The 71128-nt window shown below is 46.7% G+C and overlaps 4 protein-coding genes, 1 long non-coding RNA gene and 1 pseudogene across 8 annotated transcripts; 4 read left to right on the plus strand and 2 right to left on the minus strand.

Annotated features, from left to right (window-relative positions):
• Positions 1 to 13998: 13998 nt before the first annotated feature.
• LOC120692418 lies at positions 13999 to 16359 on the plus strand. 4 transcript variants are annotated; one of them, XR_005682618.1, is made up of 3 exons: positions 13999 to 14747; positions 14846 to 14993; positions 16043 to 16359. It is a non-coding gene; the product is annotated as an uncharacterized LOC120692418 (long non-coding RNA). The 4 variants fall into 4 exon arrangements; XR_005682616.1 differs by having other exon boundaries at positions 13999 to 14667; XR_005682617.1 differs by having other exon boundaries at positions 13999 to 14373; positions 14462 to 14993.
• Positions 16360 to 18721: 2362 nt separating this feature from the next.
• Positions 18722 to 23829, plus strand: LOC120689073 (annotated as a pseudogene).
• A 3458-nt stretch (positions 23830 to 27287) lies between these two features.
• LOC120689074 lies at positions 27288 to 29598 on the minus strand. The gene is made up of 4 exons (XM_039971415.1): positions 29274 to 29598; positions 28838 to 28899; positions 28096 to 28596; positions 27288 to 27996 (listed from the first exon to the last, which is right to left on the minus strand). Exons 1-4 carry the CDS (start codon positions 29596 to 29598, stop codon positions 27445 to 27447), a joined length of 1440 nt encoding a protein of 479 aa, XP_039827349.1. The 3' UTR covers positions 27288 to 27444.
• A 4833-nt stretch (positions 29599 to 34431) lies between these two features.
• On the minus strand, positions 34432 to 37448 carry LOC120691607 (G-type lectin S-receptor-like serine/threonine-protein kinase SD2-2). The gene has a single exon (XM_039974741.1). The coding sequence runs from the start codon at positions 37009 to 37011 to the stop codon at positions 34540 to 34542; it is 2472 nt and encodes an 823-aa protein (XP_039830675.1). The 5' UTR covers positions 37012 to 37448; the 3' UTR covers positions 34432 to 34539.
• Positions 37449 to 46183: 8735 nt separating this feature from the next.
• On the plus strand, positions 46184 to 48790 carry LOC120691785 (poly [ADP-ribose] polymerase tankyrase-2-like). The gene is made up of 2 exons (XM_039974978.1): positions 46184 to 46392; positions 48023 to 48790. The coding sequence occupies exons 1-2, from the start codon at positions 46217 to 46219 to the stop codon at positions 48606 to 48608; spliced, it is 762 nt and encodes a 253-aa protein (XP_039830912.1). The 5' UTR covers positions 46184 to 46216; the 3' UTR covers positions 48609 to 48790.
• A 2161-nt stretch (positions 48791 to 50951) lies between these two features.
• On the plus strand, positions 50952 to 56711 carry LOC120690755 (glycosyltransferase-like At2g41451). The gene is made up of 10 exons (XM_039973548.1): positions 50952 to 51465; positions 51553 to 51605; positions 52208 to 52316; positions 52476 to 52610; positions 52707 to 52751; positions 54074 to 54261; positions 54557 to 54698; positions 54888 to 54934; positions 55898 to 55985; positions 56064 to 56711. The coding sequence occupies exons 1-10, from the start codon at positions 51001 to 51003 to the stop codon at positions 56343 to 56345; spliced, it is 1554 nt and encodes a 517-aa protein (XP_039829482.1). The 5' UTR covers positions 50952 to 51000; the 3' UTR covers positions 56346 to 56711.
• The last annotated feature ends 14417 nt before the right edge of the window (positions 56712 to 71128 follow it).

Consider the following 71128-nt stretch of genomic DNA (forward strand, 5'->3'; position numbering starts at 1 on the left):
CGTGACGAAGCGGCGCTCCACGAGCAAAGGATGTCCTCGGTCCCCGCGCTGAGACATGACCAAGCAAAATAAAGCGGAGCTGATCCCCTGGACGCTAAGCGGTGCAGCATCGGCTCTGGCCGGATGCCCTCGAACGGCGCACCGTAAAGCGACCAGGAACACCGGGGCCAAGGTCCTACGTGCGGGACAGCGCGATGGGAGCACCAGCTGCCAAGCAGCGGGCGCTACCATCACCCTGGCCCCCCTCAGCGCGCGGACACGTCTTGTCCTTCAAACAAACAAACAAACAAACAAAGAGGCGCGTGCCTCGAAGTACTCCCCCCCACGGGCGTACTGTCCCGACCGGCGTGTTGTCACATCCGCCGGGCTGGCGCTCAGGCACGTCTGGCGGGTGTGCGACATTGACTGATCACGTCAAAAGGGAGATCCCCGAATTACCCTTTGGCCGAACCCACTGATTCAACCAAAGCCTCGGGGGCTACTGTCGAGTATCACAATTAGGGACACCCTAATCGGGGTACTAAGATCGCTCCAAAAACACAAAACACATGTTAAAGTAACTGGGCCCACAAAGGCCCACGACCTGCCTCCCATTCGGAAGAAAGGAAGGGACTCAAAGAAGCCCAGCGGGCGGCCCATTCGCATCCCCCTCGAACCCGCGGAATGATCTCCACCTCGCTCGAGGGTCCCTCTCAGGCCCGCCGGACAACCTCCGCCTCGCTCGAGGGTAGCGGATCTGCCCTCGAGCAGGTGACTTATCTCCGCCTCGCTCGAGGGTAGCGGATCCGCCCTCGAGTAGTTGACTTATCTCCGCCTCGCTCGAGGGTAGCGGATCCGCCCTCGAGCGGGTGACTTATCTCCGCCTCGCTCGAGGCCGTCTCTCGGCACAAGGGACAAACGGCCCCGCCGCCCACCCGACCGCCGTACGAAGGCATTAAAGGCCAGCCACTCCGCCACGGCTCAAAGGACGGGCGGCGTCAGACTGCCACTCCCACAGTGGATGTGACCGGGGTCCCCATCCGCTGACTCCGGTCACCATTCCGCCATCTCGGATGCTGTAGCAGTGCCTTGGGACCTGCACGCGGAACAAGATGGGCTCGGCACTGCTCCCATCACTGTTCTGCCGACGCCGACCATCCGGACTCGCCTCCCACTGGGGAAGGGGTCCGGGACTTCCACGTGTCCCCCGGACCTTCTAGTGTGCACGCCCGCACTCCCACCAGGGGCTCTGGGACCGTCACGCGCCATTACTACCGCTAGTCCACAGGGCCCACTACACACCACCACCACGCCGCCTGCAGGACACTGCAGGACGACCGGCGCGATCTTCACAGGACCAAGGACAATGTCCAGGACGACTGTGACGCGCGCCGCCTTCCCACAGTGTACTTCCTACAGTGCTCGACCACTGTACCCGCGATTCGGGGGAAAACGACGACTTCCGCGCCCCTACACTCGTGTACGACGCCCCCTCCTTGTGACTATAAAAGGAGGAGGCGGACCCCCTTTAAGCGTCTCTGGGATCTAACTGGACTCTAGGCTGCTGGCTAGTTAGTCTCTCTCTCTCTGGTTTCTATCTCTCAAAAGAACTCTCAGCACTACTGAGCACTCATCTCAACCGACTCCGCTCTTAGCAGAGACTTGGGAGCTTCCCTCCCGCTCTCGCCTCGCTTGTATCCCCTACTACAAGCACTCCGGGTGCAAGATAATACAGTGCCCTCGCACACCCCCTTTGCTGTACGTATGGCCCCGCGGCCGGAACCAGGATAAACCGTGCGTTACTGTGATTGCCTCTTGCATCATCATCTGGGACGAGGAAACACGCAGCATTTACTAATTGGGATCCAGGCCCCCAGGTCGGGACACCGACAGTTGGTGCGCCAGGTAGGGGGCGCTGCGTGACTTTTTTCTCTCTTTTTCCCATTTGATCTTCAGGGATGGTGGGCAGATCCAACCCATACCCGATGGGTGTTTCGGATCCGTTCCCGGCGGGACGCGTGATCTCGTTCGGGAGTCTCGAGTTCAGGGCAACCGGCAACGGTTACCTCATGCAGCTCCTCTCGCCCGGACGCAACCCCGTCACCCCGACTTCACCAGCCCGGCGCAACAGGCGCTCGGGCCAACGTTCGCGACAGGCACGGGCGGAGCGGCGTCGCGCGGCACGCCACAACTCCCCCACGTGGGTCGAGGCTGGCATGTCGCTGCTCAGCATCACGACTAGCGGGGCCACCGCCTCATCATCACGTGCCTCGGCGTTATCTGCGCCGACATCGTCACCTGCTGCGGCACTAGTGCCTCCCAGGGGGGGCTTGACTTCGGCATCGCCCTTCCCCTTTGGGATGCGCAACGCTGCCGCCCACGCCTACACTTCCCAGCGTCAAATAACATGGTGGAGTATGAGGCCCTTCTCAGTGGCCTTCGCATCACCATCGAGCTCGGCGTCAAACGCCTCGACGTACGCGGTGACTCTCAGCTTGTCGTCGACCAAGTAATGAAGGAGTCTAGCTATCGCGACCCGAAGATGGAGGCGTACTGCAATGCAGTGCGCCGCCTCGAAGACAAATTCGACAGCCTAGAGCTCAATCATGTCCCACGTAAGTACAACGAGGACGCCAATGAACTAGCAAAGATCGCGTCGGGGCAGACTACCGTCCCCCTGAACATCTTTGCTCGAGACGTCATCAAGCCCTCCATCGAGTTCAAGGACCCGACGGAGTCAGGCCCCTCGTCCGTTGGGCCCTCCGGCGGGAACTCCCGGGCGGACGAGGTCGAGCCCATGGACATTGACTTCGAGACCACCTCCGTGGACGAGGCCGAAGCAATGGAAGTCGACGAGGCCCCCGCCTCGCAAGACTGGCGCGTCCAGTATCTAGACTGGATGATTCGAGGGGACCTACCCTCGAACCGCGCTCAGGCGCGGCGCCTTGCTAGGCGGGCCAAGTCCTTCGTTCTGATCGACAACGAGCTACACAAGCGCAGCCCCTCGGGTGTCGTGCAGCGATGCATCCCCATCCCCGAGGGCAAGGAGCTGATCCGCAACATCCATGCTGGCATCTGCGGCCATCACGCCGCGCCACGTACCCTCGTGGGTAACGCGTTTCGGCAAGGATTTTACTGGCCCACCGCGGTCGCCGACGCCACCGATGTCGTACGGACCTACGAGGGTTGCCAGTTCTATGCTCGAAAAACACACCTCCCGGCCCATGTTCTGCAGACCATCCCCATCACGTGGCCGTTTGCCGTGTGGGGACTGGACCTCGTCGGTCCACTGAAGAAGGCGCCCGGGGGCTTCACCCACTTGCTGGTGGCGGTCGACAAGTTTTCCAAGTGGATCGAGGCTCGACCCATCGGCAAGATCGAATCCGAGCAAGCAGTTCTGTTCTTCACCGACATCGTCTTTAGGTTCGGGGTCCCAAACTCGATCATCACTGACAATGGCACCCAGTTCACAGGCAAGAAATTCTTGGCGTTCTGCGACAGCTTCCACATACGTGTGGACTGGTCGGCTGTGGCACACCCACAGACGAACGGGCAAGTGGAGCGTGCCAATGGCATGACCCTCCAAGGACTAAAGCCAAGGATCTTCAACAAGCTGAACAAGTTTGGCCGGAGGTGGCTCACAGAGCTACCCTCGGTCATTTGGAGCCTAAGGACGACCCCGAGTAGAGCCACGGGCTTTTCCCCATTCTTCCTCATTTATGGCGCCGAGGCCATTCTCCCCACAGACTTGGAGTACGGGTCGCCAAGGCTCAAGGCGTACAAAGAGCAACAAAACCAGTGAGCTCGCGAAGACTCGCTGGATCAAGTGGAAGAGGCTCGAGACGTGGCACTCCTACACTCTGCGCTACCAGCAATCCTTGCGAAGGTATCAGGCGCAGAGGGTCCGGCGCCGAGACCTCAACGAAGGGGACTTGGTGCTGAGGCTTCGACAGGACAACAGGGGCCGCCACAAGCTCTCACCACCATTGGAAGGACCGTACATAATCGTCGAGGTGCTCAAGCCCGGCACCTACAAGCTGGCAAACGAAAAAGGCGAAGTCCTCACCAACGCTTGGAATATACAACAGCTACGTCGCTTCTATCCCTAGAACTTCAAGTTTTTTGTACATTTGCTCGTACTCGCATTTTCAATTTCCCGAAGTAATAAAGTACGCTTTACTGGTTTATTTTTGGGAACCATCCGGGCCCTCGAAGGCTAGGATGTGCGCTAACTTTGAGGTACGCTCGGCTTTACCCTCGGCAAAGCCGAGCCTCCCTCGGGGGCTACTACGGGGGGAACCCCCGAACGTCCCCAAAAAATCGCTAATGTTTTTCGAAATATTTCCGTCTCGACCTTAAGCTTCTCGTATCCTTGGAAAAAACGGACGCGAGGCGTAAGCAACTACGGTATGGGGCTGGCCGAGTCGTGGGGCCGCCTACGCCTCCGGGATACGGCACCCCCCTCACCACCCTACGCCTACGTTGCTTATGAACGCGAACTTCCTCGCAGATGTTTATCTAAGTCGCATACGAAGAACACGGAAATAAAGTAAAGAAATATAGGCTCGAACGGACAAGGCCTCGACGGGCCACACATTCAAATTACGAAAATAAAATCTCTTATATTCATAGGATGCGATTACAAAGCGCGACTATGATAAACACTAATCTATTTACATGGGCTTCGAGGCCCAGTTTTCCTACAGGCTACCATCCCCCCCTTGCGGGCCCTCAGGGGCGTCGAATTCGGCGATGGGAGGGATGTCCGCTTCGAGCTTCTCGGCGAGGACGGTGGCAAACTCCTCCGCGGCTGCGTCGGCTTCATCCATGACGACCGACGCGGCGTCCGCATCCGCATCATCGGGAACGACGTACCCCGACGACACCCTCTGGAGATCCATGAGGTAGTGTGTCGAGGCCACGGCGAGAGCCCGCAGGACACCGAGACGGAAGGTGCTCTTGGCGTGTTCGGCAATCCGGCCACCTAGCGCGCGCAGGCGGCTGATCACCGAACTGCCCGAGACGGCACCCTCCCCCTCGAGCTCTTGACACACGCTCACGGCGGTTTGCTCCAGTTCAGCAAACTCCATCTGCGCCACCGTGAGCGCGGTGTGGACCGCTTCCTTCGCCGCGGTCTCGTCCGCCACCTTCTGCCTCAGCTCTGAGCAAAGGAAACCAATGTCAGTTACGAAAAGTAACAAATCAACGAAAAATTGAAGGTACTCACCCGTGATGTTCCTCTGCGCTCCCTCCCTCTGGGCTCGAGCGGCCTCTTCGAGCGAGGACAAGGAGGCTTCCTTCTTTCTAAGGGCGGCCCCCATGTTCTGGAGGGCCACCTCCTTCCCCTCGAGGGCCTCGCCCTTTTCCCGGAGGGTCCCGGCGAGCACGACCACGGCCACCTCTTTATGGAGGAGCTCAGCCTTCTGCTGCTCGAGCGTCGTGCTGAGGCGCTGCAGCTCAGCGCTCTGCACCTCCGCCTCGCGAGCTCTCTCCTCGAGCGCCGTCTGAAGGCGCTGCAGCTCGGCAGTTTGTGCCTCGGCCTCCTGGGCCTTCTCCTCTGCTGCCGCCCTCTGGACGTCCCGCTCACCAACAACCCGCTAATAGCTCACTGAAGCAAGCCATAGCTCGCGGACCGGGCATGGGTAGCATGGTACGCTTCACCCCTCCTCCCTGCGGAAGGGCGACGAGCGTCGTAGTCAAAGTCGAGGGTTTCCCCTGAACACCTTCACACGGGCCTAGGCTCGGGGGCTCCTCGCACACCATGGTTCAAAACCACACCCTCGAATAAATCAACAACCGTCACTTATGAAGCTCCACGTGTAAACCGAACCCACCGCTATTAGCGTACGTTCCCCTAACAGCTAAGCTGAACGTCGGGTCGCTGTACCAGCACTGAGAGTGCCGAGGCCGGCTGAAAAAGTGCCGATGCCGGCTGAAAAAGACGCTGGACGGCCATCCCAGTAAAGCTACCCAGCGGGACAACATTTATAGCCCTTGGACGAGCACAAACTCTCCTCCAAGGCCTCGGGGGCTACACCCACAGGTGTGCTGACGCGCCCCCGCGAAGGTGACTTCACACATATTCGAGGGTCGTGACTCTATGTACACCCCTATACCCTCAGTGATCCTCCCCGCAGAGGAGGAAGGGAACTTTATTGCTCAATGCAAATAGAGATTACAAAGGGTCACCGGCGCGAAGCCATCGAAAGATACAAACACGTTGCCACCTACGTGGCAATTTTCCCTGTCTTGGGGAGGAGCGCGCGACGAAGAAAGGCACCGAGCCCCTAGCTGACGCAACAGCGAGGCTGCTAGGGATGCGAGAAGCGGCCCCCAGACCTCACGGGTCCAGCGGGACGCTCTCCTCGCAAGCCTTCTTCGAGCGTCTCCTCCACCGAAGACCATGCGGGGGGTCGAGCTGGCGAACAGCGCCCTCCGCACCATCTCTCCGAGAGCAACCTTGTCGCCGGGGGGGACGATGCGAAAAACAGCCGCCGGACCTGGCGCCAGCGCCCCGGTCAGGCGTCTCCATCCCCCTTCAGGCTAGGGGACATCGCAGAATCATGACCCCACGGGCCCAATGCTCTTCTACTGATCCCACTGAGCCTGGGGGATGGAGCGCACGCCCACTCCGGTCTTCCCCTACCGCTCGCAAGCATTCTTCTAGCGCCAAAAGCCTAAAAAAGCCGGGCCACCCCATCTGGGGGCCGGTCATAAAAAGGCAAAGGAAACATTACAAGATTTAGGCAATGCTGGAAGAAAGAGTTGGGAGGCTGGAGAAGGGGAACCCCACGACCCCTATTTATAGCTGCGCCGGGCACAAAGTTTCAAGCTTGTCAAAGAGCGGAGGCTTGTATCGCCCGTGACGAAGCGGCGCTCCACGAGCAAAGGATGTCCTCGGTCCCCGCGCCGAGACATGACCAAGCAAAATAAAGCGGAGCTGATCCCCTGGACGCTAAGCGGTGCAGCATCGGCTCTGGCCGGATGCCCTCGAACGGCGCACCGTAAAGCGACCAGGAACACCGGGGCCAAGGTCCTACGTGCGGGACAGCGCGATAGGAGCACCAGCTGCCAAGCAGCAGGCGCTACCATCACCCTGGCCCCCCTCAGCGCGCGGACACGTCTTGTCCTTCAAACAAACAAACAAAGAGGTGCGTGCCTCGAAGTACTCCCCCCCACGGGCGTACTGTCCCGACCGGCGTGTTGTCACATCCGCCGGGCTGGCGCTCAGGCACGTCTGGCGGGTGTGCGACATTGACTGATCACGTCAAAAGGAAGATCCCCGAATTACCCTTTGGCCGAACCCACTGATTCAACCAAAGCCTCGGGGGCTACTGTCGGGTATCACAATTGGGGACACCCTAATCGGGGTACTAAGATCGCTCCAAAAACACAAAACACATGTTAAAGTAACTGGGCCCACAAAGGCCCACGACCTGCCTCCCATTCGGAAGAAAGGAAGGGACTCAAAGAAGCCCAGCGGGCGGCCCATTCGCATCCCCCTCGAACCCGCGGAACGATCTCCGCCTCGCTCGAGGGTCCCTCTCGGGCCCGCCGGACAACCTCCGCCTCGCTCGAGGGTAGCGGATCTGCCCTCGAGCAGGTGACTTATCTCCGCCTCGCTCGAGGGTAGCGGATCCGCCCTCGAGCAGTTGACTTATCTCCGCCTCGCTCGAGGGTAGCGGATCCGCCCTCGAGCGGGTGACTTATCTCCGCCTCGCTCGAGGCCGTCTCTCGGCACAAGGGACAAACGGCCCCGCCGCCCACCCGACCGCCGTACGAAGGCATTAAAGGCCAGCCACTCCGCCACGGCTCAAAGGACGGGCGGCGTCAGACTGCCACTCCCACAGTGGATGTGACCGGGGTCCCCATCCGCTGACTCCGGTCACCATTCCGCCATCTCGGATGCTGTAGCAGTGCCTTGGGACCTGCACGCGGAACAAGATGGGCTCGGCACTGCTCCCATCACTGTTCTGCCGACGCCGACCATCCGGACTCGCCTCCCACTGGGGAAGGGGTCCGGGACTTCCACGTGTCCCCCGGACCTTCTAGTGTGCACGCCCGCACTCCCACCAGGGGGTCTGGGACCGTCACGCGCCATTACTACCGCTAGTCCACAGGGCCCACTACACACCACCACCACGCCGCCTGCAGGACACTGCAGGACGACCGGCGCGATCTTCACAGGACCAAGGACAATGTCCAGGACGACTGTGACGCGCGCCGCCTTCCCACAGTGTACTTCCTACAGTGCTCGACCACTGTACCCGCGATTCGGGGGAAAACGACGACTTCCGCGCCCCTACACTCGTGTACGACGCCCCCTCCTTGTGACTATAAAAGGAGGAGGCGGACCCCCTTTAAGCGTCTCTGGGATCTAACTGGACTCTAGGCTGCTGGCTAGTTAGTCTCTCTCTCTCTGGTTTCTATCTCTCAAAAGAACTCTCAGCACTACTGAGCACTCATCTCAACCGACTCCGCTCTTAGCAGAGACTTGGGAGCTTCCCTCCCGCTCTCGCCTCTCTTGTATCCCCAACTACAAGCACTCCGGGTGCAAGATAATACAGTGCCCTCGCACACCCCATTTGCTGGACGTACGGCCCCGCGGCCGAAACCAGGATTAACCGTGCGTTACTGTGATTGCCTCTTGCATCATCATCTGGGACGAGGAAACATGCAGCATTTACTAGTTGGGATCCAGGCCCCCAGGTCGGGACACCGACAATTGAGGAGGATGCTTCTCGTCTCCTGACCATCCAGTTTCTTTGCATGCTGCAGGAGGAAGGTAAGGGTGTTCGTTTCCGATTCTTCGAGAATGAATACTACTATGCTTGGCGAGATTTCTGACACCTCCTTGGTTTTAGTGACCGTTTGTCAGTTTCCCTTGAAAAATCTTGCCGCAATTTTAATCGACATGAGATTTGGGGTTTGATTTCGGGTCAAGTTGTTCATGGCAAGTTTGCACCTCGGTGCAATGGCATTCAAATCCGACTATTCGTTTAATTCACAAGTGGGTGACCATCACTCTCTTTCCAAGAGATGATCTACGACCAGTGCAAAATGATGAGTTGATGATATTATACGCCATGGTCAAGGTCTCCCCCGCGAAAGCAATGATTAAGCAATGGCTTAAAAATTTTAGGATGACGGGTCCCATGGAGTGCACTTCTTTGGATACACGCATCATATTGAACATGGGCATCTTAGATGGGAACCTCGTTCCTTTCATTGAGGATGACCGTGTTTTGATCGATGAATTTTATTTGGTTCAAGGCCACACACTCAAGAAAGGCCCGAATGATTCATTGGTTTTCTTTTCCTTAGGTTATGCAAATAAAATCCCATTGCCAAATGCATGGTATCATTTGTATATCTTCTGTTCGCTAATCATACCTCTTGTTCCACAAGAGAAAGCCCGTCAGCATAGTGTTTCTGGTTTGCCTGGCAGGATTACATGTAGCAGGGCCAGAAGGGAAGAACTGCAGCAGCCAACACCACAACCTTCACATCAACATGAGGCTGGTGGTTCGTCGTGGCAGAGTGCTAACTCCAGCGAGTGGGCACGACAAGCCCCAAAGCGCCAGTCCACCAGTTCTAGCTCTAGCAGGATTCCACTTACCACCCAATGTTCAGCTTCGTCCAGAGGGTTCAGCTCTTTTACTTAGCAACTGGGCGAGCTGAACATCCGCGCCAATAACATCGACGAGTCGCTAGACCAGCACATCCAGTCCAATCAGGACTGGCAGCGATACACAGGCGAGAGGATCCACAACATGGAGCAACGACAGTTGCAACTACAGTAGGAGTGGAGGGCTTACAACCATTGGGCTGAGTTTAATCCCAACCAACAGCAGTGAGTTTGAATCTAGCTTGGGGGAGAACCCCCATGAGAGGTAAGTTGTATCGAACTCTATCCTTACCACTTTCATAATATTGCATGAAACCAAATAAAAATTTGCAAAATCTAGAAAATCCATAAAAAGTTGCATACCTAAAATCAGATAAAAATTTGCAAAACTTAGAAAACCCAAAAATATTTTTCCTGGTTTCCAATATGTGTAGTTTTTCTATGTTGAGATGATGAATATTTACTCTGTTAATTCCTTTCATATGCCTAGTTACAACCTTATGCTCTACCTAGTTTTGAATTTGGTGGCTAAATGTTCAATCCTTAAGCTTGAAACTTGTGGGTAGCAAAAAGCAGACCCAACACCAAGTTGTTGTGGGCTATGATATGGTTGAGTAGAGTTGCTATAATCCTCCTACATGATGCTTAATATCTGAAGTATTTATCTTTCCAAATATTATAAAAATAAAATAAAGTTCCTCAATGATATGAAATTCTCATCCAATGTCATATGAGTTACAAGTTTGAAAAATCTTTTCATATGTGCAACTTATTTTCTCACTGAGCTTTGTCAAATTATTGTGATCATTAGTGAGATTCATTTCATACTCCCATGATCAAGATCATGTACACGTCCACTACCACATGCTACACTTCTACACTGGAAGTTAGCAGCATATCCACTCATACATCCATCGAATAAAAACTCTATGACATTACGATGTCTCTCTCATCAAAAAGTTATATAAAGGATATGGGGCTATGCAAAAAGAAATAAAATATGCATATCAAAAAAAAAGTACGCCACATGTTTCGGCATGTAAGAAATAAAAGATGCATACCCAAAAAAGATATGCCACATGCCCACAAGGCATGTAAAAAAAGAGAAACAAAGAAATAGAAAAAAGATAGCCCCAATCCAAAGAAAAAGAAAGAAAAATAAGAGAGATGATTCATACAAAGGAGATCATCCCTATCCACCAAAAATATCCACACACTTGTACATCTTGATCAAGATTTATGACTTGTTTCTCCTTTGGATCTGCTTTTTTACTTAGCAAAATATGAGAAGTAAGTTTGACTTTATACCCTCCATACCTATAGCTCCACCAAAAAGCCCCCACCCACCGCAGCAGCATGCCGCCCGCCGCGGCACCCCGTTCGGGGGCGTCGTCCCGCCGCCTGGCACGCAGGGAGGGGGCGAACGGATCTGGCTGGCACCGCAGCCCGGCCACCCTGAGCCCGTGCACCATGTCGCCCCGCCGCCCGACACGCAGGGGGGCGGATTTAGCCGGCGCCGCCGCCCGGCCACCACGAGCCCACTACAAGAAATCCTTTAATCTATGACGAATTTTTCGTGACGTTTACGAAAACCGTCATAAACAGATGTGATCTACGACAATTTATGAATTTTCATCACAGATTTGCAAATAATCCATATGGGCTTTCATTTGGGCCCAGATTTTACGACAAACATCTGAAAACATCACAGAGTGAAAGTAGGAATAGTCACGGATTTGATATCATACTCAAACCACAATAATATTTTTTGCATGAGAATATTTTGTACGAAAACATCATGAGGTGTGGGAATTGAACCTCTAACTCCTTAACGAGGCAAAAGTTTTACAACTATACTGTCGGTAACCTGTAGTAGGGATACCCACTCCTATGCAGCAAGGCAGGACTCGCGTAGTCATCCATAACTACGCCATAAAAGGCGGAGCAGCCGGGCCCTACGGGTCAGGCTCTTACCTCACCGGGCCAACGGCCCCGGACCCGCTCCCCGCTCTGGGACAGGTCCGGTGACGCCACGTGTCCCTGAGGAGGGGAAGCTCCGAGCCAACAGCCGAGGGCTCGGACCCCCCATAGGGGTCCGGGACCACCTCGCGCCCGTGCGGACCTCCCACGCGCGTAGAACCAGCATACCGCCGCGGCGGGGTCCGGGGGCGCCACGTGTCCCGCGGGCGCGGGCGCGGGCGCGAGTCTTCCGCTGGAAGACAGGCCCACCCACCGCATTCAATGCGGGTGGTTGAGGCGTGGTCTGCCGCCGCGGCATGCCGGGCAGCCTTTGTCAGGCCTCACTGTAGACCGTATATTATCGTGGTACACAGTGCAGCCGCATGCGCCGCAGAGCTCGTCTGCCGCATTAAATGGATACGACGGCACGGCACTTTTCCATCATACCGCCTACGCCGCAAGCTACACGGCTCGTTCAGCCACGCTGCAGGCAACGCCGCAAGCTACACCCTGACGCCGTTTCGACAAGACAGGGTATGGATATGCTGGACGGGGGATTCCAGCGGGCAGAGCAAGGAAATCCAGGAATGAGATCTCCTTCACCTACATCGCCATAATGTATGAACAGTATGTTATTCTATACTACATCGATTGGGCCCACCTGTCGGGGACCCAACGGCCATGTACGCGCCTCCCTTGAGATATAAAAGGGAGGCGCTCGCTGCACACACAAGACTCTTCAGACTCTCTCGAGACTAAGGGAACACAAGCAATACAACACACAGTGGACGTAGGGTATTACGCTCCGGCGGCCCGAACCACTCTAAACCGGCTGTGTTCATCGTATTCTTTCAGCGAGATAGAACTAGTCCTAGCTAACCCCCGAGTACTCACCCTCTGGGTTTTAGTCGGGTGCATTACGCCACCCGACTGTGGTATACCACACCACGACATATACTACCTACTTCTTTGCACTAAGTTTGAGCATTTTTAACTTATAGTTTCCTTATTGAAAAGAAAAAGTGAAAAGAAAAACCGGAGGGGAACAAAGCGCCTTGGGAGCCCACGCTGCTTGCGTCGCTCGCGAGCGGGTCCACCTGTGGTAAAAAAAACGGAGGGGAACAAGCGCCCGGAATGAAAAGAAAACAGAGAAAAAGAGGGATTCGATCCCTGGTCCTTGGGATATGAGGCACCCACCTTTCCACTGCGCTACACCATTTTTTTGTTGTTTGAGCTGGTATTAAATGTTTTATACAAATGTATTATTTCGGAGAAAAAAATAAGCCTCGACGAGGCTTCGAACCTGGGTCACGGAGATAAAACTGCTGCGCACAACCAGTCTACCACTACGCCAAGCATTTGTTTGTAACAGTAGTGATTCATAAATTATTTAATACTTTTCTTTCGTAACGTGGCCCTCTTATGAAGAACAGATGCGTGGTTCATCTTTTCTTTTTAATCCGGAATTAAATTTTGTAATTGGTATTTCTCCCTCATAAGAACTCCGAATTTGATGATTATTTTCTCTATTTTTCTCTAAAATTATGATCTTTTATTTTGTGGCTTTTGTTTATATGTTAGTTGCTACATTTTGCAAGCTACTTTCACGGGGTGCCTTAATTAGTTATTTAAAAAAATAGAAAACTAAACTTTTTGCACAACAAGTGGCAATTTTAATTCACTAATGTTACTAGAAGAGTAAATGTAAGTCTACAAACAATTCTGAGGTGTATATGAGCAAGGGAAGACTTTATGGTGTACAAACTTCAAAGTTTGACTTGAACTATATGAAACTATGTGAGAGATGTATCCATCTGTGAATAATGTATAGTTTCACTTTACAAAAATCATTTGAAATTTTTATGACAAGCTTATGAACTCTTATTAGGTTGTCATGTAAAGTTTTAAAATTTTCTGACCAAATGTAGATATTATTATAATTAATATGTTGTAATTGGAAGATAGAAGCTAGAATTGTCCCTATAAGATAAATATAATTTTCATTTATCTCAAACATATTGGTTATAATGTAACATACTATGAGTCTAAATATATTTTTGTGATTTTTAAAATATTATTGGAGGTACCCATAGTTCAACTTGAAATTATTTTTGATAAGCGTGCAGAAATTCATTTAAATGGTAGAAAATAATAAATCTTTTTAAAAATTCTTGATACTTCTACGAGACAACTAAAATGTAGTTTATTGTATATAAAAAATATATGAGCATATATAAATAATTAATTGTATGTGTTACTTCACAATGGTGCAACAAATGAGAAAAGAAAAAGAAAAATGTTAAGTAGAGAAGAAACGAAACCAGGTGAATCCGGCCCAAATAGCCCAACTACTTTCAGCCGTCCATCGAGCATCCAATGGCTTCGATTGTGCTCCCCCAACGTTAAATAGGCTGAAACCCTACCTGCTCCTCTCCGCCCGCATACTCCCTCCCCTCCGCCCACTTCTGGTGGCCGCCACACCTCCCACTCCGTATTCGCCTCCATCTCCCCTCGTCTCCTCCATCAGCCCTCCTCAGATCCAGCTTCTGCCGCTCACGTTCAGCACACACCCCCCACCCTCCCCTCCAGCGCGGCGCCAGGAGGGGATGGCGACGACCGAGATGTGGGGCGGGGCGGGGCGGCGGTGGTGAAACCGGTTCTCACGGCGTGGCCTGGTGGGGCTGGCGCGGCGGGCGGAGGCCGCCGCCGCCATCCCAGGAGGCGGGCACGTCGACCGCGCGGCGCGGGATGAGGTCGACGCCGGCGACGAGCGCCTCGTGGTGCTCCCAGGCCTCCCATCATGAATGGTTCCTTTTATCTTGTTTGTGATGTAGTGAGGGATCCTCTCATGCTGCAACTAATATTAATCATGAATTGTTTTTTATCTTGTTGCAGCGAGCAGATAGGCATAGCCGTCTTCCTCAGCCTCAGATCCGCGTTCTAACGTGGTGAACCGGTGCCTCTACTGCAACCCGACGACGAGCAGCGGCCGTAGCGCTCGGCGAGGCGTAGAAGGTTCGGTGCTGCTGCCCGTCATGGAGTTCCCCGATGAGTGGCTTCAGCGGCGTCCATCCCCCGTCCAACATTGTTTGCATCAGCAGGTGTAACCTCGTGGATCCAACTTGACTGGATCCGTGGCCACCGGATCCATCGCTGCCGCTGGGATGTGGAGAGGCAGCTGGTGTTCTTTTTCCATTCTCAATTCAATTTCGGCTAGCAATTCATGCATGTGCACCTTCCCTTTTGAGGTTATTGCGCCTGATGCTTCTGATTTGACAGGCGGGCAGGCAACTCGCAAATCTCAGCATCAAGGGCGGAACTGTGCCTGGCCCTCGAGCCCTCCACTTCCGCCTTGATGGTTGAAGGTAGCGATTAGACTTGGAGGTGCACCTCGCGAGCTTTATCTGCAGGACGCCATCCATGCCGAGTAAGTGGATTCATTTGCTGAAATCTCACCCCTTACTCTGTACTTTCTGTGAAACAATTCCATTTATGACCTACAATGTACCACGGCTAGGACTAACTTCGTGTGTTCTGGTCCTTTGGTAGCTCCGTGGCACAAGTTTTCTTGCTGAAATTGTAAATCCAGTGAATGCATACGGTAGATTTTCATGCATCTCATAGTTCAGTACTTGATTCAGAAATTAATTTAGTGATGCATTGTTGCAACCGAACTTGTAATATCCAGTTAATTGTACCAAATCTCGTGTATTGGATTAATTTCCCCTCATTTGTTTCTTGTGAACAAGTGATTTATATAAACTTAAAAGTACTGCTTGCTTAGCTCACTTGATGATAAATAAAATGAGTTCTAATTAAACTGGCCTAGCTATCTTTTCTCTGTTCATGCTAATTTAAATCACAAATTGAACCCTCTTTTAATCACATATGTATTCTGAAAGTTTCAGTTGGAAATTTTGTTGCCTGGAAATTGCAATAATTACTTTCTTTTAAAGTTAGTGATACTATGATAAAGCTTGTGCAATATTGCAGATAAAGAGATCTTTTAAAGCCATATTGATGGCAACATTTCAGACTGATTTATGGTGGTTGTAGCCATCATTTGGTTATTTCCTTGTTCACTTGCCATATGATACTATTGTGATTCCATTGCCATCCAAAGAGTGTGATTTTGCTTGTATTTGATATATCGGTCTGCTTGTAGCTCATTCACCTAGGTTACTTGTGTTGCTTTATTTTTATGATCTTCGAAAGTGTATATCAGCTGCCCAAGCTTTCTAGGCTATAGTGCATCATTTTTTCTTTCGAGGAGTTCATTTCCAAGTTAAAGAAAAAATTATAGTAGATCCTTTTTTGTTTGGACGATACAAGTGTTCATTTCCAAGTTAGAAATGTTGCATGAGCATCCAGTATATGGTACACCACTGCATAGTGTTGCAAATATTTTGACCTATCTCCTGTGTTTGTGGAAAATGCAATATGAACTTTTACATAGATTTAATATTTGCATGTCAGGGGCTCTCGGTCAGCAACAAGCGGCAATCTGATAGGCCATGAGGGGCTCAAGAAATATTTTGCTCTCAGTCAGCAACAAGCAGCAATCCAGCAAGGCATCAAGGGCAAGAAAGTACAAGGCTGCATCTTGTCATATTTTGCTGAACCTGTCTTTCATAGTTTTTGTTGCTTGAGTGGCTTAAATGCCATGTTGCTCTAGAGAATTATGAACCAGATTTGAAATATTGTTCTGGTGATGGTAACTTGGATGATAATTTTTTTGTCTTGTGGGCTGAATTGATTATTTGATAAATATGCTAAATTTTTCATGGGCTTTATGAATGGTTGTCAATCTGAGTGGAATTGTAATGGGCTGAAAAATGACCTATCTTAGTGGTCCAGTTTCAAAATGAACCCACTTGTAGGTTTTTCTAAAAATGTCACGTCCTCAGCCATGTTGGATGCCACATCAGCAACCATGTAGGATGCCATGTCAATGTTCATGTCATTGATGGTCGAACACGTGGCATTATCTATGACAATATCTGTGACGTTTATTTTCGTCATAGATATTGGGCTTGAGCTGAGCTAAGTGGACTTCGGGTCATTTTATGACGGTTTAGAAACGTCATAGATTGTGTCAATCTGTGACGATTACGGAAAAAACGTCACGATTACGGAAAAAACGTCGCTCGATTTAATCTGTGACGCTTAATCCATGACGTTATCCGAAATCGGCACGAAATTGTCATAGATGTTGTTTTACGACATTTTTTCAGCAATTTGTGACGAATTTATTTTGTCATAAATTAAATGATTTTTTGTAGTGGCCCGCGCGCCGTCCCGCCCCGCCGCCCAGCACGCAGGGAGGGGGGCACCGCCCCATCACCCACCTGCGCACCACCTTGCACGTGCCACTGCCATCGCCGGCATGGGGCGGAGAGATGGAGGGACAGTAGAGAGAGTGTGTGTGGAGGTAGGGGGCTGCGCAGGATGGGGTGTGAGGGAGGCAGAGAGTGGTGGGTTAGGATTAGCATCAAGTATATATACTTGGAACCATGTATTGGGCTGGGTTAGATTTTTTGAGCTGGGTTTTTTAACTGAGGAGGGCTTGTTACAAATAACTGCCTCGGAAAATAGAACTATTAACCGAGGTGTTCATCTTAATTCTGACCGTCTCGATTAATTTGTTTTGCGAGGCGGTTTTCGGGACTGTCTTGGTTAATATGAAATAACCGCATCTATTAATGCTGGGATTAACAGAGACAGTTATTTTTTTTTGGCCGTCTAGGGGTTTTCAAAAGGCTGTTGTTAATGCTTTTTTGTAGTAGTGTTATTTCATCTTGTAATCTCAAAACATGTTCTTTTTTTCCTACTTCTATTGTCGCATTAAAAAAAATCGATCCAGCAGCAACACATGGACATGAACCTAGCCAGGTACTAAAGAGATCTTTTTTTGTAGTAGTGCATTAGCGGAAGGGTATAGCCCTGATAGCCTTTGCAAACACCTGCCGTTAAAAGGCATAGCCGGCTATTTTGAATATTTGATGGTGATATTCTGTTGCGGAACATAGCAATACTGACATCTAGCCTTCCCTAAAACATACTTAGCCGTATAGCCAGCTAGTCTGGCTTCATATTTTGTAATATTCAAAATCAATGTGCTAGTTATTCAGTCTGATATCTATATTGGAATTTGACAAAGTCGTGTGCACTCGGTTATATACGGAATATTAATTAAGTATTGTTCGTTTTGTCTAATCTGCAAAATTTAGGATTATTGTATCCACAAAATTGGATTCGCCATTACATATATGTGAACCATATTTCAAGTTTCCTATGATGGGAAACATCACGGCGATCGAATCTAGCTCCTTTCATCTCAACTGGTGTTTGGCCTTTCTCTATGTTCATCTTTTGTTCAATTTACTGTGGCTGTGGCAAAGACTAAGGGTCTGTTTGGCAGGGCTCCGGCTTCTCCATAAACAGCTCCGGCTCCTCTAGTGGAGCGGCTTTTCTGGTGGAGCTGGAGCCGTTTTGGAAAACGTTTGGCAAAACAGCTTCAGCTGCTAGATTGAAGTTGTAAAAAGTCTAAATTGCTTTTTTTTTCTTTTCTTTATTTTTCTTTTATTTTTCTCCTCTCATTCTCTTTTTCTTTCCCTTTTATTTTTTCCTCTTCCCATCCTATCCTTTCGCCCAGCCCGCACCCGCCTCCACCTTCCTCATGACTCGTCACCCAGCTCCCCCCGTCGCCGCCTCGTCCTTCAAGCGGCGGCAACACACACCATCTCCCCCAGTCCACCTCCGCCTCAAGCTCCAACGGGCGCACGTGCCGCCAGTCCCGCCCGCCTCGGCGCGCCGCCGGTCCCGCCCGCCTCCGCGCGCCGCCGGCTGCCCGCCTCCCGCTCGCCTCCGCGCGCGCTGCGCCTCGCTCCCTCCGCCCCCCGCCGCACCTCGTTCCCTCCGTCCGCTGCCAACCGCCTCGTGAGGGCAAGGGCATCCACAGACGAGAGGAGCCGTGCGGAGGCACCTTTCTCTGGCTCCCGCTCTACCGAAGAGCTCCAGAGAGCGTGATTTGGGGGGCTCCGGTGCCGGAGCCGGTGCATGAGCACCCGTTTGGCAGGGCTCCGGCTAGAGCCCGTGTTAGAGCCGGAGCCGGGGCTCTGCGAAACAGGGCCTGAGCCACACAGGCACACAGCCATGAAGGTGGTTGGTGCGGATTAACTATCCTGATGATGCTGGCATCCCTCCTCTATTTATTAGTTTCTTCCGCCAACGGACAGTCAGCATTAATTCATTATTAATTAATTACTTTTTATCTTTTTTATTTGGCCTACTTGGACTTGCCTCAGCCTTCACCTTCTCGAGTTATTGTGGGGGTTTTTAATTTTGGTAGAAAAAAAATTGAACCTCATAAAACCAATATATCGGGAATATCGTGATTTTTTATTTTTTATTTTTCATTTTTTTTACTTTTTTATTTTTTTAGTGAAATAAATATTTAAAAATCAATTCTAGTCGGTAAAAGTAAAATCGGACCCTACCGATAAAACCGAAATATCATGTATATCGCGAAATTTCGGCCGATATTGTGAACCCTCCACGACCATTCATCAGATCGTACGTTTGGAGTATGGGGAGTGTCATGTTGTTTGCCTATTGCTAAGGATAGCTGGTTCCATGACTTCCCCATTTTGTTTTTCTTTCCTTGCTGCAATAGTTTGTTTCATCCTCGCGTGGGCTGGAGTGTTACATTTTACTGCTTGCTCCGAACTCTATGCGTGTCATCTTTCTACCGAGGAGGATGGGTGGTGAGTAACGTCCGGGGCAACTATACATGGAACACGACTATCGATAATACATGGTCCAGTCCACATCACCTTTTTTTCCTTCCAATGTCTTCAGCGACTCCCACCCACTGGTTGTACAATTCAGCGACTTCCTGCAATCGAGAACCATTTTGAGCTTCGGAGGTGGTATTGTGTGTCTGATGATTTTGATGTTCGTAACATTGCAAACACAATATGCATGAACACAGAGAAGGATCGTGAAAAAGCTTTGCAGGATCTCCAGAAAGAAATAAGTGGAAAGCGGTATCTCATTGTGTTGGATGATGTATGGAATCGAGATGCTGATAAGTGGGGTAAACTGAAGACATGCCTTAAGCAGGGTGGCACAGGCAGTGCAGTACTGACAACAACTCGTGATGCTGAAGTAGCTCGAATAATGACCATGGGTGTAGCTGAAGCCTATAGTCTTGAGATGCTGGGTGAGAAGTATATGAAGGAAATAATCTAGAGTCGAGCATTCAGATTGCAGACGCCAAGCAGTGACGAGCTGGATGGCATTGTTGACAAGATTGTGCACAGATGTGCTGGTTCTCCTTTGGCTGCCAAAGCCTTTGGTTCTATGTTGAGTACCAGACCTACTGTGAATGAATGGATGGATATACTAGCCAAAAGTAACATTTGTAATGACAGAACTGGAATTTTGCCTGTTCTCAAACTCAGCTATGATGATCTGCCGCCACATATGAAGCAGTGCTTTGCCTTCTGTGCTATATTTCCCAAAGACTATGAGATTGATGTTGAGCACTTGATCCATTTATGGATGGCACTTGACTTCGTACCATTAGAGGAAGAAGACCATCCTGAAACAGCAGCAGAAGAAATTTTTAGGCAGCTTACATGGAGATCTTTCTTTCAAGAGGTTAAAGAAAGTCCACCAGCAATGTATCAAAAATGGGGTGGCATGCTTTTTAACAGAACCACATGCAAGATACATGATCTCATGCACGACATTGCTCTTTCTGTTATGGGGAATGATTGTCTGACCGTAACGGATAGAACCAATGACAAGAAGTCTATATCAGATCCAACTCGTCACATCTTCTTGTCATGCCGTGTTGGAACACAGTTGGATGGTTTTATGAAGAAACAACTTTCAACGCTCCAGACACTGTTTTGTACCGATGTTGACTTTTTATCACATCTATTGGAGTACAATTCCGTACGAGCACTACACCTCCCACGAAATACAAGGCATCAAGTCAAATCAAGGCACCTACAATCTCAACACCTGAGGTATCTTAATCTCTCAGGTAATGATGTGATCACAGAACTTCTTGGAGAAATTAGCATGCTGTATAATTTACAAACATTGGACGTTTCTTTTTGCTATCGGCTTCGTCAACTACCAAAGCAAATGAAGTACATGACATGTCTCCGACACCTCTATACGCATGGATGCACATCACTCACGCACATGCCTCCAGATGTTGGACAGCTCACATCACTACAGACCCTAACATACTTCGTGGTGGGGACAGCCTTCAGTTGCAGTACTGTTGCAGAATTGCAGAATTTAAATCTTGGTGGACAGTTAGTGTTACACGGCCTACAAAATGTAGATGAAGCACACGCAAAAGCAGCCAGCCTTGGGAAAAAAAATAAACTCACACACTTATCTCTCAAGTGGAACAGTGATGTCAATGAGGTACAAGATTGCCATATGAAGGTGCTAGACGCTCTGAAACCTCATGGTGGGTTGGAGATGCTAATGGTAGATTCATACAAAGGTAGCAGTTTACCATCATGGATGATAGATCTTAGTCTGTTGCAGAACTTGACTGAGCTCCATCTAATTGACTGTTCAGCGTGTGAAATATTTCCTCAATTCTGTCATCTGAAAGCCCTTCAAGTTCTTTATTTGGAAAAGCTAGACAAACTCTGCAGCCTATGTAGCGATTTGACATCCATCTCTTTTCCAGCATTAAAGGAACTCAATAAGTTACATGATTTAAAGTGCTTGGAAAGATGGGTGGCGACCGAAGGAAAAAGAAGAAGTAACCTTTCCTATACTTGAGAACGCTGATATTAAGAACTGTCCAAAATTGACTAGTCTACCTGAGGCGCCAAAGCTCAAGGTTCTAAATGTCATTGAAGGCAAGGCACAGTTATCCATAGAAATAGTTAAAGCTAAATATACGTGTTTATTGTCCAATCTAAACCTGTCTATTGGAGATAGAGAAGCAACACTTCAGCTAGATCCTGAGAATCATGAATCGTCTCTGACAAAACTGAGTTAGATGGCTGTAACTTTTTCTTCCTCTCGAGTCCATCAGAGCCAGCAATCGGGTTTTGGAAATCTTTTGGAAAACTCGTTGATTTGGAAATAAAAAATTGCAGTGGACTTATCTACTGGCCGGAGGAAGTGTTCCAAAGCTTGGTATCCCTGAAGAAGTTGGAGATTGAGTCGTGTGATAAGCTAATAGGGCCCGCACCGATGAATGGTGAACCAAAGCCAACGGCGGATCAGGTCCTGCCACATCTAAACAGTATATTGATCCGTAACTATGACAGCTTGGTAGAGCTGTTTAGCCTTCCCCCATCCCTCAGATATATTTCTATTTTTGACTGCAATAAACTTGAGCACATATGGGGGAAGGAGGATCAGTTTGGCACATCATCCAGTGTGGTAAAGCAATCGTCAGCACAAGCAAATCATCCTCCACCGAACCTAGAGTATCTATATCTATATATATTTATGTGCGGTAACTTTGCAGCACTTCCAAACCGGCCGCTGTCCCTCAAGGCGTTGTATATTTTTGAGTGTCCGGAGCTCTGTTCCGTGTCAGGGCAGCTGGGTGCACTCGAGAGGTTATTCATTAATGGCTGCAGTAAGCTGCGGTCTCTGGATTCCTTGGGAGACCTGCCATCACTGGAATCCATCGCAATTGTGAGGTGCAAACGACTTGCATCCTTACCTGGTGGTCATGGAAGCTACTCAGCTCTTCGGGAAGCCACGGTGAAATACTGCCCATCCATAGATATGAAGCCACTTTACAAACTCAACCAACAGCGGCTTGACAGGCTTCAACTCAGAGACTTATCACATGCTCATTCAAGCAATCCGCGAGAAGGTATCATTCAATTTCATTTTCTTCTTCTCCATCAATTTTTTCTAGTTGCTCTTCGTGCTACAAATACACGTATACACTTGTTCACTTCCATTTTTTGGGAAAAGTCCGAATTACACCCTCCAACTATCGCAGAAGTCCGATTTTCAACCTTCAACTACAAAACCAGATATCATAGGCCATCCAAATGTTCAAACCGGACAAGTTTTGCCCTTGAGGTGGTTTCTAAGATGGTTTTGTATTTTTTTTAAAAAAAATAAAAACCCTAATTAAATTTTAAAAAATCAAATCTAATTCATTTTAAATCAAAAAAATATGAAACTAGTACCAAATTTTTTCTAAAAATGTAACCTATCTACTATTGCTATATTTGAAACTTAGTTATTTAGAATTAATGGGCATAACTACAAGCAACCAAATATTATAAAAATAAAAAAATTTATCTAAATAATTGAAAAATATCATGCCAATAGATAGGTTACATTTTTAGGAAACTTTTGATACCCCTTTCATATTTTTTTGATCTAAAATGAATTACTTATGAATTTTTTAGTTTAAATTTGAATATTTTTAATTCCCACAAAATTGAAAACCACCTAAGGGTCCAAATTTGTCCGGTTTCAATAGTTGGGTAGTCACTGTTATTCGGTTTTGTAGTTGAAGGTTGAAAATCAGACTTTTGCGATAGTTCGAGAGTGTAATTCGGACTTTTCCCCCATTTTTTTGCACACAAATCTTTTGGGGGGGGGGGACCTGGTTATTCATTTGTCAATGGTCATCTTTTTAATGTGCGTTTATGTTCTTTTTGTTACTTCTAAGTTTATTTACGGACTGGTAGGTAGTTACGACGTACGCCCGTACGTTCTAGCACCTCTATTCTTCTATGCGCTTGACAAGTTTACTGACGGTAAATATCAAGCGGGTATTCTTCATGTAACCCAATATTGTAAGACTGTGCTGTTGTCTGCTTTTATCACGGATGCACTTAAATTTGCAAAGACAAACTCTTACACCATTTTCCATCTCCAGGGGCTAAGCTGAGGGAACCAAAATCCTGGAAATATGCTATCCCTGGATGTCGAGGTTGGGCAATCCGGCATCACAATAACCTCTGAATGGAGAACTGGTTATAGTCCTCCTAATTGCAGAATTTGGCCGATGCATGCAGCTCCGAGACCTGCCTGCTGGGGCATGAATAATCTTTCTGCTGTAGTACTTGGGTGATCGCTGGTATTTCACTGAATATGCTGTGGAGTACCGCAAAAGCAGCATGGAGAGTAAAGTTTAATTCTCCGTTGTCATACGACTTTGAGCTCGGTTCATAGGCAAGTTTAATTTGAGCACCAACTCGAGCACAATTGTTTTGTACGCAAGCTAGACTCTGCCATGAGTTTTTTATCTGTATGTTATAATAAAAGTTCGTGATTACTTGTGTACCACTAAAAAATTCACTCACACCTGTATATCATTACACGAACTTTCTTTTACCTCCACACCAACTTTTATCTCCACTCCATTGCATCCACGTACTGTTTGAATATAATGGTTTGACAGCCCTGACAAGTGGGATCCACCTTGACAATTGTCTATCTTGCCCCTCGTCCCATCCACGCTATCCCCGGTCCCCTCCCGCGAGCCCCTCTGGCCCCGTCCCGTGCTCTCCTCTGCCCCGAACACGCAACCGCCGGCACCCGCGCTGCTGCCGCCCAGCTCCGGCCCCTCCGTCGCCAGGCGGCAGGCGAGGCGCCGCGGGGCCAGGGCCGCCACCTCCCTCGCTAGGGTCCCCACGGCGAGGCGCCGTCCGTCTAGGACTGCTGCGTCCAGGGGCCGTCGCGCCGAGGAATTGCGGCAATGGCTGCCCGCCCTTTGTTCGCAGCATGGGCGCAGCGGCAGCACCCATCACCGCCGGCGCCGGTCACGGCAGCGGCGACCTCCATGATGCGGTTGACGCTGTTTCCATATCCCTCGCCTCAGACCACAGGAGCACAAATCGAATCAGGCGCCGTCCGTCTAGGACCGCTGCGTCCAGGGGCCGTCGCGCCGAGGAATTGCGGCAATGGCTGCCCGCCCTTTGTTCGCAGCATGGGCGCAGCGGCAGCACCCATCACCGCCGGCGCCGGTCACGGCAGCGGCGACCTCCATGATGCGGTTGACGCTGTTTCCATATCCCTCGCCTCAGACCACAGGAGCACAAATCGAATCCTATCACACACAATAGATGCATAAATTGAAGCTTTGTTGCCCAAATTGTGGCACTAATCGAAGCCTATTAGCAAAAATCAAATCAAAATCGGAAGCCTTCCTGCACAAATTGAAGCTAGCAAAGAAGAAGGGTAAAAGACATGGCCGCCGTTCCTGGAGGCAGAGCCCGGCGGCAGGCAATGGTCGTTGATGCGGGATGCGGCAGGTTAAGTCATGTGGCAATAGCTGGAATCGCGAGCTTGTAGATGCAACTGCGGCCGCTGCTTCTTGCAGGTTCGGGCTCATAAATTCATGCGGTCCTTGCTGACTGCAGGCACGCACGCCGGTGCCTTCTTGAAGGCGTCATCAAAAGCCTCTCTTCCTTGCGCCATTGCCACTGGTGACGTCCGTTGCTCCACCGTCGTCTTCCACAAGTGTCTGCTGTTGTTGGTGGTGTCTCTGCTCCTTCGACGCTCTTTTTATTATTAAAGATCCGAGCATCACCATTACCGGCCCTCTTTTTCACTGCGCCGATGGAAATCCCATTGATGGAAGGAAAGCAAAGTTGACTAAATATTTTGGCTTCGGTTTGACACGGAATATTCTATTTACAGATGGTTTTTATTTTTTAAATTAGGATTGTATTTGCCGTGATCGGTTAGAATTTTGTTAGCATGAGATATAATATGAGTCTCGGTCATTGTAAAAGATTGATACACATCCACCAAATAAAATTTTACTCTACTTGCAATTCACTTTTTCTTCGGTGGCCTCGCTGTCTTTTTTTCTTTCGCGAGTTCTTTCAAGCTGATCAAGGACGCCTCACATTCGAGCGACTTGATTTACTGGTAAGTTTTCGTTTACCGAGTAAATCTGAGCTTTAGCTTCTGGGCGTATCGCTGTGGCTTCGTTCAGATCTATTCAAAAGTTATCGAATTTATCTAAGTTTTGATCTCGGGCGCATCGCTGTTTTCTCGTTTTTAATACATGTTTATCTTACCCGATCTATTGTCGTTTTCTGTATCGGCAGAGCCTTGCCGATACGGCGCGTGAGAGTGATTTGGAAATCCAGCTGATACGCTCTCGTATTTGACGGTTTGCTGTTTCCTTGTCAATTTACATGTCAAATTGACTGGCATGCCTTAGTTTGAATCAAGTGCAGTCCGAGCTTGGCGTACGGGGCTCTCGGGCTTTGGTGTGTGATCGTTTCGCGTCAACAGATCCAAAGTAGAATCAGACTATTAATCTAAATGCTAGACCTCTGTGTATGCTGCTACTTATGGAAGGGTGTAAAACTATTGCTACTCAATGCGCTGCAAGGAGACTTTGTTGTTTCTATAGTTTCAATATTCAGCCTGTTCGGCTGAACTTAGGGCGTGTTTGATATCAGGGCTGTGCAAGGCCTGGCCAGCGAGCCAGCCCAGGCTAGCCACGGCCCGGCCTGCGGTGCACAAGTGCACTTGTTTGATTTGTATGTAGCATTTGGGACAGGTTATTATTTTTCTGTGTTTGATTCACAGCCAGCAGCCTGACCCAACCCCAACTACCATCAACTACCAAAACGAGATGGTGTTTGATTCCAACTAATCCAGCATGGCCCATGGATTCACAACTCAACATATTTCAACAGCAACACATGAAAATAGCAAAGTTCATATGATCAGGTCTGAAATAATGGCCTCAGGTAATTACCCAACATCATCGGCCATTTCAAAATAACAACATTGAGTTGGAGTTAGAGTTGACCAGCACCAGTTTTCATCATCACACAGTTATCATCAACCGAACATAATTAACAGAAGGAGCACCAGCAGACAAAAGCAGCCAACACAGAAAAGTAGTAAGGACATTAGATGTTGTGATATGAGATTATGAGAAAGGTAGTAAGGACAGTAATGATTTTCCTCAGATTCAATTTGCCTTTTCATTTAGTCTATTAACTTGGAGCATAAGGGACCTAAAAAGGTAGGCAATCTGTACAGTCATGAAGGCCATGAGAGCGTGACCAACATCCAGCCCAGCAATCAAACACGCCCCAAGTATTCATATGCCCAGATCCTGACAAGTTACTTGGGCATGAATGTTATTCACGGTTCGATGACAGTCATGAAAAATAGTTTCATCATATGCCCAGTACCTCACAAGTTAAAGACCATAAATGTAAACCTTTCCTCACCATGACATTGGTATCATCATAGGCATTAAACAGGAGAAGCACACAAATCAGAGGGAGAAACAAGGCCTCAGCTGCTGGCATAATCTATAAAACAGCAAAACTAATCATCATGGGTGCAAAAAATAATCAGGTGGCATGAGATTCAGAAAAAAAGTCACAAGACATCAAATGCTTTTGGAATGCAACAAAGCCTGGCAGGAGTATGAACTCAGCTTGATTACAGCCACCACTAGGCTCAGTTTCATTCCAAGAGACAAGAAGAAGCAAAGCCACCTTATTGATATGGAAAACAAGCAAATGCACCTCAGATTAGTGTACAATGCATCATAGGCCAAATACAAAGCAACATATTATGAAGTAATGAAACAGGTATGGATCATAATAGCATACAACTTCATATCAGTGCAACAGCAAGCCAACAGAGGCTGCATTTGAATACAACAAGTTGAAATATAAGTACACTATCCTTAGTTAGCCACCCTCCTGCTAATTAAACCCAAAAGAATAGGTGCTGGTCAGCCATCTACCATGCACAGTTTCTAGCCAAAATGGAACCCAAAAGAGAAGAGAGTGGGGGAGGGAGGTGGAGGAACTATACTTCTCAACAGTCAACCCCCTCTAAGTGCTGTCTGCACAACATGGACAGAACTACAAATAGTAGTTCTTGGCCAGGTAGGTCCTCAGCCATATGGCCCTATGGGGGGTGGACATGTTGACAAAACCAGTTGCAACAGCCTTGTTCTCAAGGAGATGGGTGTAGGCAACAATCAAGGCCTCAGTGGAGAAGTCAGACATCTCCATCTCCATGACAGCAAGGTAGAGGTCTGGATCGACATGTGCAGCACCTGTTTTCAGCATAGCATTGGCAACATTGTTGACAGCATCTGTCATGTTGGTCATCATAAGCATCTCTTCCTCACTAAAGTTGGCCCTCTTCCTCTTAGCCCCTACAATGTTGTCCTTGCTGCCCTCCCCAAACACAGGTGTTGTGGCCTTGCTGCCCTCCCCAAACTCAGAAGTACCACAAGAGAAGTCCTGCCCCTCAAGCTTAGCAGCCACACTGTCTGCATTGTTCACCCCCAATGGTTCATTGGACCCTAAGGCAAACCTACCAGTTGCCAAAGTGCTACCAAAGAGGGCCTCCATCTCTTTGTAGAACCTGATGGGGGTGTTGAGGTATTCAGCATCCTTAGGGTGGTCCTGTAGTGAGTCCACAAAGTGAAGAAGATACAAGACAATTAAGAAGAGAGGCCAGAGTTAAGAAGAGAATTGTACAGGCTGTCATACATTACTTAGTACCTTGCAATGACCAAGGTAGTGGTCCTGCTCAAGCATTATGGCATGGACATCATCATCAAATGTTGCCCCACTAAGGTCCTTCAACTTGGCTACCTTAGCCCACTTTTGTTTCCACTTTCTCAGATGATTGTACACCTGAGTTGGACTAACAGCCACCCCACTGTAGTCCCTAAGAGCCTTAGCTACAGCATTGACATCCTTATCTTTGTATGTCTTGTCAGTCCTAGACCCCTCAGACACAATCTGGGCCATCCTCATTAGGACAAAACCAGAAGTGTTGTTATTCCACCTCATGGGTCCTTGCTGTCCTACAGCAACTGCAGGCTCACCATTAGGTGGTCCCCCATACAGGTCAACCAAAGCAGGTTGTGCTGGCTGACCAAGTGCCGCTGCACCTTGCATCAAGGTAGCAGCAGGCACAAACGCAGCATCGACATCACCATTACTAGCAGCCATCCTACCATTGTAAAAGGTACAGAAGCAATGAAGCACAAATAACCACTGTAAAAGGTACAGAAGCAATGAAGCAGAAATAACCAAATTGCAACATGGTCTCAGACATAGCATTGTAAGACTACATCAACAATCCACCACACATTAGTTTCATATCCAGGGTCTACCAAATTATTTTACACATCCATGACATACAAGTAAATCAAGTCCTAGATGTCCCCCTAGCAGCCCACATAGCATTGCAAATCTCATCCCTAAAAGTCACCATGGTAGGTGAGTCTAGAGGCACCTCTCCCTCATCATCCTCAGGCAGGTCACCATGAAAACCTTCCTCTACTGGTACAATCTCATCTAGGCCAAACCCAATGATCCAATTGTGCAGAATGCAGCAAGCCAGTACAAGCTTAACTTGACTCTTGTACTTGTGGAAAGATTTGTTGTCAATAATTCTGAACCGACCCTTAAGTTCACCAAAGGCCCTCTCAACTGATACCCTGAGAGAGGAGTGCCTAAGATTGAATAGCTCTTTTGCAGTGATGGGGTGGTTTCTATTCCCAAACTCACTCAAGTGGTATCTGACCCCCCTAAATGGAGGCAAGAAGCCAGGTCTGCATGCATATCCACCATCTACTAGGTAAAAATGACCTAAAATGTGTGGAGAAGCAGTGTCAACATGTGTACTAGGTTGCAATGGGCATAAGTAAATCTCTAGCTAATGCAGTTACCTGTAGGGACAGTGAAGCCATCATTTCTCTCAATGGCATCAGCCAGGATTAGTGCATCATGGGCTGAGCCCTCCCAGCCAGCAAGAACATATGTAAACTTTAGGTCAAAGCTCACTGCAGCCATCACATTCTGTGTTGGATGCTTGTAATTGTACATCAATTGCAGTGTGCTCTGCCTATGCCTCTCAGCATGAGTCCTAGGGCCATAAGGGATTGCCTCTTCTCCCCTAATCCTTCTAAGCCTATTTACTACAAAGGTCACCATCACAACAACCATCCCAGCTGCTTGCCTAGCCATCAAAGCATGTTGTGCATTTGCATCCATCTACATTCATTCACAAATGTATAAGTAATTTAGGTAGACCCTGGCTGGCCTCTGCATGGTAGTGGAAGCATTCAAAAAAAGGCACGGCCCGCATAAAAAATGCCTCCCTATGCCACATAAGCTATTCATCATCTACCATTCATCTCCCAGTACCAACAAAACATGAACATCGACAAGAATAATAACACTATGAAACAAATCAACGAAGTACCAACAATAAGAACAAGTAACCATGGACGACAATAGGTAGGATTGACCATGAGTATAGTAAACATCAACAAAAAGTACAGAGATCCGAGGCAAACATTAAAAGTAGACCAAGAAGGTTGGGGGAAAAACCGATTTCACCTCGGGTGAGTCGGATGGGTGCAGATGCTGCTCAAATCGGAAGGTGGTGGGGAGGAAGGAGCAGATCTGGACGACGAAGCACAAGAGACGCAAGATCCATGAACAGAAACACCGCCTCGCCGGAGAAGAAGAAGGAAGAAGCCCGCCTCACCGGAGCCCGCCAACAGAGGGAGCCGCGCCACCTGGACGCAGATCCACACCGGGAGAACGGAGACGAACACCGCGGATTTCGGCAACGGAGCTCACCTCGACGACAGTACCTCAATGGGAGTGGAGTGTGGAGAGGAGGAGAAGAGCAGAGAGAGGGAGAAGGGGGGTTAATATAGGCCATGGATTTCGGCGGGGAAGGGAGCGCGCGGAAGTTTCCCTCTTCCCGCGCGAGCCCGCCAGAGCCGCGCGCAGCCGCCAAGAATCGCTAGCGCGAGCGCCGCAAGAGCATGGCCGAGGAGAAACGGAAACCTAGAGCGTATGGCCAGAGACAGGAGAGAGAAGGGATTTTGCACGCCGCAGGCCAGGCTCCCAATCCGGGCCAAGTAAATCAAACACCCGCTCTGCACGTCACGGGCTCGGCCTCCCCCTTTTGGCCCATATCAAACACGCCCTTAGTCGCTGGCTGGCTGGGCTGGGCAGTTGATGGAAATGACTGTAGCAGCTGAATATTTACTGTTATTGCTGGAGCGTGGTTCGAGAGGGCAGGAGTCAAGGCCACAGCGTGGTACTGTTACTGCTGGTGCCGAAGCCTGGGCTGCGGCTGGCTGATCAGCCCAGCCAGCCCAACCAATCTTGATCATCCGAACAGGGTGATTATTTTTCTATATTTCTTCTGTCGTTGCTAGTTGGCCACAGTATGGTACTGTTACTGTTGGTGCCGAATGCTTGGGCTGCGGCTGGCTGATCAGCCCAGCCAGCCCAGCCAATCTTGATCATCCGAACGGGGCGATTTTTTTCTACTTTTTCTTCTGTCGTTGTTAGTTTCATTTTCTGCCCCCTACTTTCTCCTCTATCCATTCTTACAAATCTTTTTAGTCTTAATTTATCTTTCTATCTATTTTCCTTTTCTTCTTATTTATTTACTTATTTTTCTTCTATTCCTAAGTAGATGCTTCCTCTATTTTATAACACATATCATTCTTCTTTGTTTCCTGTATCTACACAGATTCATAATTGGCTCCTTAGAAAAGAAGGGTGCCTCACATATTCTTTATTTTTTTCATTGTCTTTCAAGTTTTCTTTTTCATTATTTTCCTTCCACTTTTTACTTCCATTTTTGTTATTTTCCTCCTTTTTGACATATTTTTTCTTCTTTATTCTTGTTCCTCCTTTTGTTTTCGGTTATTTTACGTTGACTTCGTCCGCCAATAAGAATAAATTGTTTGCTTTGTAGGTGAAATTGTTCTGTGATGTTAACTCACTTGTTCGCATTGTAATTAAATTGTTCTAAGATGTTGATTTATTTGTTTGTGATATTTATTTTTTATATCTATCCTATACAGTCAAATGTTCGCTATGTATAATGTTTTAATCGTTGTACATTATTATATATTTATTATATTTATTTTTTATTCATAAAAATAATTATTTTTTCAGTATCCAAAATTAATTATTTAATTCTGAAGATCTTGTCATAGAAAGATAATGGTACAGTTCAAATTTATGCTAAAAAATATAATGGTGCAATCTGAATTTAATTTGGATGCACGGTTTAATAGTTATTTTTTTAGTTTTGAATTTACATGCATATAGCTTATGTCATCTTCGTTGTCTTCTTTTATATGCATGCGTAGAATCTCTCTCCTATTTAGCAGACAACATGCATGCACCAAATTTTTATTCGTGATGTTCAGCAGTGTACTATTATTTGTTCGTCAAGTTTAATATTTTGTTTACAAAGGGATATGCATTTATTCGCGGTAGTCCATACGTTTGCGCTTTATTAGAAAAATGTGTAAAAATTAAAATTCTCCAAATATAGTCAAGTGTGGCCTTGTTTTGAAGATCTTGACACAAGAAACACTGCAATAGGAATTTAGTTTGGATATTTCCTCTGAGATTATGGATTTTTTTTCGCTTAAAAATGTGTGCATGTGGATGATATCATTATTTTTATCTTATCTGCATGTATGCACATATCTTTCCCCTATCCGTGCGCAAACAGACATATTTGTTGGGCTGAAATACAGCCCACCAAGCATAGAGTTGTTTCTTCAGGTGATGGTGTGATGTCGTATCGTCTCAAGTGACATACAACCGCGCCCAGTGAATAGTGACTGTGCCAATGACATCAGAAGTATCAAATAAAGGCGATGGCTGAGAGCTTCCGGGAGGTAGAATTCGTCCAGAAAAAGGAGAATTGAATGTTGTCGCTCATTGCCAAGAAAAAAAGCAAGTTGTATGATACCAGAGGCCAGCATGTGTGGCTCCTCAATCCGCACCATCCTATTCCTATGACGTTTGTAAAACTTTATGTATCTCGAGCTAATATAAGAGGGCTTCGCTCGAGGGTATCTATTCCTCGTTGCGTGTGATTGGAATCGATCCAATCACAGCAACAAGCGCTCCCGCCTCCCCTAGCTCTGGCGGCACTGCCCTCCACCACCGTCGATGCTAACCAAGCTCGCCGCCGCGATACCTATCCACCACTGTCGCCTTCTTCTCGCCTCCTTCGCTGGCCACTACCGTCCACCGGATGTCTGGCCCCAGCCTGCCGGCAGCGCTCCCATGCCGCCTCGCCTTCTGCCGGGCCGCCCCTGCCACCGACCCTCTCCTCTAGGGCCGCCGGCCATGGCAACCCCGGAACCCTAAAGGCTCTGCCACCTCGACCACCATCCCGTCCGCCGCTCTGCCCACCTACCACCCCTCCCCGGCTACCCTCTTCCCGTCCCCTAGCTCCTCGATGGCCGCTCCACCTCTCCCCTAGCTCGGGGAAGAAGATGAACAGAGGTGGGGGAGAAGGAGGGGCTTCTATGATGCGTTGGCTGCCACCCGCACGCTTATCTCCCCACTCGAAAAAAAGGTAGCAAGATAAACCTAGATGGTACAGGCGTTCTCCAATTCTGCACACTTGAAATTGAAGAAAGAAAGGGAGTTGATGGGATCACATTGGTACTGCGGCAGCCACGTGCTCACATGTTAATACCATTGAGCTTGAAACCGGTCGGGAACGGACGGGAAAACCCCCCAAACTTTTCATGTTCCTATTTTTCTTAGCCGGGAATGGGAACGAGAACGGAAAATGCGGACGGAAAAACGAAACCGATATTATGGGATATCGGGAACGGAACATATCGATTGGAAACCTGCCGATTACAATCGAGAATAGATAACTTAAGACGAAAAAATACATGTAACCACTTCAAACATGAAGCTCGAGAAATAGTTACAGATATGCATACGGTGTAAATTATATTAGACATAACCAAGCATCATGCTGGCATGCAGCAACAACCAACAATGCGACACCACGACCACATCCATGATCCAACAGGCAACCGGCGACAGACAATAGACCAACAGAAAGCCAAGTACCCAGTGCCCGACAAGCCAACACGGCAACATAGGCACATGCACATCGACACCAATATAAATATTGTCAATCCCAGGTCAGTAGGAATATTGTCAATCCCAGGTCAGTCGGGAAACAGCTCTTCTATTTCCGTTCCCGTTACCGCCATTTTTACCTGTTTCTGTTTTTTCCTGCCAAATGCCGGTCCCGTCCCGTTTTCATCCCTAAATACCATGTTCTTGGTCTTGATTTGTTTTTTTAGAGAAGTCGATGCCCTTCTCCTTTTCTTTTGCTGAAAGCTGAGCTTTCTTGACGTGTTTCGCACCTAACTTGGCTTGGCTAACCCGGTTATGATCGACGCGAGCTGGATACTCATACAATAATGCAATAGGAAGTCAGTCGTGCTGAACCGTCGACCTGTCAAAGTCAACGCTGCACACTAGTCTACACGCCGTCGATGTTTGACCGGCCGGTATGAAGAAAGGGACACGCTGAAATTCAGGGGGCGGAGCAATTTCCCGGCTCCTTCTGGCATCACATCTCCATCACATTTTAACTGAACTGAGGCCGTGTTTAGTTCCAACGCAAAAAAAAATTGTGATAGAATTTTACTAATTTGAAGTACTAAATAAAGCCTATTTACAAAACTTTTTACACAGATGGGTTGTAAATCGCGAGACGAATCTAATGACGCTAATTAATCTATGATTAATCCATAATCAGCGAATAGTTACTGTAGCATCACTGTTGCAAATCATAGATTAAGTAGGCTCATTAGATTCGTCTCGCGATTTACAGCCCATCCATACAAAAAGTTTTATAAATAGACTTCATTTAATATTTCATACATATGTCAAAATATTCGATGTGATATTTTTTTTTTTGTGTTTATGGGGTTTACGAATAAAAATCTAAACAGAGGACTGACTGATGCTTGGTACATACCAGACAGTAACTCCGTTTTGATCTTGCTCTGCTTCGCCTGAAAAACCAGGCACAAAGATGAGCTTTTGATTTCTTCCAACTTTCCAAGCAGAATCAGGGGAACTCGATCTGCAGTTCCTGCAGTGGTAACAAACTAGTAGTAGTATCTAGTCGTCCTGCACGCAGAAGATTGTGGGCTTGACGGGGTCTGTGATCTCGACGGATCCCTCGAGCATCTTGGCCACCTTCCCCATGGACGGGCGCATCTCGGCGCGGTCCTGCAGGCACCACATGGCCGTCTTGACCATGCGCTCGACGGTGGCAACGCTGGCGGCGTCGTCGTAGGAGGCGGCGATGCGCGGGTCGAGGATGTCGTCGATGCGCCGCTCCACGTACACCTTCTCGTACGCCCACTTGGGGAAGTACCAGTCCTCGCTGCCCACCGAGTCCTGCCGGAACCCGTAGTTGCGGCGGCCGGAGACCACCTCCAGGAGCACCATGCCGAAGCTGTAGACGTCGGCCTTGGCCGTGATGGGCTCGCGGTGGATCACCCACTCGGGGGCCATGTACCCGCGGGTGCCCCGGATGCGGGACATGGTCACCTTGTCGCGCTTGCTCGTCAGCTTGGACAGCCCGAAGTCGGACACCTTGGGGCAGAAGTCGTCCTCCAGCAGGATGTTCTCCGGCTTGATGTCGCAGTGGAGCACCCACTCCAGGCACTCCTCGTGGAGGTACGCGATGGCGCGGGCCACGCCCAGGGCGATGCGGTACCGGGTGTGGAGGTCAAGCAGCGGCGGCTGGTTCTGGTGGTGCTGGTGCTCCGGCGACGAGTCCCCGTCCTCTCCGCCGCCACCAGTACCACCACCACCACCACCCACAAACAGGTACTTGTCCAGCGACCCGTTGGGCACGTACTCGTACACCAGCATCCGCTGCTCCCGGTCGGCGCAGAACCCCCACATGCGCACCAGGTTGAGGTGGTGCATCCGCGCGATGATGGTCACCTCCGCCCAGAACTCCGCCTCGCCGCCGCCCACGCCGTGCAGCTGCTTCACGGCCACGGCGCGCCGGTCGGGGAGCTCGCCGCGGTACACCGTCCCGTACGCGCCGCGCCCCACCACGTCGGAGAAGTCCCTCGTCGCCGCCTTCAGCTCCGCGTACGAGAACCGTCGCGGCCCGCCGGCGGGCAGGTACTCCAGCCCCAGCGTGCGCGCCATCTCCCGGTACTGCGAGTACTTGCGCAGGAACGCCCAGAACGACACCACCCCGGCCAGCAGCTCCGCCGCGAACAGCGCCGTGATGATCGCCACGTTCCGGATCGTCGTCCGCGCCTGCTTCGGCGGCACCGGCAGCGACAGCCGCACGGGGCACACCGTCTCGATCATGTCCGTCATCCCCGTGAACGGGTTGCTGTCGTTGTCCGTCGCCACCACCCGGAGGTACGTCGACATCTCCGTCGCCGGGGACCAGTACCCGTCCTTCAGCGCCGTGTACTGGAGGCACGTCCGGTCGCCGCCGAACTTGTACCCGAACGCCACGCACCGCGCGTTCTGCCGGCAGGTCCTCTCGCAGTCCGCGAGGTTCCGCGGCGGCAGCTTGGTCATCAGGGGGCCAGGGTCCGCCGGCGTGTTGGGCGCGTCGCCGGAGAAGGAGACGAAGTCCATCCGGACGAACTTGTCGTCGGTGCCCCTGCCGCTGTAGTTCCTCTTGGGCGCGCAGGGGCCCTCCAGGGTGGCGTTGCCGTACCCCGGCGGGCAGACGCAGCTGACGCTGTCGGCGCCGACGGGGACGCAGATCCTGCCGGCGGCGCAGGTGCCCCGGATGGTGCAGAGCTCCTGCACGAGCTGCCACACCACGCTCCACCGCCGGGTCCTGGGTAGCAGGCTGTAGAGGCGCAGGTTGCCGTCTTCGTCGAGCGTGAGCCACCGCACCCGGTTGGTGGCGCCCTGGTCGGAGGCGATGAGCTGCGGGGGGGTCCCGCCGCTGAGGATGAGCTTGCCGTCGTCGGTGAGGTCGAGCAGAGCGCTGCCGCTGCTGACGTTGGCGTACGTCAGGCCGCCGAACTGCAGCTGGGCGGAGCTGACGAGCGTGTAGAGGCCGTTGGCGGAGCGGAGCGTCGTGGTGCCGTTGACTCCCGGGATGGCCTGCCCCGGCATGAGCGTGTCGGTGGGCTCGGCGAAGCTCGACCAGCTGGCCGCGCCGTAGAGCAGGCTCCCCGTGTCGTTGAGCAGCAGCGCCGCCGCGCTCGCGGAGGAATTGGTGGCGGGCTGGAGCGACCAGACGGTGCCGTTCCCGGCGTCGGACCAGGACAGCCGGCCCGCCGCGTCGACGGCGAGCGCGGAGGCGCCGTCGGCCTCGTAAGCGGAGCTGTTATTGGGACCGTGGGCGTACCAGATGACGGCCCGGTCGGAGGAGCTCGCGCCGACGACCCAGACGGCGAAGCGGTAGGTGCCCGGAGCGGCGGAGGCTGCCGGCAAGAACCCGGCGGCGAAGTCCCCTCCCGGCGAGACGAGGGTGCGGTTGCTGTCGGTGGGGCGCCAGGCCGTGTCGTTGGCGGAGAAAGAGCGCATCGGCTGCCCGGCGGCGAGAGGTGGGACGACGAGGAGGAGGCAGAGGAGGACGAGGGGGAGGGGCGCCATGGCCGCCGGTGGCCGCGCGGGAGCCGCTGGGCTGGGCTAGCCGGAGGAGACGGATGCTCGCTCTCCCTGCCGCTGCGAATCGAGCAGCCAGGACCCGGAGTGACTGCTCCTCTCCTTCTCCTCTGGTGTGGATTGGAAATCAATGGCGATTGCGAGACGAAAACAATGGGGGCTGGGGCGACCGACCCGGCAGGGCGAGGCGGCTGCTAACCGTAAACTAATCAGCTCCAGGTCCATTCCATCGTCCTCTCAGTCCTGTGGAGGATGAAGCCGGTTGATGGCGAAGACTACAGTGCTTGTGCAGTCGTCTAGTCGCCGCTGCGAATTGGAATGTGCTTGTGCGATCGCTTCCCTTCCTTTCCCCTTCCCTTCCGGTGGTGAAACCCAAAGTCAGGTCATGTGGGCGCAGGAATGGATCGGATCGGACATTGGAGCGGTTGATGGACTTGTCCACGCTCGCTTTATTTATTCCCAAAGACAACGAACAGAAATGCTGGCCCACGGGCCACGCCGGCCGGGGCTGGGGAACAGTACACCGAAGACTTTGACTTCGATTTCCATTTCAGAGTTCAGCAGTGCACGGTTCTCAATTTCTCACGTACCGGTTTGCAAATATTTAGGGGGGAAATTGGTTGAATTAGTGCGGAGAAAATGGAGCTCATCCCTACTGCTGTCAGATGTTATGCCCGAAGGAAGAATCCACTTTGTCCACTTAGGGCCTGAACAAAAATTTCATTTGGTTCACTCATATTCTTAATTGGTCCAATATATCCCATAACGCCATGTGCCAATTCAGTTGACATAAGACATCATAAGTTATGTCATAAAACTTCATGACTAAATTTTTTTTAAGTTTCTTTTAACATTGGATACCATGGCCTTTTATCACCTCATAGATTTTGAAGGTTAAACTTTTTTTTGCAAAGAAATGAAAAGGGACATCTCTTGTTACGGGTCAATTGAACCAATTGCGATTTTTCTGTGGGACCAAAGGGTCAAAATCAAAATGGATAGTTCTATGTACTAAAAATAGATATTTTTCCTCAGTTAAGCATTGTTTAATTCTTTACGTGTAGAATTTTTGAAGCATTTGGACACACATTTGAAGTAGTAAACATATACTAATAATAAAACAAATTACAGATTCTGCTATAAACTGCGAGACGAATTTATTAAGCCTAAGTAATCCATCATTAGCAAATGTTTACTATAGCACCACATTGGCAAATCATGGCGCAATTAGACTCAAAAGATTCATCTCGCAATTTACACGCGAACTGATCAATTAATTTTTTATTTTGTCCACATTTAATGCTCTATGCATGTGTCCAAACATTCGATGTGATGTTTTTTATCAAAAATTTTTGGGATCTAACAAGGCCTTATTTGGTTGGCTAGACAAAGCTTTTCTCTTATTTGAACATGCAATAGAGGTATGTCCATAGTTTGCTTAGGCCATGTTTAGCTCCCAAATTTTCCTACAATACCTGTCGTATCGAATCTTTGGACATATACATGAAGCATTAAATGGAGTTGAAAAAACTAATTACACAATTTAACCGTAAAGGACGAGATGAATTTTTTAAATCTAATTAGTTCATGATTGGACATTAATTGTTAAATAACAACGAAAACACTACAGTATCAAAACCCAAGAATTTTCACGAACTAAACAAGCTGTAAGGGCCTATTTTGGAGCCTGGGATCAATCCAAAATGGCTCATAGTTTGCCCACTAGCAAGCGATATCCCCTTTTTAAAAAAACAATTAGGGTATTCTAAGTAAATTTTGGCGGATGAATAGTGTTGCACAAGACTACTATTTTAGTGGAGTTTAACACATGGATTTCTTTTTTCTATTGCACTACATTTGTACAAAAATGACACGGCACACATCACTGTAATTATAACACAACTGAAACTTCAAAATAAATTGATTGTAACCCTATGTGTGAATACAAATTTGGGTGTTCAGAAGTAAGCACCTAGTCGTGTTTCCCTGATTACCTCTTATCCATGTACGCTACTCAGAAAGAAGGGGAAAGAAAAGCATCCGAGTGTCAAGGATTCCAAATTTACCCATATGAGTAGAGTTAACATTCCAAATTTTCAGCGCCACTGATAATTGATAAGCAATCCAAATTTTCAGCGGCACCGATAATCGTAAGCAAGTAAGGCCCAAATCTATAACCATAACGCCACAATTTTTTCTGTATCAAGGACTAAATAAAGGAAATTTTTTCATTTTTATATTTTTTAAAAATTAAAATTTCAAAAATATATGTCCGTTTTCAAATATTTCAAAAATATACCCCGGTCGCCCTCCCATAGGGTGACAGGCCTTAAGTGAATTTTTTTTTCAAATTCGCAATAAGGTCCCTGGAAATAAAAAAAACCTGTCGCCCGTTGGGGGGGCGACAGGGGCCTGTCGCCCAGCCCACGGGCGACCGCCGCTGGGCCCAGCCCACGGGCGCGGCAGGGGGCCTGTCGCCCCCCCCCCCCCCCCCCCCCCCCCGCGGGCGACCGGGGGTACCCCCCTATATATGCTCAAGCCCTCCCCTTCCCTCCTCATTTGAGCCCGAAAATTCCACCAAAAATCCAGAAAAAAAGAGAGGAGTGAGGAGAAGGAAAGCGGCGAAGCCCTGCCGGATTCAGCACTTGTGATCTGCAGGTTAGTACATTTAGTTTAAATATTGTTATATTTAAGTACTACGTATTTTAATATGAGTAATTTGATTTAATTAGTGCTATAGTAGAACCATTTAAGTAGGAGTTCAATGATACTTTAGTTTGTAGTTACGTAGTAGTAAATTAGTTTAGAAAATTAGTAGAACCATTTATGCAGTATAGAATTTGAGTGTCATCACGTAGTTATGAATACTTATACGTTGTAATTGAATTTCATACTTAGTTTTTACGGATTATTGAATAAGGTAGTGAAGTAAAGAGTATAACTCGATAAGTATTATGTGATATACAGATATGTCGAGCAAGATGCAGTTTCAAGTATTTTATGGTGAATACAATGTTATGTATGGGCCAAATGGAGTAGATCTTTCTGCCTTTAAGCGCACATCTAGCGGCATAGATAAACCTCTGGAAAGGAGTTTTGGTTCCATATGTAAGTGGCTGCAGCGTGGGTTCCATGTTGATCCGTTGACACATGTGATCACTGTCCAGTCTCTTGTTAATTGGGAGGTAGAAAGTGAATTATGGGAATTAATGATGATACACAGCACTGATGACTGGCAGAAGTACATGCAAGCAGCTCTAGAGCATGGGTGGCCTCTGGCCATTCTTGTTCAAATCCGGGAGAAGACACAAAATGAAATCCAACATTGTGCAGATCAAGGAACTCCGAGTATTCGAAGAGAGACCAATTATGTTGAGCAAGATGAGTCAGAAGAGACAGAGAACCAAAACATGGGACCACAGGGCCTTGTTGATGAGGGAGAGAGGATACATAGCATTCTGGACGAGATGGAGGCAGAAGACCAAACCGCAATAGAGATGGAAGAATATGAGGACTCATCTGATGACGAGCAGTACTCATTGCCAAAAGAGTGGAAAGAGCATGGTTTTGGCAGTCATGTCGCAGAAGATGTACGAAATCAGGAGTGGGAGTACAGAGGGAATGAGGTAGTGCAAGGTGCAACATATCCAAACATTGAAGCCGTAAAAGATGCTGTGAGACTATGGGCAATCTCATTGAAACGAGAATTCAGAGTCGTAAAGTCTGGCAGTAAAGAATATGAGGTGAAGTGTGTGAATGCTGGATGTCCATGGCGAGTACATGCATTCAAGGGAAAATGGAAGTCAAACTGGAAATGTTCCATTGTCACAGAGCACACTTGTTTGCTGTCAGAAGTTCTTCCCTCGCATCGCAATATATCATGCGACTTTGTTGCAAAGCAAATGTATGGGTTTATTATGGACAACCTAAATTATGAGCCAAAAATGATTGTTCGACACATTGAGCAGACTTACCAGTACACCATCAGTTATTTGAAGGCATGGCGGGCTAAACAAAGGGTGTTCGAGATGCGGTTCGGCACATACGAGGCATCATATGATAACCTACCTCGTATGTTATCCCAGGTTGCTGCTAGAAATCCTGGAAGCTTTTATGACACATACCTTTTACCAGCCGTGACTAGGGGACAAAGAATTATGCAACGAGCCTTCTTTTGCATAGATGCTTCTGTTAGAGCATTTCAGTTTTGTCTTCCGGTGATCTGCATTGATGGCACATTTTTTACTGGAAGGTATAAAGGTCAGATACTCACCGCAATCGGTGTAGATTGCAACAACCAAATTGTTCCCTCGCATTTGCATTTGTTGAGAATGAGAACATAGACAGTTGGTATTGGTTCCTTGAACGAGTGAAGAATCATGTTGTTGCTGCACGTCCAGATGTGTGCCTTATTAGTGATAGGCATGCAGGTATCCTGCAATCAATACTGAAATTGCAACGTGGAACTGCGACAACGCCTCCATTATGGCCTGATGTCCAAAACAGGTGGTGCATTAGGCATATGAGTGCAAACTTCTATGAACACTTCAAGAACAAGGATCTTAAGAACCTGTTTAAGAGATTGTGCACCCAAAATCAACAGAGAAAATTCAATGCATTATGGCAGATGCTTGATCAGTTGACTGCAGAGCTAGTGAAGGTAAGGGCATCAGGAGCAGGCACGAGTCAGGCTGCAGAGGCTAGGGATTCAATTGAGAAGCCATTTTCACACTGGATTCGAGGTGCACCTAAGGAGAAATGGTCATTCCTTTATGATACCAACGGAATACGGTATGGTATTCAGACAACGAACCATGCAGAGTGTTTCAATATGGTTATGCGTTCTTGTCGTGCCTTTCCACTTGTGGGAATTGTTGAGTTCATCATGTATGGGTGCATGAAGTATTTCAGAGAGCGTTACACGGCTGCAAGTATAAACATCAGCAACCCCCAAATTCAGTTTTGCAAAAGAGTGACACAATATATGCAAGAGAATATTGAAAAGGCCAAACTGCACCGCGTCATATCCACAGGTACAATGGAGCATAGATTTGAGGTTCTATGTAAGGATAGAAGTGGTCGTGGTATCCGTAGAGATAGAGTGGTACAGGAGAGTTTGATTACAGTTGATGGCAAAGCATTCTGCTCCTGCATGAAGCCTAAGTTATTGCATATGCCATGCTCCCATCTCATTGCGGCATGTGCAGAGTCTGCGTTACAGCCAGGACTATTTGTTTCACCGTACTTCAGCAAGGAAGCAGCTGTATCCACATGGGGACATGAGGTATACGGGATTGGAATTGTGGGGCCTTTCACTCAGGATAATGAGAATAAGATGTTTATTCCTGATCCAGCCACTAAGAAAGGCAAAGGCCGCCGTCAGACACGTCGTATTCGGAATGGTATGGACGAGTTGGAAGCAACCAAGGCACAAAAGCATTGCAGCCAATGTGGATCATTGAGTCACAACTACAAGAAGTGTCCTCAGAATGCACTTCACGATGCTGCTGACGTCGGTCCTTCCGGAAATCCCAGAGATGGAGCACCTCCTACGTTCAGACGAGCATCGGCGAGAATTGCTCGTGGAAGGCATTCGGTGTCATGATCCACAATTGTATTTCATTATTTGTAATATGTAGTAATGAAATATGGCAGGTATGTAATGAAGTATTATTGTATTTATGTGTCCAGTTTGTATGAAATATATATTTACCTATGTGTTCTCATATATTTTTGAATGCAGGTATGGAGATGGACTCCTTGCTAGACCCAGTGATCGACTCGAGCCACAGGTCTTACTTTGCAGCTGTTGAGCACCGAGCCCTAGAGGTGCTACGTCCTCGTCCACCCGGCGAGGCGATCTCTATACACCACGATTGGTGTGACCGGTATGTAATGAAATATTATTGTTTATCACTTTTGTATTCGCCGGTATTCTTTTGTTTCGACATTTTTTGTTTTTTTGCAGGTTACGTGAGGCCGGCCTACTGACTCTGAGCCGTCTTGTCGAGGTTGGGCCTATTCAGCTCGACCGATCCCTCCTGACGTCGCTCGTTGACAGATGGAGGCCGGAGACACACACGTTCCACCTCCCGTGTGGGGAGATGACTCCTACGCTGCAGGACGTGGCCTACCTCCTCGGCCTCCCTATCGTCGGGGAGGCTGTAGGTCCGCGTGTGGTGGCGGCCTCGTGGAAGGATGAGCTGGAGGCCCGTTTTGCCCTGGTTGGCCGCGTGGACGAAGCAGGTCCGATCAACCCGCACCCGCGAGCATCAGGTCCTTCGAAGACCTGGTTCCTACAGTTTACAGTACGTATTCATTGCATATATAAATTTAATTGTTACAATTCACATGTTCCATTGATAGTTGAAACCATTAATCTTAATTGTTTATGCAGCCTGCCCTTTTGGCTGCGGATGCCGACGAGTACAGTGTGACCAGATCGCTGGAGGCATACCTACTTTGGTTGTTTGGTTACATCATGTTCAACAACACTCATGGCAACTCGGTCGATATTATTCTCCTTCCGTATGCACGGGAGATTGCGGATGGGGACGAGGACGTACCGCCCTACAGCTAGGGTGAGGCGGTACTTGCAGCCACTTACCGTGGACTCTGTGACGGCTGCATGAAGACACATGGGAACGCTATCCTGTCAGGGTGCCCACTACTGCTACAGCTTTGGTCGTACGAGAGGCTAGCCGTTGGTCGGCCCTTTGTCAGCCACGAGCCTTACCACGGAGGCATGTACGACGACGAGGAGGACGAGAGGCCCACTATGGGAACTATCTGGATCTGGCGTCAGGTACGTTCGTATCAAATCTAATTTTGTTATTCATTGTTACATGATGTATTAGCGCAATTTTAATTTTACTTATTCGGAATGCAGAGGTCCTGGGCACATGCGCGGGTTAGACGCGCATATCCTGAGTTTGTTTCGGAGCTCGACATGCTGACGCCCGAGGACGTTATCTGGGAGCCTTACAGCCCAGAGGCTGTGGCTAGACGTGCACCAGCAGGCCTGTCTTCGCACTGCTCCGCGAATGCGAGCCTGTGGCTTACTTCCGCCGTCCTGGTTTATGACATCGCGGTTGAGGCATATTGCCCCTGGAGAGTCAGGAGACAGTTTGGGCAGCGCCAGGAGTTTCCGGTGCCCACCGCGTTGGAGCGTGTCAGTCGCCAGGACCACAGGTAATTATGAATGAACTTGGCTCATACATTCGTGTCGAATCTAACGATTCTTCGTAATCCACTTTGTAGGTTGTCAAGGAGTGGCTTGCCGTGCTCTGATGATTGGCTCACCAAGATCCAGCCGTGGGTGGACCAATGAGAACAGGCAGACGAGCTCTTGGTCCATCCAACAGGACCACACACAGACAGCTCCTTTAGGGCTTACCTCACCTGGTACTTACCCCGGACTCGGGCTCGTCTGGTTTTTGTTGACACTCACCCGCAGCCACACCAGGCGAGGCCTCAGGATGGCTATGGCCGGCACCACGTGGAGGCACTAGCTGGCGCGGTGAGTCTCTTGATCATATTTGCATATATATATAATCATATTCATAAGATAATTCATGTGTTTGTAACTTTACTGAATTGATGTAGCTTCGCCTTTGCAACATGATGGAGACGGACTGCTCGACTTACCTGACGAGCGTACGTGCCGGATCCCCAATGACCCAGTTTGAGCAGACAGAGGCATGGTCGAGGCAGCGTGATCAGTTGCGTCAGGTAGCGCACAACTTCGGAAGCCGTGTGCAGTACGAAGACAGCCACGGGTCGTCTCAGGCCTCGTCGTCGTTCCCGTGTCCGTCGACCATGCACGGGCCGACGTCGCAGTTCTTCCCAAGTGCAGGTAACGTACATATCTCTTTAAAATTACATCAAGTGTTCCTACATATTTACTAATATCACATACAGGATACGATCCAGCTACTGCGTTCGGCCATACTGGAATGTTTAGAGGGACAGCACCAGTTGGCGGACCGTATCCAGGGATGGTACCGGGGCCACAGATACCGGCGTACACAGGTTAATTTATGTTTCGTATTTCAGTTTCTACATGTCATTACGAAATATACGAGCGTACGCTAACATCCACATTTTTTGCGTAGGATTCTACCCCGATGCGGGCGCCGGACCTTCTTCTTCCTCCTTTCGACCAGATAACGAGACATTCACCTTAGACGACTTCGACAGCTTGAGTCCAGAAGAGCCTGCCGCGCAAGGTGACCCCGATGTCTTGGGGTATTCACAGCTAGGAGGAGCACCACTTGGGATCTCTCAGCAGCAGACACCGCAGCCCCTTGCGCGTCCTGAGCGACAGGTGAGGTCTCCGGATGTTCTCACCTACTCCGAGGGACATGTCCGTGCCCAGCAGAGGGCTAAGAGGGTCCGACGCCCTAGGGGTGGTTAGATGTATATGATGTTTATTTGTAATGAGATAGCTGTGGACTGCTTATGTGTATCCGATGTTTATGATTGTGGTAGGTTACTTGTCATTTGTTTCTATAGATATTATTGATGTGAACTTATTATGTTTGTGGGTTCCATAATGCTCGTGAAATAAGGGAAGTTCTTGCGATTTTTTCCCGTGATTTAATGAAGGACAAGTTACGTGCGGTAGGAGTTAGCGGCCGAGATCTTGCCGACGATGATGACGAATACACGCTCGAATAGCTCAAAATAGGTCCCTGGAAAAATAAAAGTCCCTGGAAAAAAAGGGGGGGCCTGTCGAAAAAAAAAGGGGGAGCCTGTCGCCCCCCCAACGGGCGACAGGGGCCTGTCGCCCGAGGGGTGGGCGACAGGACCCTGTCGCCCGTTGGGGGGGGCGACAGGTCCCCCTTTTTTTTCTCCAGGGACTTCGTTGCAAATTGGAAGAAAAAAAATTACACTTTGGGCCTGTCGCCCTATGGGAGGGCGACCGGGGTATATTTTTGAAATATTTGAAAACGGACATATATTTTTGAAATTTTAATTTTTAAAAAATATAAAAATGAAAAAACTTCTAAATAAAGTGCAGTATTAAGGCCCAAGTCCACCTAAAAATGCGGAGGCCCATTTCAGATGCGGCTCGTCTATAGGCCCTTGAGGTCCTTTCCTTTTGGCCCAATCCAACACATAGATCCAATTAGGCTATTAGCCTATATTACCTGCCCGATTCGCTCCGCTCCGAACCCAGAGGCCCAGACACATGGGGCGGCGTCGCGGCGGCGGCGGCGGCGGCAGAGGAGGCGGGCGTGGGCGAGATGAGGAAGACGACCTCCATCTGCACAAGGCTGCGAGGTCGGGTGATGCGGCCGCGGCGGAGTCGCTGTGCGAGTCCAACCCTCTCGCCGTGAACTCAAGGGACCGACTCTCCCGCACACCGTACGCATCCCTGTCCCTGCAAATCCCTCCCTTTCTCTCTCTCCTTCCCTCACCATCTGAGCGGAGAAGAGACGAGTAGCCATGCCTTGTGTTGTGGATACTTACTGTCTTTATTGAGAAGTCGTAGAGTACATAATTATACTGCTCGCTAACCCTAACACAACATGCCTATGTATTGCGCTGCGGCTTCTTCTTATAGATACTTGGGTTCCTCATTAGTTTGTTTGGTCTTCTGTTGTTGCAGCTGACTTGCCATTGCCTTCTCTTTCACGAAATCAGCTAGTCTATAACAACAACAACATAGCCTTTTGTCCCAAGCAAGTTGGGATAGGCTAGAGATGAAACTCAAAAGACAAGTCATGGTTCAGGCACGTTGTCCAAGCGCTCCTATCCAAGGCTAATTCCTCAGAGATATCCCAATCTTTAAGGTCTCTCTTAACCGTCTCGTCTCAAGTCAGTTTAGGTCTACCTCTACCCCTCTTTACCTCATCAACATGCTTTCACGAAATCAGCTAGTCTATAACACTACAAAAATTCTGTTCATCCTGTTGTTTTTCCCATTACATTAGCATGGCATGGCATATCATCTTAGGCACATCCATCGAAGCTATTGCTACCACTCAACTTTGCTGCTAAGTGCTAACTAATGGTTAACATAGGCCACTCCATTTATTTTTCTTTGCTACTTGTTTGTTTTCATCAATTCCAACTCAGACCAATTAGAATGCCTTCAGGCATGGGTTAAATTCTCCGATATGAAAACTGGGGCTCAGTGAGACCCTATGGTCAATGGCCTGGTGTGGGGCAGCTCTTTAGACTAGCATTCCTGCCCGCACCAGGTTTCAAGTCCTAAGAGGCTAAGACCAACTCTGGGGGCAAACTGATTCATTGGAACTTGGGAGTATAATTTGTCATTACTGCATTTTAAATTCGTTAGGGGAAAAACTGATTTCTCCACATCATAATTTAGATTTGTATGCTACAGCATTTTTCATCTCTCTCTCTCCCTCTCTCTCCCTATCATATCCAGGCATCCAGCCAATGCTTCTGTTTATCTCCCTGCAAGAGTGATCTGGCACAATGTAATGTAGTCTTGCTTCAGTGAAGCATATTTACATAAAGAGTTATACATGCTGACCGATGCTGTGCTTTGTCATCCTGTATCATAGCATCATATTTATTTATTTGCCCCATTTTTTGCAGCATGTAGTCTGATATTTCTCTTTCACCATGGGGATCCATTGCAGTGGGAAGTCGCCTTGCCAAGTTTGGATAACCTTTTCCTTCTGAAAGTAGGCTGCAACTGCAATAAACCCTTTTACTTGCTAGCTGTAGTAGTTCCTGAACTTTGTTGCTAATTCAGCGTAACAAGCCATTATGTTATCTCAAGGCTTTGGGTTTGGCAAGGGACTAGACACAATTATGTGCAATATACGAACATTCTGTTATCATCAATGCGAGTATTCGTCATTTTAGCTTTCTTGGTGTATCATTCTTGCTGAATTGTCTGTGCACCATAGAGGCAGAGTGGTTTCTCAGTGGACAGGATATTTTGTTGCTGTATTAGTATTCTGTATCGATCTTCTGTCAATTTTACTATCTCCTTGACACAATTTATTTCTTCATTCAGACTCCACTTGGCTGCATGGGCTGGGCATGTTGAGCTTGTGAGATGCCTTTGCAAGCACAAAGCTGATGTTGGAGCTGCAGCAATGGACGACACTGCGGCAATTCATTTTGCGTCCCAGAAAGGACATATAGAAGTGGTCCGCGAGCTGCTAGCCGCTGGGGCTACCGTGAAAGCGAAGAACAGGAAAGGCTTCACGGCGCTGCATTTCGCTGCGCAGAACTCCCACCTGGATCTTGTGAAGTACCTTGTGAAGAAAGGTGTTGACGTCACAGCAAAGACGAAAGGCGGGCAGACAGCTCTGCATGTCGCGGAGAATGATGATGTGCGTGCGTTCCTGAAAGAGTGCGAGCAGTCCTTGAAGAAGGGAGCCGAGCTACCATCGGAGAAGAAGGATGATTCTGCTCAGGATGGCGGGGGCGCCAAATCTTCAGGCGAGGGTATGAAAGATGGGGATGATGCAGGCCAGGGTGAGAAGAGGAAAAGCGACGAGGTTGCTGCGTCGAGTTCGCCGCAAGTGAAGAAGGCGAAGGTTTCCCTTGGTCACCTTGTTAGTGAAAATGACGTCGATGAGGAGGAAGAGGACTGATGTTCATCGAACGGCCTTGCATTTAGGATCCAAGAAAAGTGTAATTCGATGGTGTCACCTTGTATGTTTTGTTATCCATAGTCTGTACGGCAATCTGGGATGTAAAAACAAGTGCAAGTTTTAAGATGTCTCGTGTATTGGATGGATGGAAATTCTAATTGCATCTATAGTCAGCTCTGCTATGGGTACGACCTCCTGTTACGATTTGGGTACGATCCCAAGCTTCGCGCTAGCCATCAAGATCCTGGTACACGAGCTGCACGGATCAACTTCAAGTCGTAACAAAATTGTACGAACAGCCGTACACGTAGCAATTTCCACGCCCTATTCTGAAAGCCGGGCGGAGGAGTATAATCGTGTTAGGAAATTTATTAAAGAAAAAGTACAGGGTTAAGGGACAATTCATAGAAATCAGGCAAGGAATATGCTATAGGTTAAGCTAGTAGGCATGAGATTTTCGACTGTAGTTTAGCGAAAAAATACTGAAAAATGTTTAATATTCTTTTTTTTAAAAAATACTGTGTAATATCGTGGTAATCAAATAACGTGCTAAAAGTTCTCAAATATGATAGACAGAAAATATTAAAGGGGAAAACAAATCTAACAAAGGGCATCTACTTTTAACGAGAAGGTTTCTTATACCCTCAACACCTTGAGCTACCGTACCTTTTTCTGATCTAATCAAGTCGTAAATCTGCCATACAGTGTACACACTACTTTACGCTTTGATTCTAGTTTCGCTTCGATGCCGGGTGTGGTGCATGCTCCGCGTGAGAGCATGTTCAACTATAGAGTTCGTTATTGCCTCTTAAGTTTATAAAAAACACTTATAAAATAACTCGTACAATAGATTGTCTCTCACATTGTCTTTTTTTAATGAGCACATGATCACTTTCTGTTTCTTTATCTCTCTACTTCATTTACTCTCATAGCGTGTGAAGAGGCGACTCTTGTATAAGAGCAAGTATTATAGCAAAGGTGTAAGCAGACTGAATGATGAGGTGAAGAAGAGAGGAGATGAGATAGAGGGGAAGTGGACTGTAAGTTTACTACCGGCTTTGACACAAGAACAAAAAAAACTTATGAGAGAAACATGTAGGTCATACATTAATAATGAATAGAAACTCGCACCGGGTGTATTTTTTTTCGTTTCTTTTCTTTTTCCTGCCTATGGTCTCCCAGATTGTAGTCTTGTATTCTTCTGCTATATCAATAGAAACTCGCACTATCTTGTGCGGTTCGTTCAAAAATAATAATAATGAATAGACTAACCACTATACAAGTGAGCTGAGAGGTAGGCTGCAAGTATCCTTACAGCCAGCAGCGGGCAAAATTATTATCCTTGCTCTAAGAGCCACTTCTCCAACTTTTGTTTTTCTCTCTCTCTCTCACATAAGCAAATAAAGGGCTAATAGCCCCTTGTTGTACTTGCTCTGATAGCAGTTCACGCTACTTCTTTTTTGGTGTTCTAACGGGCATGTATTGCAATAATAATAACAATGACAATAATAATAATAATAATAATAATAATAATAATAATAATAATAATAAGTGTTTTGGATCTCCATTTGCCATCATGGGCAAATCAAGCTATCACCGCCATCAAGACCACATACACTAACTCAATACAATCCGAAAAATTAGGGATTAAGCGAGCAAAGTTCAGGTTAAGTTCCTTCGCAAAAGAAAAAGTTCAGGTTAAATTTATAGGAGACACTTAAAAGGGAGTAAATTTACCTTACTCCTCCAATTTTGTGGTAGTTATTATTATGCATTATTTTCCTACTAATTTATTTTAACCCGTTTAAATTACATGCCACCCTTATCTATTGAATCAGCGGTTTATTCCCATTTCCTAGTTGATTAACATGTTTAAATGATCGTCTAGCTCAAATAAATAGCTAAAGACTAATCGTTAGGGGTCTACATTTGTGATCCTTAGATGCACCTCAAATCATCTCTACTTCAAATATTTATACTACTTCTCAAAAGTAATATTCTATTTTAAAAAATTAATACAAATATTTGAAATAACAAGATTGGAGGTGTAAAGAGTCACCAATCTCACACCCCTAATGATAGTTAGCGTTTAGAATAATATTGTTAATACATAGTTTTGTGAAAAAAGTATGCGATTTAAAAAGTTTAATATGCGATTTTTGGTGGTTATTAAATGATACACAAAATCACAATTACAGGAAGAAAAATACGATAGCAAACCACAGTATAAAAAATGGAGCCATTTATTATACTGGTATAAATGGTACTACGCAAAATCGCAATTACATGGAGAAGGAAACGAATAGCCCCCAAATTAAACGTGCCCAAAAAGGGGGGGAACGAACGGAAACCCCACCACATCAACCGGTGCTCGGCAGATCGGCGTTTCGCGATGCCGCCGGTGCAGGCGCCCCCCGGCGGCGGCGCCGCCTGGCGCCGCCTGCTCCTGCTCCTTACGGTCCTCCCGCTCACGCTCGCCGCGCTGGCCTTCGTGCTCCAGTGGCGCGGCGGCGGCGTCGACGACCCGACGGCGCGCTGGCCCCCGCACGCCTTCCCCGGCATGGCCGAGCCCGCCCGCCCGTCCCTTGCCCTCCCGTCGTCCGACTGCAGCGACGTCCTCACCGGCTCCTCCGGACCCTCCTTCCCCTACCTCCGCGGCTGGTCCTTCCCCACCGACTCGGGCGCGGGCCTGGGCCTCCAGCCCAAGGTGTGCGTGCAGACGAGCACCTCCGCGGGGCTTGAGCAGATCCTGCCCTGGCTCTTCTATCACAAGGTCGTCGGCGTCGCGCAGTTCCTGCTCTTCGTTGAGGGGAGGGCGGCCAAACCCAATGTCGCCGGAGTCCTCGAGTCTATTCCCGTGGGTGACATTCTGAGTGCGTTTCTGTTCTCCGCTCGTGTTGTCCCAGCGCTAATTTGAGTGCTTTTATATTCCTGATGCTGCAAGGGGGTAAAAGTGGTGTACAGAACAAAGGATCTTGAGGAGCAGCAGGCCGGGAGGTGTGTTCTTTTCTGCCACCAACCTCATTGTTTTTTTTCTGCATTTCACTTCATTTTTTGAAATCAGAAACCACATGGTTCTTGGTTCAGACAAAATTAAGTCAGAGCACATCAAACCGATGAATGATTTTACTGGTCAGGAATGCGTAGGACATTTCCATGAACATAAATTGTATAAAAAAGCCTATATTTTAAAAACCACACTGCAGCATTGCTATCCTCAAATTTATACCTGTTGTTTCGGGCAAACAATGCTGAACATCACGTGCCACACACATGTATGCATCTGTAGTTTGACTGAAATCCTTATTCAGTTTGGAGAAACAATGAATGCCTATCTCCATCTCTCTCTCTCTCTCTCTCTCTCTCTCTCTCTCTCTCTCTAATTCTTATGGATATTAAAACCTTTGCATATTTGCATTTGCCATGACAAAGCTGGATGCTTGAATAGTGACTGCTATTAGATATAGCATCGCACCATATCTTATTATAGTGCCTACTGCTGACTGGTCAAAGAGTGTCTGGGTTGGCATGCATGTTGATTGAGTTTCTATCATTCACTTCTTTCACCTTTCTGACGTATTTTGTCATTCGGCTTGCAGTCGAATCTGGAATGAGACCTGGCTCTCAGGCTTTTTCTACAAACCTTGCAACTATGAACTCTTTGTGAAACAATCACTCAACATGGAGATGGCTATTGTTATGGCTCGGGTATGTCTTGTCTGTTATCTCCTCTGTTAATTCTTTTATATATGCATGATTGCGCTTCATTTATAGTTTATTGCCTGTCAATGAGGCTGCTATGTAATAGTGTAGTTTTCTAGTTTTGCTTTAGGCATTTATCTACTAACTAAATGTTATGCGTTGAAGGATCATGGCATGGATTGGATCATACATCTAGATACTGATGAATTACTATATCCTGGTGGAGCTGCTGAGTATTCTGTTAGACGTTTGTTATCCGAGGTCCCTCATGATGTTGACATGGTTATTTTTCCAAACTATGTAAGTAAACGAAGTTAAGATTCAAGTCTACGCTGCTATTCATATGTCTGTCTTTCCACAAAACTTCTATGTTGTAATCAACATAAATGTCTGCAGGAAAGCAGTGTTGAGCGTGACAATATTAAGGATCCATTCAGCGAAGTAAGCCCCCCTTTCATCCTTTCTCTCTCTCTTAAGCTCCAGTCAATAGATCTTTGGTTGCAAGCCAAATCCTAGTCTCAACATTGTGCATCTGATAACATTAAGTCTGCTGATCTTTATTTTTTGCTACACAGTTGTGTTTTGCATTCATTTTCTTCTCATTCAACAATCACATGTTAAAAACTGGGAACAATTTTATTCCTTTAATTGTGCTGGGCAGTAACTGATTTGTTTTGTGAACAGAAATTTAAGTTAATTTAATTTTTGAATGATTGCATTATTGTAGTTTCTGCCCACCTTGGTCAGGCACCTATGAGTAAAGGTCAACTATTGTTTTTAAATTCCTGAATTATTTTCTTTGTTCCTTGCTTTCTCATTCCTTCTTGAGGTTACTCCTACTCTAGTACTATGTGATTTCCTGCCTTTTCTTGTAAGCTAGTTTGGACTTGCATTCCTTGTTAGTTGGTCAGACTTCATCTATGAAGATTATGAACACTTCTTTTAAGTTCCTTTGATTGTTGCCATCCCTAATTATTATATAAACTGGACATGGAACCTAGCCAATTCAGCATGTTGTTAACTCTTACAAAGATTATGTTGGATGTGGTAATTCTGGCTTCACCTCTGTATAAGGTTGGGGTCGTATATCCCTAGCATGTGAGTTGCAATATGATTCTCAAATGCCTGCAGCTGTGATGCTATTTTTTAGTTAAGGATAATTACTGATGCATTATGGACTTTCCATGGTTGCTTTATCTCCTTATTTAGGCTTTTAGTTTCTTTTGAAAGCACAGAAATACTGCTATGTTTATGTGTGGTAGTGTGTATTGGTGGTTTGCGGGAGTTTGGCGGGCAGGGGGGTGGGTGGTTCAAGTTATTTATTTTTTTGGTTTAGAACTTCTAGTATGGTTATTTGATGCTTATTACAACGCAAGGTCTGCTATATAGTCATGCCATAAGAAAAAAAAAATGGCAAAAGGCAAAATAGAGGATGCCTTGTATGGGCGGCAAATCATAATGTTCTACCATGCTCAAGAACAACAGCAGATCAAGAGATTCCGATGAGATCAGTAAATCATACATTTTGTATCTTTGCTATTTGTGTACTTGTGTTTAGCTATTTTTTTAAATGTCTCTTTTGCGGTTTTGCCATCGTCTTTAGCAAGAGAAACATCTCATAACTGCATCCATTGCAACTTGCGATCCTACAGCAACTACTGCAGCAGATGAGCAGTATCACTGAATGATAAAATTACATTTGTATTCCAGATAATATGATCTTATCATGACAAATGTTTTTGTGCATTGCAATATCTTACCAGGTATCCATGTTCAAGAAGAATTATGATCATCTCCCTAAAGATACTTATTTTGGCATGTATAAGGAAGCAACACGAGGAAACCCTAATTATTTTCTCACTTACGGTAATGGAAAATCTGCTGCACGAATTCAAGATCATCTCCGTCCTAATGGCGCACACAGATGGCATAACTATGCAAAGAGCCCAAAGTAAAGATCTCTTTTGCTAATATACGTTTTTAAATTATAAATTTATAATATGTATTCATTATTACTACCCGGTCACAAATACTTGTGCTGTAAAATGAATTTGAGCCATCTATTGTTTGGGGTTGAGAAAACAGAATTTTTCTGTATGTTTGTCTCCAAAGTTTGAAATTTGGAGACTTGTCCATGTCCAAAATGTAAAATATTTGTGACTGGAGAAGGTACCTTGTGTTTATACTTACTATAGTTGTCTCAGAGTAGAGTTATTTTTACAATATTTTTTGCACATCACTAACAGTGAGATCAAGTTGGAGGAGGCTGCGGTTCTGCACTATACATACACTAAATTTTCAGATTTGACATCAAGGCGTGATCGCTGTGGATGCAAGCCTACAAAAGAAGATGTTAAAAGATGTTTTATGTTGGATTTTGACAGAGCAGTAAGTAAAGATGCTCCTATAAGTAATTCTGAAGCTCAAGACAAATACATGTAGTTGGATAATAACTTAACTTCATTTGATACCAATAAGTGCCTTTACTGTTAAGAATTATAGCCTTGTTGGTGCTTCCCATTGGGCAACTATGTTTTTAATGTCTTCTACCATCTAACTTCAATGTTTGCTATGCAGGCTTTTATAATTGCATCAACTGCTAGTGAAGAGGAAATGCTTCGTTGGTAATTTTCATAATTTTCCTTGTTTGTCGTATGTTATGATGTAGAGGCACTGGGGTGCTGTTAACTCTGGCCAGACTGGCCCTTTAGTGGCTGGAACTGGGCAGTTAGAGTTACAAGAAAATAGTTTTTTTTTGTTTAGATGAGTTTTTTCCTTAAGACATCTAGTTTATATGTTGGTGAGTTTCCGTAAACTTCAGAAATAGTTTCTTTAGGGTGTCAGGTAAGTATAAGGATCAATGGATCACAATGTATTGTCATTTCTGTAAAAAGAAGGATTAGGGTTGTAGGAGGTTAAAATAGCCTTTTTCATCTCATCTCCAGTCTTCTTCCTCATATAGCCCATCTCAAACTGAGTGGTCCACATATCAGTGGTGTCGTGGTTACTCATTCATGAACAATATAATGACTTGCTTTAGCTTTAAGCACATCTGCACATGGCAACAAGTGGATGCATAACGATTCCCAAGTTGCAACCTATAGGGTCAAGATGCTACCCTCAATGAAACCACATGTCGAGGTTTTCAGACTCTGGGGCGGTCCTGAAATGCCTGACTCAGAAACACATAGCCAAAGTCTGGACCAGCTTCACAAGGCTTGGCGCTCAGCTCAAAAGGCCCAACAACATTGTGGCCATATTAGGTTTTGAATAAATACTATTGTTTTATTACTTTTCTGAGGGAATACATGAAATATAATTTATTGCCTTGAGGTGAACCGCACTAGCCTACACATTGGTTCAATACTTACACCAGAGCTGAGCTTGCCCTGAATATGGAATTATCAGACTACACTGGACCATTTCATGGAAAGATAAAATATCTGCAAGACTACAAACCTGCTGTCTCTTGATATCGCTTAAATGAGTTAAATTCTGGAACTCCTTTTCTCTCTGCAGAGATATGGATGTTCAATGCTTGGATTGCCTTTCCCCCTGTAATGGTTTTCCTTTATTTGTTGGCTTAGGTACAATGAGCGGGTTGTGTGGAATGATAAGCAGCTGAATTTGAAGCTTCTGAGGAAAGGAGTGCTAACTCGCATATACACCCCAATGGTGCATAATAATGCTTGTGTGCAGTCACTATCAATTTCCATGCCATCTAATGCTTAGTTGTTTTCTTTTCTTCGTCAGGCAATTGTTCAAGGTCTGCGGGAATCTGGTGTCTTCACTTCGGTCATTGCAGCTGGCCAACCTGCTGTGAGTGAGAAGCTCTCGCCGAAGAAAACCGATGCCCAGAGCCAAAATGTTACTAGACCTGGAAACTTGCCAATTAATTTGAGAGCTACTGATTCAACGGCATCTGCTAGGAAGATATTGCAATCTGAGTTTGTCTTTAGTGATACTGACATAAGTGCTGTTCCACCTATGTCGCCACCCGGTTTGGATGACGAACACAGGCATCATAGTGAATAATTCGTACAGACATTGTTTTAGTTGGGCGTATAAGTTCCTAAGAAAAGGAGAAAAGGTACTTGCATCTTAGGATACAGAAAAAGGGGGTACTGACATTATCATAGATGGTCTAACCTTTTCTCAATCTGCAGCAGCTGAAATTTTTGCAGGATCATGTGGGCAACATTGATAGACAGATATAGTGCGTTCTTGGGCACAACACAATTTTTGGCGAGTTTGTACATGAGCTTAACAGTTACTAACATGGAGTTACGAGAGGTGCCTCAGGATGGTTTCTTTTCAAAGTTTTCCGGACACATGCTGTAACCATACTTGATGATCCCTGCACATCGCAGAATGTGATTGCTATTTGTAGTGCTAGTGGTATACATTATGGCACGTGTGATTGTCCCTGGTATGGTACCAGGAGTGGGATTGGATCGCGGCGCCTGGCATTCGCATTGACTGGCTGTTGGTGGTTCTTTCCGTTGCACTGTCCGTGCGTATTGCACTGTCCGTGCGTATTGATGATCTCAGTAATAGTGGTTGCGTCGAATTAATCCAAGGCGCTGCCGTGCAGGTGCAGAGCTGAGCAGCCCTCGTGTCATCGTGTGTCCGGGTGTCGCGGTCCAGGCGCGAGGAATGTCATCTCCCATGAATTTGTTTTTATGAACTCGTTTTAAACTATACTAGTATAGTGTCGGGTAATATAAATTTTGCCTAGATCTATATAAGACCACCAATTTTATTCTCTTTCACTTAATGAACAAGTCGTGTTGTGACCCCGCAAGGTATTTACTGTCCGGATTCGGATTAATTTTTTCATGTTTTGATTAGGATTTCAATTGATTTATTTGGTTTCCATTAGAATTCTGATTGACGAACCATGGAATCATTACTTATTTTAGAAATAAGTAGAGATAGAGATGGAGATTTGCAAGTAGGATTTTTTGTGTTGCCGACGAGCTTGTCACGTGGAATCCACGGTCACAAATGCTTTGTGTGGAAAAAAAAAACTGCTTATTGCAAATACGGTTACTTCCCTTCCTCGCTACAATTTTGGGCTCACTCAGTCTTCACCCTTTTCTCCAACTCTCATGATGCCTTGGAATCAATGATACTAACATTTTGGAATCAATGGTGATTCAGATTTTGAGGCTGCACCTTATGGTAATTTTTTTTTATCAAGATTAGGCTGCGTCTTACTTCTTTCATACGGGAAAGCTGAGGTGCATGTTTCATCGACAGCACTTGCTCGGTAGGCATCATCTCCTACTAAAGTGACCTGCTTTTATCCATCAATCCATTGATGAACGAGTCCTATAAAACTAAAGGTTAATTGGATCTGTGCCATTACAATTTTGCAAGTTCGGAGATCTGCCATTATAATTCGCATAATCGGGTACGTGCCATTACCATTCCCACTCTACCGAGCTGACGCCATTTTGTACGCCTGGCGGGACGTTGGGCCCATCTGCAGGGCACCGTATGCGACCCTCTCTTCCGTATGACCGATTTTGCCCCCGCCTGAAGCGATAAGGCCGTCCCCCGTCTTCCTCCTCCGTTGGCTTTGTCCATTGACTTCCTCTTCCTCACTCGGTCCTCTTGCTCCCGACGAACCCTAACCCTAGAAGCAACTGCGACTGCAGGAGATCGACGGCGAGTGAAGCAGAAGGGAGTGCAATGCTGGCCAGGTGAAGCAGATGGCGAGTCCCCCCTCCGCTGAAGCTCCCCCACCAGGGGCGGCGGCGATGGAGGTTGACAGCGTGGAGTGCAGGTAAGTGTACTTCTCTCTCCAATCTGACTTGAGGACGGCGAAATTGTAGGTTTTTGCTTAGACCGTGTCGATTTCTTCTCTTATTTATAGGCTTGATTTATTCGTGCTAGAGATTATGGTGGAAGGGTTCCTCACAGTGGATTCGATGGGTAGGAAAGTGTACTCTAAGGGCCGAGTGATTAAGTGGGATGTGGAGTTTGGCTCACATACGGTTGAATTACTGATGAAATGTCTGCAAACTGAGGTGAAATGGGCACCAAACCAGTCGGCCACAGTCTGGTTTTTTCACAAGAGATTGGGTGAGGATATTAGATTAACAGAAAAGTTTCAAATGCGTGATTTGTTTGAAATGTATAAGTCAGAGATGCGTTGCCATTTGGTTGTAGCCATCCTTGACAACTCCAAAATCGCAGAAGTTGTGCTAATAGATGAATTAGAGTCTTTATGTGTTATCCCACCCGATAAGTTTGAACCTGCTAACCAAACTGGAGCGTCTGCATCCAAAGTGGCAGATTCACAAGGGACTGCAGCTAAGGATGCAGATGCTGAAGAGCCAGATTTGTTTGATAATGAGGAGAAATATGTTGGTGTAGATGATGAGCACATATACATGCCTGTGCCACCATCTTCAGCAGCAGGCACTAACAAGGGTCCTGCTGAGCCAACAGAAACAAATGCACAACCACCTGAATCTCATGCACATACCACTTCTTCGTGGCATGAATCTAATGAAAATGGGCCTGCTGCTGAAGGAGGTGTGCCTCTTGAGGCAGAGGTCAATGATGCAGATCCACAAAGAGTTCAATGTGATTCATGATCCTGAACATCCAAATATTGAGAATGGTGCCTTGTTCCCTAATATTGTGACCTTCAGAAAAGCAATTAAGCATTATGCTGTTAGAAGGGGTTTTGAGTTTAGAGACATGAAGACAAATCCTACCAAATTCATTGCCAAGTGTGCTCATAAGGGATGCCCATGGCGTATACATGCTTCTTTTGTTTGGGATAAGAAGACAGTTGAGGTAAATGTTTCAGTTTGTTTGTGTTTACATGTTTCTGTTGGTTAGGCTTCCATAATTGACATGTTTGTTGTGCCGATTACATTATTTAATTCTTAATGCAGATTAAGGTCCTACCTGCTAAGCACAATTGTCCAACTACAAAGCTTAGGGAGAGCAAGATGGCTACTCAGGGCTGGATTGCAGACAGGCTGTCTGAGTGAGTCAAGCATAACCCTAGCAAGGGTGTAAAGGATGCAAAAGAAAAGGTGGAGCAGGACTTGTATCCAGATGCAAGAAGCTACACTGAGTACATGTTCAAGTGGCACATGAAGAAAATAAATGATGTTGCTCCAGATGCTATGAAATACCTTGAGAGAGATCATAATAGGATTTGGTACAGAAGTGGATTCTCAGAAGCTAGCAAGTGTGATTACTTAACAAACAATGTTTCTGAGAGTTTCAATGCATAGATAAGGCATTTGAAAGGCCTGCTGCTTCATGAGTTGGTAGATGGTTTGAGAGAATTGTTCATGGAGAAGAGATACCTTAGAAAACAGATTGGAAGACAGATGGAAGATGGAATATTGCCCAATGTCCTTAAGGAACTAAACACAATAAGCAAGAACTTGCAGGTTATCAAGATTGTTAGGAGTGATGATGACATTGCAGAGGTGACACTAATTGACAGATGAAACAATACTAGAAGGCATTCTGTGGATCTTAAAAACCAAAATATTCATACAGAGAGTGGCAAATAACAGGCAAACCCTGCAGACATGCCTTGGCTTGGATATTGTCCACCAGAGGTGTGAACATTGAGGATTATGTGCATGAGTATTATTCAGTTGCAAAGTTCAGGGCTACTTATGAGGGTAGAGTTGAAGCATTGCCAGACAGATCACAGTGGCCAGCAGTGGACCTTGGATTCAAAATGTACCCTCCATTCACTACAAGAGATGTAACCTTCTATGACGGATTTCTTGTGACGTTTTTAGAGAACGTCACGAACGCCATGACATGTATGACGTTTTTTTTTGTTTTCCGTCATTGATATGCATTGTGGATATTGAGGCCCAAAACTTAGTGACGTTTTATCAAATCTGTCACAGTTTGGCCCACATCTTAGTGACATTTCTACAAATTCGTCACAATCAGAATGTACCCATCTATCATGTTGGACAAATGTTTTTTTAATTAGAAAAAGGTAAAAAAAACTGGGCGAGTCCGCAGCTCCGCAAGCCGACGATGGGCTGAGCCGAGCCACCGGGCCACGCCGCGCGCACATGCTCCTGCCAAGTTTTGAAAAAGAAATTAAATCCCAAAAAAGTGGCAAAAATGAAATTCGAACCTGGGATCAAGATCTTCATAACAGCACACCAGACCACTACGCCACCACCACATTCTAGTCAAATTCGTGGGTTGCTCCAGTCAAAAAAGTGGCATCGAACCTGGGATCAAGAGACCAGCACACCAGACCACTACGCCACCACCACAGGGGCTTAACCATTGCGCTGCAGCTGTATTTATGTTGACACTAGGCGTTAAATATTTCTTTAATATGCCACATGACATTGCTGATTGCTCACACTTGATAATCCACATGAATATTTCATCTTTTCTCCGTTAGTCTGTAATTTGAGGTAAGATTTTATCCGGAATTGAGGTACATATGAACAAGAAAAGACTCTGGGGTGTATAAACATTAAAGGGTGAGTTGTGTTATATGAAACAATGCGAGACATTCATTCATTTTGTGAACAATGTATACCCTAACTTTTGTAAAATCTAATGAAACTTTTATTTCAAGTTTAAACATCCATAAAATAATTCCATGTCAATTTTCAAAATTTTCGGAGAAGTTTTATATATTATTATCATTGTTTATATTAAGGTTGCAAGTAACTTTAAGTTATTCCTAATAAATATTTAAAATTTTCTTCCAGTTTTAGGATATGAGATATACTAAAACGCATGTACTTCAATATATTTTTGGGATTTTTTAGATATTATTCGAGATACTTATAGTTCAAATAGTAATTACTATCAACAAGCATGCAAAAATTCATTTAAATGGTAGAAAATACCAAATCCATTCAAAATTTCTTAGAACTTCTACATGACAACTTAGATGTTGTCTATTACATGTAAAAGTTGTATTGGAAGCTATAACATAGATAGTTTTGCAATTCACTTCACAAAGGTTGTCTTAATAGATATTTAAAAATAGAAAAATAATTTTTTTGCACAACAAGTGGCAATGTAAATCAACAAATGCTAATAGGAGGGTAAAGGTAAGATTTTATCCAAATTTGAGTTATATATGAACAAGAAAAAACTTTAGGTGTATGAATTTAAAAGTTTGAGTTGAGTTATATGAAAGAATGTGAGAGATCTGCGAAAGGGCCTGTAGTCTAGTGGTTACAAGAGTCTGGGTAGCACTTGAGGTCCTGGGTTTGACTCTCTTTGTGAGCGAATATTCTGGGTAGCAATTAAGGTCGTGTTTTCAGAATTTTCGAAGAAGTTTTAGATATTATTGTCATTATTTTGCAATAAGATTGCATGTAGATGTTTGAATTATCCCTAATAAACATCTAAAAATTTCTCTATTTTTGGATATGAGCTATAATAGAAAGGAGACACTTAAATATATTTTCTGGGATTTATTTGGATATTATTTGAGATACTTGTAGTTCGAATAGTAATTACTTTCAACAAGCGTGCAGAAATTCATTTAATTGATAGAAAATATCCAATCTATTCGAAAATTCTTGAAACCCATACTTGAAAACTTAGGTGTTGTATATTACATGTAAAAATTGTATTGGAAGCTATATCATAGATAGTTTTACAATTTAGTTCACAAGATTGTCTTAAATAAAAATATAAAATGAAAAACATTAAGCTGACATAGTTATGGGCCATTTCTTGCTTGCTCCACTCAGCCCAGTTATTCCTAACCGTCCATCTGCGATCTAATGGTTAGAATCGCGCTTACACAGTATAAATGGCGCCCCAACCCTAGCTCCTCCGCCTCCTGCGTTCCGTGCGCCGCTCCGCCCACTCCCGGATAGTTTTATTTTCCTGTCTTGCATTACCTGAATTTTTGTTTACATGAAGGTCGGGTAGTTTTAATAGGAAAGCATCAATCAGTTCTTTTCTTTGTATACTTTTGCTAATTCCATTATGTCTTGTATTACTATTTACTTTTGCTAATTCCATTCGGTATTGGATGGAATCATGATGGCCTAAGCTGGTTTTAGTTCTGTTTGGGCTATTTTAACGTTGATCTTACCTGGTGGTGCATTGTATGTTTATGGAAACAGCAGTAGACAGAGCAGCAAATGGTTAGTGACAAAGAGATGATGAATAGAGACAGAGAGGTGATGAACAAGAAGCAAGCCGAGCTGGATGTGAAACTTGAGAGACTTCAGAATCGTAGGTCCACTGTTGAGCTGAATTTGTCATGTATTTTCTTGTCAAATGTTGTGTTGTTTTTCTAATACTTGTGCTATTGTCTGGGAGGTTGTGATGTTGCTAAAATGGCTTGTGTGCCATGGTCATTCTGGATGAACACATCTAGATGGATTTTGGTGGAATTCTAACTTCTGAATGAACATATCTTGTTCCTGATCCTGTTGAGATTCTTGTTGATGAAAATGAGATTCTAGATGATGAAAAAAAATGATGGCACTATTGATTATATGGGCTTCAGGTTTTTTATTGGGCTAGAAAAAGTAGCTCTAAAAAAGTGGGCTGAAATTTGGTGAAATAAATATTGCAGAATTTAGTGGGCTAATTGGGCCGGTGAAACAGCAAATAGGCCAACAATAAATGGGCCACATTTTTTTAAAAAAAGTGCCACATCAGCATCCATGTTGGTGTCCACATCATTAGCATAGTTTTGAAGATGACATGGCATATTCAATTTATGACGATTTCTATGACATATTTTTTGTCACTAACATTGAGTCCGGGCTGGATTGTATGGGCTTAGGACAATTCTGTGACGGTTGAGAAACGTCATAGATTGTGTTAATCTGTGACGTTTTTACAAAACCATCACGAGAGACTTTCTGTGACGTAGAATACATGACGTTATTCGAAAACGTCATAAACAGTGCTTTGTGATGGTTTTTGCGACCTTTATGATAGAATTGATTCGTCACGGAAGCTCATATCTCTTGTAGTGATTGTTGGGAAGATCTGCAGGAAGGCAAAGGAAAGTGAGGATCAGGGGCTGCCTAGAAAAAAATGCTACAAAAAAGAAGGTGAGATGTAGCAGATGCAAAGAATTTGGTCACTTTGCTAAGACATGCCAGATGCCAGTAGTTGGAGAAGATGGAGAAACTGAACACCAAAGAGGTAAACAACTGTCACTTGGCCATTTTTTTTACAAACTGTACCAACACAACTGTCACTTGGCAATTTGTAGGAAGAGGCCTGCTGCTGAAGACATTGCTGGGCCATCTCAGAAGAAAAAGAAGACCCCAAAGAAGAAGAAAAGCCCCAAGAAGAAGAAGGAGATGACCCCAGCCAAGAAGAAGCAGAAGCTGCTCTTGCTCCACGTGTTGTGAGGAGTCTAAAAGCTTGGCTCAACACTTGAACCATTCAGACTTTTGGAATGTAATTAATCTGTTAGTAAGGCTGTGAACTTGTCTTTTGTGAAGTCATGCTGTGAACTTGTCTTGTTGTCAAGTCATGCTGTGAACCTGGAAGTGTGTTTTGTCAAGTCATGCTGTGAACTTGATCAGTGTATTTTGTCAAGTCATGCTGTGAACTTGAGAACCTGGAATGTAATGTTGCATCTGATTATCTATGTTAGCATTGTGAACCTGGAATTTCTGATTATTTGTGCTGCAATTGTGTTACTTGCTCCCAAATTTTATTGAAATTTAAGTGGTTGTCAAGTCAGCAGATTTTTTCACAAAGTGCCCAACATTCCAAAATGAACTGCACAGAAAGATTGCTAACACATTTCATAAGCATTTCATTTAGATTCAACCAAAGTCAGTGCATTCCATTGTCACTGCATTACATCAAGCCTTACATCAAGGGTAGTAGCACACTGCAAAAGCATCCAACACGAGCACATTGCCATCTATTTACACAACACTGTCACACTAAGAGCATCCAAAAGAATCCAACAGCATACAACCTATTGACATCTACTACCCCATCAACACAACATTGTCACACAGTTCACTTCAAGACCATTGTCACTACCATGCCAATCAGAGCAGCTATGCACACAACAGGTACTAGTGACCATCCCATTTCCCAGATCCCCTTCCCCTCATACAGTTGCTGCTTCACCTCACAAATCTGCATCTTCAAGTCCCAAATGTCAGCTAAAGCCTGGTCAAATTGCAGCTTCAGTTCTTCATGCTGGTTCTTTAACTGACCAAACTGCTCCTTCAAGTGACAAACAAGGTCAGTGCTCCTGGCTTCTGCAAGATCCCCGGTTTCTCCATAATGCTGCTTCAGTTTCTCCCTCTGGTCATCCATCATGCGCAAGTAAGCCTCGTACTAACGCTCAGACCTGATCCATCCACAAGTGTTGGGGTCTCCATGTACAGTGTCCAAACCCTAGCTCAGAGAAGAAATTGGAGGGGGTTCAAGCAAAGGAAACATGCAATGAAATCAAACGAACTCACCCACACATTGTTGGGGCACTCGAAGAACAGCTGATTAAATGTTTCCGGTTGCTTGCTCCGAATGCAGATCAATCGACACTTGCAGTTGGGGCAATCTACCAGGCGGAGCCGATTCCTCTCCATGCTAGGGGTCGACCCGGATGAGGCCAGGTGTGGGCTGCCACCCTCACTCATCGTCGGCTTGAAGCCGTCGCCGGAGAGGTAGGAGGGTAGGCGACGGCGACGGAGAAGTAGGAGGGGGAACGGAGGAGGAAGACGACGGACGGGGGAGACGTCCTTATCGCTTCAGGCGGGGGCAAAAGGGACCATACGAAATTGTGGGTCGCACACGGTGCCCTGCAGATGGGCCCGATGTCGCGCCAGGCATAGAAAATGGCGTCAGCCCGGTAGAGTGGGAATTGTAATAGCACGTACCCGATTATGCGAATTATAATGGCAGATCTCCGAACTTACAAAATTGTAATGGCATAGATCCAATTAACCCTAAAACTAACCGGAGTGAGGAATCTTTGAAAATTATGCATTGGAAAAGAAGGGCGCAAGTAACGTAAGAAAAAGCCTTCACATCTGTAGACCTTATGGTAATTATCTGGCTAGCATTAGCCTTGCATTTATGACCCATAGAAAAATGATGGTAGCCCATATTCCTCCTGTACGCAACAGTAGAACGCTTGAGATCAAGTCACGCTGCCAGAAGAAACAAGACGGCGGTCACTGTGGTTTAGCCGCCGGCGTCGAAAAAAAATGGAAAAAGAAAATCGAAATGGCTGCATATATACGACCGCGTGACCGTGTCACTGTGGTTTGGCTCGCACGATGGCTCCAGTTGTACGGTATTCGTTGACAAAATCCCAGCCACTGATTCGTCAAATTGAATCGAGACCCATACTTGTATTAATTAGAGCATCACAGTATATTTCTTATCTTGTGCACCGCATGTGATGCGCTAACTTCTGACATGTCTATATTTCTTATCTTGCTCCAGTGGGAAGAAACTTTGTATACATATATTTGTTTATTGGAGCAGAGTGACAGACAGAATATCTTTGCACCGGGTGCAAAATCTAGGATCAGTGCTAAGCATTTATTGCTTAGAGTAGCCTCAGAGAAATATTCTGGCTGTGTTTAGTTCATTTTGCAAAATTGTGTAAAGATGTAAAGAGGGCATTTGAAGTACTAAATAAAGTCTATTTGCAAAACTTTTTGCATAGATGGGTTGTAAATCGCGAGACGAATCTAATGATGCTAATTAATTCATGTTTAATCAATAATTAGCGGATGGTTACTGTAGCATCACTGTTGCAAATCATGGATTAAGTAGGCTCATTAGAATCGTCTCGCGATTTACAGCCCATCCATGCAAAAAGTTTTGTAAATAGACTTCATTTAGTACTTCAAATTAGCAAGATTCCGTTTCACTTTAATGCGTTTACGGCTTTTTTGCAAAAACCTGTAATGGCCTCTGTATTGCACTATTGCTATAGGCTGGAGATGAGTGTGCTCCGAATCACTACCTTAATTGTGCAGCTTGATTTTGCAGTTGGAGCACTTCAAATAAAATTATATTTTTTTCTACACTGCCATGGTAACTTCATGGGAAGGAAACGGCAAGGGATGAGGAAAGTTTGGTAAGGATGAATATTTTTTCGAGGTAGAATTTTACATGCTTAGTTATATGCTGAAGAGTTTTGTTCTAGATAGCACCCAGGTGATGTGTCCTATCTTAGCAGTACCTCATAATTTATACACCGGTGCGCTGCTCTTAGCGCTCCACGCTCGAGTGTATTGCACCTCTTCTATCGTTATCTCTCTCCTCTAGGCACCCTCAGAAAATCGCAGTGGAGCTGCCCTTACAACCATGCAGTCTATAGCTCGTGCGTGTACACGTCTCCATGGTAACTTGCACCTTCAATTTTCTCTAGTGCAATACGTGGACACCTCCACGGCTACACCGATACTCAATAAAAATGCAATTATACATACAAATGGGTGACGACGATAATATAACCATAAAATAAATGCCGATCAATTGATTTAGTTTCTCGATCATGTGGTAGATGGAACCCGGGCATTGGAATGAAGTTGAAGTTGGATATATACTCGTATATATTTTTAACGATCTACAATAGTTTATAGAGACAAAGATACACTATGCGGTTGTTTGTAAACACTGGGCAAAGGTTTGCCATGTGCCGCCTTCTGCATACGTCACACAACAACCATGATGACGGCAAAGAGCTGTTTGCCGAGTGCTTTCTGTCGGGCACTCGGCAATGCTTTTGCTGAGTGCTGAGAAGGCTCTCGATAAAAATAAAGATATAGAGACAGCCAACTGATGGTGACAGGGCTTTGCCGAGTGCCATGACGGCAAAGCAATTGGCAAATCCTGCCCTTTTACCGAGTGTCATGGTAAAACCACTTGGCAAAGCTTGCCCCTTTGCCGAGTGTCGTGGTAAAAGCACTCGGCAAACCCTGCCCCTTTGCCGAGTGCTTTTACCACAACACTCGGCAAAAATTGAGCACTCAGCAAAGCCTTTGCCGAGTGCTGAGAAGGCTCTCGATAAAAATAAAAATACAGAGACAGCCAACTGACAGTGACGGGGCTTTGCCGAGTGCCATGACGGCAAAGCAATTGGCAAATCCTTCCCTTTTGCCGAGTGTTGTGGTTAAACCACTTGGCAAAGCTTGCCCATTTGCCGAGTGTCGTGGTAAAAGCACTCAGCAAACCCTGCCCCTTTGCCGAGTTCTTTTACCACAACACTCGGCAAAAATTGAGCACTCGGCAAAGTGGCTCTCCAAAGTACACAGAAAAGCATCTTTGCCGAGTTCCGCATATAGCAAATTGCCCAATTTTTTTTTCTATTTTTATTATGTCACGTATATGGTACCCCACTCAAATATAATCACAGGTAGTTCATATATATATATATATATATATATATATATATATATATATATATATATATATATATATATATATCACAATAAGCATCACATGAATTTATAGATATCACAATAACCATACAAGTAGTCAACAAAAGCAAATAAATATTGTTATCGTTCATCCGCAACTATAAATAGTCCACAAATGCAAATAAAGTTTAGTATCGTTCATCAACAACTACAAGTAGTCCACAAGTGCAAATACAAGCAAACCCATATAAAGAAAGTCCATACAAGTATTCCACAACCACAAGTACTCGCTGAGGTGGCCACTGCTACCATGGCGACAAATCTGGGTCATGAGGCTCATCATTTGATGCCGCCGATTGATTCTGCATGAAAGAGAAGATTTTGCATGTGCGAGACAAGATTTAAGCTAGGAACATGCAAACTAAATCATTTATACTCACCGGAGGTGGAGCAGGGAACAGCATCAGTGGCATAGGTTGACCCATCCTCTCGCCAAGACCTTGCATCCACTAAAACATCTGCTCCATCCTCTGCCACTCAACTTCTATCCTCAGTCGCTCGGCCTTCTACCTCTGTCACTCGGCCTCCATCCTCTGTTCCATGTCCTCCCGTCGCCTCCTCTCTTTTTCCAGTTGGGCCTACAACATTTCACCCCAATGTTACAATGCAAAGCAAACGTATGTAAGAATGAATAAACAATTAATAAAACTAAAATAACCTCGAGTGCCTCCATCCAGGACTGTGTAGTGTCCAGCGGTGGGTGTATGGCTGGGCTTGAGCTCATGCTCCTCGCTCGAATCGAGAGAGTGGGAGTAGTGGCCGTGTCGAGCATGCTGTATTGATTCTAGTACCGTTCATGCTTCTTGCCTCCTCCCACCCTCATGACAACTTCTCCATCAAAGGGCTGGGTGCTTGGATCGTACTCTACTCTGGTCCATGGATCTCCTTTGCCACTGATGTGTACTCAGTGATGCGGTTGTGGATTGTCACATTGCTTACGCCGAGGGCGGGTACTTCGGGTTATAGTTGACGTCGGACGTCGTCTTGCCCTTGTGGGCCAAAGCCCATGCCTTGAACTCGGATCAAGGCTGGTCATCATGTGATGACGAATGGGAACAGCAAGATGATTAGAAGTTATGCAGAATTGAGCATTAGAACAAAGAAATAAATTCCCGGGCGCCCCGTATTCGTCAGGGGTAATGTTCCATTGATGGTGTGGTGCGCCTGGCATCATCAAACGCCGTTCCCTGCAAGAGTTTTGCATCTCCTCCCAAACCTCCACGCACCACTTATCCACCATGTGGGCCCAGCACTGGATCTTCCCAGCAATCCACCATGGAGGCATCTACACGACATCATGTACATCACACATAAGAAGATCAAATTAAGTGTACTTAGCATTAGAAAAAATCAGTACGGGTCAGCCTCATGTTTCTTGCCTCAATTTTTGGCACTTTCACCTTAAGGAAGTTATATTAGCGTGGTATGTTATGATGTCTGGGTGCGTGCCTCGTAATGCATATCCTTCACGAGTTTAAAACATGTTGTGTGAGCCAAAGCGGCTGCACTCTTCTCGTATCCCTTCGCGCATCTATAGAAATCCTGCATATGGACTTGGCAAATCCTATCATTGTTTCACGAATACCCTTTGAAAGCGATGTACACAGCACTGTAGTGCAATGAAGACTTACCCACAGTTCGCCCACCACCTGCTCCGCCTTGTTGCTAAATACCCTGTAATCCTGATTTGGTATATGGGGGCTGGCGATGTAGTGCTCCCACGTGTACGCCGGCTCTATGGATCCGCCAAACGCTACCATGCCACCATGCCTGGGAAGTGTTGTGATGAGAACATGACATCTATGGATACAGTCGTGGTTGGAGAATGGCATGGAGTCCTACAAGGCCATCTAGGGTGTCCAAATCAAGAAGGAGCCCCGAGGTTGATTCGGTTCGAGTCTCCAAGGTGGAGGCCCAAAGAAACTCAAGTTCGAGTCCATCTCGGAGTCCAAGAGCAGCCCGCACCAAAATCGACGCTCAGGCCGCATACGGAGTCCATTTTGGATGCTCTTTATATGGATGAAAAGATAGTTTCAAGGAGATTCTAATGGCACTAGTTTGAGGCCCAAATTCATTCGGAGTCGACGGAAATCGTCAAAACAAGTGAACATCCAGAATCTGTCAGGCTGCCAGGACACAATCTTTTGGGCCGTTTGCCCGTGTATCTTCTTGGAGCCCATAGGGGCATCTCTAGGGGGGTCATCCACGACCTAACTCTCATATATTCAGTATCCGCCGCCACATTATGGTTTGGGGTTTTGTGTTGAGTTGAGTTTTCCATCGAGAAACTGAATCGTTCATTGTAATCGTGTCGATTAGTCCTTTTATAGTGATCCAGGGCCCCTGTTCTTGGTTCGTCGCGACTATGTCGATTAGTCCTTTTGTGCCAAGATCTTGAACATCTTCTTATCATATTTTTCGTCATACAAATCTGCAATTTCAGATTGCGTTCTTATCGTTCTTGCTTGTGTTCTTCGATGATCCTCCCTCCTCCTCCTTATCCTCCACCTCCTCCTACTCCTGCTCCACCTGTACCTCCTCCTTATCACCAGAGTCATGAGAGGAAGGTATGTCGTCCTCCTCCTCAGACGATGACGAAGTTACAGGTGACGGTGACCTTGCTACACCCTTCCCTCAATCCCTGCCTCTCCTCGAGGCCTGTTGGAGGCCTCAGCTGTAGGCGACCATGACCTCGATGTACCCTTCCGTCAACCCCTGTGTCAACCTCGACCTTGACCCCTCTCGAAGTCTTCAAGTGCATTGAACCCTCTACCGTAAATCGTTGACACGGACCTCATCACACCACCGCCCACCATCTTTGCTCAATCACCTGCAATTAAAAAGAGTAAATCAATCGAGTTCCCTTTTTATGGCATGTCATCTGTTTCGCAGATTTCTAGATCATCAAAAGCCGTTGGATCCTCTGTGTGGGCGGAAGGTACCGTAGGATTTTCACGGGGACCGCGAGCTGCCTCTTCTGACCATCACCAGAGTCTACCTCCATGAACCTAGAGGATTCACACTTTGGACAGTACTTTGCTTCCGCATGTTCTTTCCTAAACATGATGCATCCCTTGAGACAAGCATGTATCTGCTCGTATGGCATGTTAAGAGCATGAAGAAGTTTCTATGCCTCGTACATGCTCTTTGGCAGAATGTGACCTTCCAGAAGCAGGCTGCCAAAAACTATCAACATAACATTGAAGGCATCTCGACTCAGGGTAGATTGGGAATTCACAGTCATTAGGCGTGCAATGGTATCCAGTTGCGAAACCTTGGTATGCCCATGAAGGGTTGTTGTGTCGCAGATAACATGTCGTAATACGCCTTTGCGGTTGCCTCTGGCTCCTCCTCCCTACGTCCTTCATCGAACTGTGCTTCATGATAGTCATGTAACAT

This window comes from Panicum virgatum, chromosome 9N, assembly GCF_016808335.1.
Source record: "Panicum virgatum strain AP13 chromosome 9N, P.virgatum_v5, whole genome shotgun sequence".
Taxonomy (NCBI): Eukaryota; Viridiplantae; Streptophyta; class Magnoliopsida; order Poales; family Poaceae; genus Panicum; species Panicum virgatum.

Bases quoted from the DNA above. Each gene is read 5' to 3' on its own strand.
- LOC120689074 (XM_039971415.1), bottom strand. From the start codon at position 29,598: ATGGATGCAAATGCACAACATGCTTTGATGGCTAGGCAAGCAGCTGGG. The intron at 28,900-29,273 runs GTAACTGCATTA...GGTTTGGCCTAG, and splicing joins TGGCTTCACTGTCCCTACAG to ATGAGATTGTACCAGTAGAG. The intron at 28,597-28,837 runs GTGCCTCTAGAC...TACCTTTTACAG, and splicing joins CTGAGGATGATGAGGGAGAG to TGGTTATTTGTGCTTCATTG.
- LOC120691607 (XM_039974741.1), bottom strand. From the start codon at position 37,011: ATGGCGCCCCTCCCCCTCGTCCTCCTCTGCCTCCTCCTCGTCGTCCCA.
- LOC120691785 (XM_039974978.1), top strand. From the start codon at position 46,217: ATGGGGCGGCGTCGCGGCGGCGGCGGCGGCGGCAGAGGAGGCGGGCGT. The intron at 46,393-48,022 runs GTACGCATCCCT...TTCTTCATTCAG, and splicing joins GACCGACTCTCCCGCACACC to ACTCCACTTGGCTGCATGGG.
- LOC120690755 (XM_039973548.1), top strand. From the start codon at position 51,001: ATGCCGCCGGTGCAGGCGCCCCCCGGCGGCGGCGCCGCCTGGCGCCGC. The intron at 51,606-52,207 runs GTGTGTTCTTTT...TTCGGCTTGCAG, and splicing joins GAGGAGCAGCAGGCCGGGAG to TCGAATCTGGAATGAGACCT. The intron at 54,262-54,556 runs GTAAAGATCTCT...CATCACTAACAG, and splicing joins AACTATGCAAAGAGCCCAAA to TGAGATCAAGTTGGAGGAGG.